The sequence below is a fragment of the Scardinius erythrophthalmus genome (genome assembly GCF_964197995.2).
Source record: "Scardinius erythrophthalmus genome assembly, chromosome: 1".
Taxonomy (NCBI): domain Eukaryota; kingdom Metazoa; phylum Chordata; class Actinopteri; order Cypriniformes; family Leuciscidae; genus Scardinius; species Scardinius erythrophthalmus.
In genome coordinates this window covers 35,518,940-35,591,028 of record NC_138221.1, presented here as the reverse complement: position 1 = coordinate 35,591,028, position 72,089 = coordinate 35,518,940, and the positions used below count along the sequence as shown (strand labels likewise).

General features: G+C 39.4%; 2 protein-coding genes across 4 annotated transcripts; both read left to right on the top strand.

The window, feature by feature from the left end:
* Positions 1-12,477: 12,477 nt before the first annotated feature.
* LOC308681715 (vascular cell adhesion protein 1-like) lies at positions 12,478-71,504 on the top strand. Its single transcript, XM_081350810.1, has 11 exons — positions 12,478-12,620; positions 13,032-13,301; positions 13,402-13,731; positions 14,009-14,251; positions 19,915-20,223; positions 21,590-21,832; positions 62,604-62,930; positions 67,948-68,190; positions 69,048-69,302; positions 69,407-69,736; positions 69,949-71,504. The coding sequence occupies exons 1-11, from the start codon at positions 12,557-12,559 to the stop codon at positions 69,963-69,965; spliced, it is 2,631 nt and encodes an 876-aa protein (XP_081206936.1). The 5' UTR covers positions 12,478-12,556; the 3' UTR covers positions 69,966-71,504.
* LOC308687084 (intercellular adhesion molecule 1-like) lies at positions 57,617-62,140 on the top strand. Of its 3 annotated transcripts, none has more exons than XR_014029700.1 (4): positions 57,617-58,126; positions 58,501-58,764; positions 58,865-59,272; positions 59,993-60,269. XR_014029700.1 is itself a non-coding variant. In XM_081359341.1 (4 exons), exons 1-4 carry the CDS (start codon positions 58,063-58,065, stop codon positions 60,021-60,023), a joined length of 483 nt encoding a protein of 160 aa, XP_081215467.1. In that variant the 5' UTR covers positions 57,617-58,062; the 3' UTR covers positions 60,024-62,140. The 3 variants fall into 3 exon arrangements, 2 of the variants coding, with proteins under 2 accessions (XP_081215467.1, XP_081215466.1); XM_081359341.1 differs by having other exon boundaries at positions 58,865-58,988; positions 59,993-62,140; XM_081359340.1 differs by lacking the exon at positions 59,993-60,269 and having other exon boundaries at positions 58,865-59,959.
* Positions 71,505-72,089: the final 585 nt, after the last annotated feature.

Sequence of the window (72,089 nt, the reverse complement as noted above, 5' to 3'; positions counted from 1 at the left end):
GCATGCAACACAGAAGATGTGCATGTGTGGATCAGGTGACACGCATGCATTCATTGACGTCTCCTCTGAGTCGATCTCATTTGATTCATTTGGATTTTGAGACTTTCTTTTCGCGGTTTTTAAGCATTTCACAACCCACACACAAACAACTACAAATGAATAGGTCTGGTGCTAATTATTAATGTGTGCACAACTCCCCATCTATTTGACAAATTCACAAATGTGTGTCACTACATTTAAACTAATACAATGCAACTTGTGTGTGCAAAATCCAAAATCACATGAATGTGCAGCATTTTGTACAAATAGAGACATAGTTGTTAATACAAAACCTCGATTTTAAATTAATGTAAAATCCAAATGAATCAAATAGGATCGACTCAGAAACGAGTCAATGAATGCACGTGTGTCACCTGATCCACAAATGCACATCTTACATGTTGCACGCACAAATTCTGGCCTACATTAATTTAAAATCGAGGTTTTGTATTAACAACTATGTCTCTATTTGTACAAAATGCTGCACATTCATGTGATTTTGGATTTTGCACACACAAGTTGCATTGTATTAGTTTAAATGTAGTGACACACATTTGTGAATTTGTCAAATAGATGGGGAGTTGTGCACACATTAATAATTATGTGTGAGTTGTGAAATGCTTAAAAACCGCGAAAAGAAAGTCTCAAAATCCAAATGAATCAAATGAGATCGACTCAGAGGAGACGTCAATGAATGCATGCGTGTCACCTGATCCACACATGCACATCTTCTGTGTTGCATGCGCAAACTATGATACACTAATACAAAGGAAAACATTTGTATTCACAAAAATGTCTCTATTTGTACAAATTGCTTCACATTCATTCAATTTTGAATTTTGCACACGCAAGTTGAAAGGCATGGATAAAACATTTCTGCAACATGTATCAAGTTCATTAATAAGTGTGCTTACACGTGTTAATCTTTTTGAGACTATAATCATCCCATAGTAATGTATGTATGTATGTATGTAATTAGGGGACATAAATGGAAACGTGACTATTATAATAATTATTATTTAATTTAGTTACACACACACACACACACACACACACACACACACACACACACACACACACACACACACACACACACACTCACTCACACAAACACATGTGTATGTGTGTTTGTGAGTGACACAGATGATGGCCCATTTTAGCTGAAACCATATGGCCCATTTTACCTCAGTGGGTTAAGGTAAATTGGGCCGCCAAGAAAAACATCACTTTTTCAAAAAATATGTTCATATACCAAACTAACAACATTATTTCTGATTGATGCCATCAAGACAGATATTATGCATAGTTTTTTTATGTGCATGTTTGTTTTTTTATAGATTTATCATCCTTATAATAGTTTAGTTAGATTTGGTATACCAGGCTACTTACCATGCAGCTTTCTGGTGCAGTCTTGATTTGAATTATTGCCCAGCCCACCATAGCAACCATAAACCAATAAAATCACATGTTACTTGTCAAGCACAGTTATGACAACAGTTTAAAATCCCTTGCAGTCATTGGCTCTAAATTCCAGAGGGGCTGGGACCCTTAAACCTTAAATGGCCCATTTTACCTGATGGCCCATTTTACCTGATATCACCCGATAGTTTTTCGGAAATTTAAATAAGGACACCGATCTGTTTTGTATGTGATCGCATCCAGGTAATACGCATTTCCGCGACGAAGGCATAGCTAGCTAGCAAACTGTAGGATGTAGTAACTAGGCTACTGACAGTAACTCGCGATTGAGTTGCAAACTGATGTGAATGGGCTCCAGTGCGTCATCAAGTTGGGGCGTGCCCAGAAGCTCAGGGGCTCCAGTGCGTCATCAAGTAGGGGCGTGTCCAGGAGCTCAGGGGCTCCAGTGCGTCATCGAGCCCCCCTTTTAGCCCTTTTATATATTTATGTATTTATATATTTATTTATTTATATATTTATATATGTATTTATTTATACATTTATTTATTCCTACATTTAATTATTTCTGTATTTCCACATTTCTACATTTATTTATTTATGTATTTCCACATTTCTACATTTATTTATTTATGTATTTCCACATTTCTACATATATTTATTTCTGTATTTCCACATTTCTACATTTATTTATTTCTGTATTAATAGAGGTAGAATCACATGCGTATCTACTTTTATTGTGTATTTACTGGCATGCCCCTGTGGCCTGTTCTATGTGGGGAAGACCAAGAGACAACTCAAGACACGAATTTTTGAGCATAAATGTGCGATCAGAAGGAATGATGAGAAATCATCAGTCGCAAGGCACTTTAATCTAGTGGGACATGACGTCAGTATGCTCAAGTTCATGGGCTTAGAGGTGGTTAATCGAGCTCCAAGAGGGGGAGACCGTGAGAACCGCCTCTTGCAGCGAGAAGCCTGGTATATTTTTAATCTAAACACATGTATTCCCAATGGGTTGAATGAAGAGTTGTCACTGAGTTGTTTTTTATAAATATAAAATTGAGATTATTCGTGTTTTTTATAATTGTAAAACTGCGGTTATTCGTGGTTATGAAACATCTGTGTATTGTAAGTCATTTTGTATGCAGCCTAGAATCAATGGCTGCGTTCGAAACCGCATACTCAATGAGTAGGTACTTAATTTCAATGAGTACTTACTTAACGAGCGCTAAAAGAGTAGATACTTTATAGCCAGATCTCGTTGAGTATGAATGAGAACCGGACATCTGCCATGTTGACGTTATCATGTGACCTACGACGCGTTATCACAAGCGCAACAACTTAAAAGATTTGAACGACACGCTTAATTAATCTGTCTGTAAATATCATGATATTGATTAAACTTGCTCATTTTGTGGTCTTTTTGAAAAAACTGCTTCCCATTTATTTTGTGAGTACATTTAGGGTTGATTTAAGTTCTTATATTTAACCCTACTAATGTGACCCACCGTTTTATCCTTAACGATATTTATTTTTATTACGAAATCCCAAAATTGTCATCTCTTGAATATGTTGTTAATTTCTTTATTTTATATCCAAACATTTTCATCCATAAGCAAAAGTGGCTTACTGCTTTGTTTTCCTCTTTTTCTTGTTAAATTTAACTCTCGTTTCATCCCTCAGGCCTATAAATAACAGAAAATGCTTTTTTTTTTAAATGTATTATATAATTAATTATTTAAGAAAATAAATATTGATATTCAACCTTATAGGTTTTTTCCTGTGTATAAAATATCATAATATGTTTGCAAACCCATGATTGATATATATATATATATATATACATACATAGCCTACATGATATACCTCATAACATCAGTAACTCGACAGCCCTACCTAGAACGGTTTTCCTCAGCGTTTGTAATGTCTGCACAAAGGGAGATTCACCTTTGGAGAAAACTGTTGATTTTATACTCGAAAAATTTAAGTATCATTATTAAAAATTAATATTACCCCAGAATGAATTGCATTGCTATTCCAGCCCCAAAACATACAATAATAACAACGATAAATGCTGATCAATTAATTATATTACTTTTTACTGTAAATTATATAATTCAATAAAACAAACAAAATGTAATGTATGTCATTTGAAATAGCTATGCATGAATACACTCTAGATGTGTATATAGTGAACATCTACATTTTCATTCAAACAATAAATAAAGCATTAATTAATTGTATTTTATTTACTGACAACAATGAGAAATATTAATAAATTAGTAAAAGAATGAATCAAAGTCACCATCACACAATAAACAAATGCATATACAAGTCAACACATGAAACAAAGCTTTATTAAAACTACAGTCAATCATGTATGTATGTAGGCTACAAGCGCTGAACCACATCCTTCTGCCATCTCAACACAGCGGTTCCCATTCTGCGGCTCTGATGAATCAGCTGACCGCCAGAGGTGAGCCGTGCCTTCGTGCCGGAGGTTGTTGCGTGATGTGTTGTGCTTCACAATCTGAGGCAATAGAGCTTTTTTTCCACAAATGCCGCCACATCATCTTTCCTTGCAGGTCCTGCTCCACCACAAAAGCTGTGCAGCAAATGCACAGAAATCAAGAATCAGAAAAGTGCTGTAATAGCTCTGTTTGAAACTACAATAATTAAAATAAACTACAACTTAATATTTAAATAGTTGTTGTATTCATTTCTGTAATGTCACAGAGCCTTTGATTGTAGCATTCAGCTTCATGAGCCACTCTCCACCGGATAAACACACATCTGTTCATCTGTCCCTGTAACATCCAGACCAGACTCACATTACCTCTGTGATTTATGAGCTCAACACTACATTTACATGTTGAGGTTGTTTTAACTTTTTATCCTACATAAATGTTCCTTAATTTATCAACAGTACTAATGGACAAATAAAATAGATAACTTATGTTTAGTTACTTTATAGATTTGTTCTACATAATAGCACACATACATCACTCAGATGCCTATTTCATATCTATATTAGACGTAGTAATCTGCAATTCTTATAGAAGATTTTCTTGCCAGATATTAAATAGACATTTAGTAATTGTATTTAAGATGTATACGGTTTAAAATGTATGCAAATCCACTTTGGAGACGTATGTGTCCTTACTGGAGCTTCTCTGTTAGCTACATAATAAAATGTGATTTACAGCAAAATCACAAATATAGCGTCTTTACATCTTCAACAATTCAACAGTTTATTGTACAGTAGTTCAACACATGCGATCATTTGATTTGTAATACTCACATTTGAAAACAGTCTCGTCCGTCATCCTTTCCGTCACGTTCGAGTATGACCTATCCTTCTTCTTCTTTTTTATGACGTATCCTCTCGCGTGGCCTCCTGGGATAGAAGAGTATCCATCGTTGAGCACTCAAAAATCTGGGCGGAAGCGAGTAAGCCATCCGGGAACTTCTCGCCTACTCTTTTATGAATACTGATGTTTCGAACGCACTGCTTCCTTCACGTACTGTTTTCGCCTACTATATAGTAGGAAAGTAGGCATATTCGAACGCACTTAAGTCCGAATCTCGCGATAATTAGTACGTCACCCAGGTAATTCTCGTCTACTCTTTTGGATTCATACATACTTTTTCGCTCGCCTACTCTTTTTCCCATACTAAATAGTAGGGAAGTATGCGGTTTCGAACGCAGCCTTTGTCTTTCTTTAATTAATTGTCTTTCGTTGATATGTGTGCAGCATATCACTTTGAATTCATTGGCTTACAAGTTTATGGGTGTGTCATTGGTGGGGGCATATAAGATTGGTCACAATGTCTGTTTGATTGCACACTGAAGAAGGCACACGCCGAAACGCGTTTGTGCAACGAATAAAAAACGTTTATGCATAGTGCGGCCTCTGTCCTATTCTTATTTATTTCTGTATTTCCACATTTCTTTTTCCCTGCACATGTATGCTAATTGACCAATGGCTAAGCCACGCCCCCAAACGCGATGAGCCAATCACAGTACGCATAGCTAACCCAATACACTCGGGCTGCGTCCGAAACCGCGTACTCAATGAGTAGGTAGTAGGTACTTAATTTCAATGAGTACTTACTTAACGAGCGCTAAAAGAGTAGGTACTTTATAGCCAGATCTCGTTGAGTATGAATGCGAACCGGACATCTGCCATGTTGACGTTATCATGTGACCTACGACGCGTTATCACACGCGCAACAACTTAAAAGATTTGAACGACACTTTTAATTCATCTATCTGTAAATATCTTGATATTGATTAAACTTGCTCATTTTGAAGAAACTGCTGCCCATTTATTTTGTGAATACATTTAGGGTTGATTAAAGTTCTTATATTTAACCCTACTAATGTGACCCACCGTTTTATCCTTACAATATTATTTATTTTTATTACGAAATCCCAAAATGGTCATCTCTTGAATGTTGTTAATTTCTTTATTTTATATCCAAACATTTTTATCCACAAGCAAAAGTGGCTAACTGCTTTATGTTTTCCTCTTTTTCTTGTTGAATTTAACTCTCGTTTCATCCCTCAGGCCTAGGCCTATAAATATATATATTTTTTTTAAATGCATTTTTAAATGTATTATAATGAATTATTTAAGAAAAAATATATTAAAATATTCATCCTTGTACTAGGTTCTTTTTTCCTGTGTAAAAAAAATCTCATATTATGTATGCAAACCCATGATATATATACATATACTCACCTCATAACATAAGTAACTCAACAGCCCTACCTAGAACGGGTTTCCTCAGCGTTTGTAATGTCTGCACAAAGGGCAGCTGTGCAAAGATTTGCCTTTGGAGAAAACTGTTGATTTTATACTCAAAAAAATTTAAGTATCATTAATATTAAAAATTAATCTTCCCTCAGAATGAATTGCATTGATATCCCACCCCAAAACATACAATAATAACAACGATAAATGCTGACCAATACTTAATTACTTTTTACTGAAAATATGAAATTCAATAAAACAAACAAAATATAATGTATGTCATATGACATAGCTATGCAGGTCTGAATACACTCTACATGTGTATATAGTGAACATATCTACATTTGCATTCAAACAATTAAATAAAGCATTTATTAAATAATTATTGTATTTACTGACAACAATGAGAAATATTAATAAATTAGTAAAAGAATGAATGAAAGTCACCATCACACAATAAACAAATGCATATACAAGTCAACACATGAAACAAAGCTTTATTCAAACTACAATCATGTATGTAGGCTGAAGGCGCTGAGGTTGTTGCGTGTTGTGTTGTGCTTCACAATCTGAGGCAATAAGGGCAGGTGGAGTGATGGAGGGACTCATAAGGGCAGGTGGAGTGATGGAGGGACTCGTAAGGGCAGGTGGAGTGATGGAGGGACTCGTAAGGGCAGGTGGAGTGATGGAGGGACTCATAAGGGCAGGTGGAGTGATGGAGGGACTCATAAGGGCAGGTGGAGTGATGGAGGGACTCATAAGGGCAGGTGGAGTGATGGAGGGACTCGTAAGGGCAGGTGGAGTGATGGAGGGACTCATAAGGGCAGGTGGAGTGATGGAGGGACTCATAAGGGCAGGTGGAGTGATGGAGGGACTCATAAGGGCAGGTGGAGTGATGGAGGGACTCATAAGGGCAGGTGGAGTGATGGAGGGACTCATAAGGGCAGGTGGAGTGATGGAGGGACTCGTAAGGGCAGGTGGAGTGATGGAGGGTCTCGTAAGGGCAGGTGGAGTGATGGAGGGACTCATCCATGGCACCATCTCCAGGATTCAGCTCAGGGCTCCTCATCCTCAGCACTCACACCAGCCTGCTGACATTTCAGATTCTACAAAATGCACAAACATAACACAAAAGCAGTCATTTTAACAGCACAATGTCATATGATTTCAGTATTATTAAGACAAAACCACTTTTTTTCACAAACGCCGCCATCATCTTCCCTTGCAGGTCCTGCTCCACCACAAAAGCTGTGCAGCAAATGCACAGAAATCAAGAATCAGAAAAGTGCTGTAATAGCTCTGTTTGAAATTACAATAATTAGTTGTTGTTATTAATTTCTGCAGTATACTCACTCAAAGCCTTTGATGGCAGCATTCAGCTTCATGAGCCACTCTCCACCGGATAAACACACATCTGTTCATCTGACCCTGTAACATCCAGACAAGATTCACATTACCTCTGTGATTTATGAGCTTGTTTTAACTTTTTATCCAACATAAATGTTCCTCAATTTATCAACAGTACTAATGGACAAATAAAATAGATATATGTTTACTTTATAGATTTGTTCTACATAATAGCACACATTCATCACTCAGATGTCTATTTCATGTTGTGATGTGCTCTTCTGCAATACTTACTGAAGATTTTCCTGTCAGATGTAAATGTACATTTAAAATAAGCGTCTTTAGGATGTATATGGTTTATGTAAATCCACTTTAGAGACGTAACGTTAACTTACGTGTCCTTACTGGAGCTCGCCTGTTAGCTAACGTTATACATAATAAAACGTGTTTTTACAGCAAAATCACAACTATACTTTACTGTGTAACGTCTTTACACCTTGAACAATTCAACAGTTTACTCTACAGTAGTTCAACACATGCAATTTTAACACAAGGACCCGTGTTTACTCACATTTGAAAGCACCCGCGTCGCTGATCTCTGCGATGTTTGATAATGACGTATCCTCTCGCGTGGCCTCCTGGGATAGAAAAGTATTCATCTTCGAGCTCTTCAAAATCTGGGTTGAAGCAGTAAGCCATCCGGGAACTTCTCGCCTACTCTTTTATGAGTACTGAGGTTTCGGACATACTGCTCCGTTCACGTACTGTTTTCCCCTACTATATAGTAGGAAAGTAGGAATATTCGGACGCACTATAAGTATATGTACGCCCGAATCTCGCGATAATTAGTACGTCACTCTGGTAATTCTCGCCTACTCTTTTATGGATACTAAGGATTCGGACATACTTATTCGCTCGCCTACTGCTTTTTCCATACTATATAGTAGGGAAGTATGCGGTTTCGGACGCAGCCACGGACATTCTCTGCTTCCTCGTCCACTGCAATGCATTGCAGTTATCAGTTTTCATTCGTTTTTATGGTTTTTCTTGTCATTTTGGCTTTTAAACAGCGTGTGTGTGTGATTTTGGTTGGGTGACAGTTGTAGGTTACAGTTTGACAAGAGTTTACAGATTGACAAAAGCACAATGTTGTGTTTTACACAAATATAAGTAGGCTAAACACTTTGCAGTTTTAATTATGTCCTGTATGAACAAAATGGAGTATGTTTTTATGTTTCCACTGTTCGATCGCGCCCCGGCGCCCGCTCTCTGACACACACACACACATCCCAGCAATGCAATCTTGACATCGCAGCCTGTTCAATATTCTGCGCTCCCACCCAATTTTGGTGGGTACAATCTAATAATCCCCCATGATTAAGTAGTTTCAGATACTGTAAAATGTACGCAAATACAAACTGTAATAAAAGTAAGTAATTATGTCTAAAAAATACTCTAAGTAGGAAATATGCTGTATAGCTCAGGGCTATACAGGCATCTAGTACCATGGTATCTGCCTTCTATACATTGGATATTAAATACATTTGCTCTATTTTTAACTTAAGTACTGTATTCAATGAAAATATGATGATATTCTCCATTAAATATTAACAATAGCTCTTAGAACAACCTTTTAATTATGTGATATATTACTGTTCAATCATGTAACCACAAAATTAATTTTGTGCCAATGATTTTGAGTTTTATATTACTTATTCATTTCCTGAACCTATTTTGCTTTTTCCTTTCCAGGCAAATCTCTAAACTACATCCTTATTGTTGCTGCGGCTGTTGCACTGCTTCTTATAATCATCGCATTACTCTTCTTTTGTGTGTGACTTAAGTCTGTATTGACAGATAATAATATGCCTGTTTTATTCTTTTAAATAACAATAGGAGAAAAATGCTATACAAAAGGTTTCTTTCTTTCTTTCCTTCTAGAGCCTTCTAATGAGACTTAAAAACATATATACTAGTAATTCAGAAAGTTATTGTGTAATTAGATTTATTTTTTAATGCATTTCTGAATTGCTTAGATCCAAACAAGTCAAGCCTGTCTAAATGACCGTTGTATGATATCAGCTTATAAAACAGCAAAATGCTTTTTGTTTTATTAATAAAAATGGAAAATGCTTTCAGGACGTATGTTTTCAAGAATATTGTTAATGATTGTTGATGTGTGGTGTTAATAATTTAATAAAGGTCTTGTCCTTAATCTCCATTTTTGAAATTCTCTCACTCTAGTTCTCTCATTTTAATTATGAAACACTACAGTAAATTTGTATTTTATTGAAAGGGTAGGGATAGAGTAAGGTTTAGTGTTGAGGGTTTTTAGCTATAATTATAGGTCTGCATTTGATTTTATAATTTCGTTTATTTACTAATAGGCCTAGCTGTTATTCCATACTTCTTAATATTCAAAAGCAAAACAAGTTAGCCAGACAAACTTTAAATAAATAAATGTACTTTAAAAGATTGTTTCAGTCAATGATATCCTTGTTTCTTCTCGAGAGGCGTACCTTATTGGTCCATGGTTTTGTATTTGGTGCAGACAGACCCTTCTAGTCAAGTGTGTCCGACTGCATCCCACAGTAGAACAAACCACGCCCCTTCAAATGACGCCCCAATTTTGTGTTTGTGAGAAATTAAATGGCTATTGTGTAGGTTAGATGTATTTGTTGGGGACGACCATAATTAACCGCTTAGCCGTTAACCGACAGCAAGAATATTGACCGATTACTATCAGTTAAACTGTAACTTATAAAACTCTACACATATTAGTCAAAATTGCGTTTTTGAGAGGGGGAAAACATATAGTTAAATATCAAATGTCTAGAATTCAAGTAAAAAAAAATCTAATTCATAACTATAAAATGCCACAATATTTCATTTTGAGAAATTACACTTGTATATAATTAAAATTTACACAATTCAGATTCAAATTGTATCCATAGTTCTTCAGTCAAGCGTGCAGATGTAGCGTATTGTTTTTTGTTACAAAATGCTAAATTGTGGTAAAAATGGTACAAAAGTTGTCACTGGGACAGTAAAAGGTTTTAATATGTAACGTTTAGGTACTAACATGCACTCTTGAAAGGTGTACCTTTTGAAAGGGAACCGTGACAGCTTTTGTACCTTGTTTTCTGAGAGTGGAGGAAAATTAAAGGGAACCTAAAGAACATTATAATAGTTATTTTTAGGTTTTATTTTTTATAACCAAAAACTAACATTTCCAGAACGTTGCAGGGAAGTTTTCATGAAAATCTAAACTGAACCTGTAGCCTACCTACTGAATGCCCCCTAATGGTTATTTTTAGGATCATTTTTGAAATATAACCGGAAACGGACCTTCCCAATCATATTGAGAACAAAAAATCGTTAGCTGGACACGCATTTTATTTGTAAGCCACAGTCAATCAGTCAGTCAGTCAGTCAAAAAAACGCTAATTAAACACAGAGAGGTTTATAAGGACTCGTATAAGGATCACTGAATGCTAAAAGTAAGCAACCCCTTAAAGAAAACAGGCCATTAGCAGTGCATGTGATTGGCCAATTCATGAAAGTAATTTTACACTTATGAACAGGTGACTCAGGGTGGCTAATCCTCATAATTCATTTAAAAAATACATGGTGGGAGAGTTCTTATAAATGTACTTATAAATGCAAGTCAGATGTTTCTGGGTTTTGTCTGTTCTATCCTGCAATTACAGGTGGGCGCTGTGCAATAAAACAGAAGCTTTTTTCTAGGCCAAAGACCCCTTGGAAAATGTTTTTCAGAGAAACTTTAGATTTTTTTTTTTATTTTTTTTTTTTTGTATGATGTTAAATTTCTGTGAGCGCATCAAATTATGAACCAAAATAACTCCAACATCCAAAGTCAGTGTCATCTACGTATTTTCTGGTTGTCTGGTTAGGGTAATACTATCATTGCAAGGATTCAGGTTATTTCTACATTTCATTTTGTTTCTGAGTATGTTTTGCAGTCATCCATTAAAACTTAATGTTCCTGAGGTCAACCCAGTGAAATTTCCTCTCAAAATAGTTTATGGGTGGGGTTAGTTATTTTTTTTTGTTGTTGTTTCACTGTTGTGTTGTTCGAGCTACAGCTTCAGTCACAGACTTGCACTCTGAGTTACAGTGATAAAGTTGGGTCTTATTTACAGTATTTTCTGATTCTGCTGATTAATGATCTTGCCTATGAAAGAAAGATTTGAGATTGGTCTATAGTTGCTTAATATGGTCTTATCCAGATTGCTCTTTTTCATGAGGGGCTTGACAACTGCAGTTTTCAGGGAATTTGGAAAAGTCCCAGAGAGAAGTGAGGATATTACCACTTCTAGGAGATCTGCTTCTAAACAGTTTAACACACTTTTGAAAAAGGAGGTGGGGAGTGTGTCAAGGGCGCAGGTTGATGTTTTAAGGTGCTGTACTGTTTTCCCATAATTTTACCATTAATTTCTTCTAAATCAGACATGGTAACATTCTGAGGATGAGGTCTGATCTGTCTGACCTCAGTGCCACATGAGGATATGCTGATCGCCTTTCTGATATTATTGATTTTCTCAGAGAAGAATGAAGCAAACTCATTGCATTTGCTGTCTGAGATTGCTGTCTTTTCTTAGGCCAAGGACCCCTTGGAAAATGTTTTCAGAGAAACTTTAAATATATTTTTTTTATCTTTGAAAGCAAATTATGAACCAAAGAAGGAATTCATGTGCCAAACAACATCATCTCATCTACAGATGTTCTGGTTTTCTGGTTAGGGGAAACCTCGTTATTCAAGTTATTTTCAAGTATTCAAGTTCATTTAGTTTCATTTCTGCTTCTGTCTTGCAGTCATCCATTAACTTGTACTCAAAATATTTTTTGGGTGGGGTTTTTTAAAATGATCAGTATTGCCATGCTTGAGGTCTTCAGTCACAGGCTTACGCTCTGAGTTACAGTGATAAAGTTGCATCTTATTTACAATATTTACTGATTAATTGTTTTTCAATATGCTTCAACATTTCTTTGGACTTGTTTATCTCTTGGCAGTTTCACAGCTTTTGAGTTTCACAGGTTTGTATGTTGACTTAATTCTGCCTTTTATTCTTCCGATGCGTCTGGAATGAGATTAAATATGTTGTAAATGATCGTGACTTTGTCTCGGTCTTAAGACCAGAATAGGGAGTGTTAAATTAATTTATGTTCAGTTGACATGTTTGAGTTTGTGCTAGTCCTGCCAAAAGTTGTCTTTCTACTGTATTAGTAAAGCTTTTTTGTTGCATATGACAATAGATGGGCTTTGGTCCCATGTCTATAAAATACAAAACTCTAGAGGCCTATCGTGGGCCAGTGTTCAGTTTGCAGGTCTTAATGACTCTTAGAAAGTTATTTCTGTGTCTGCTTGTTATCCAATACTTTAGTGATGCTATTCTGTGCTGAATCTTCACCAGTATTAAATCACATCCTTCTCAATGTGTTTAACAGGTTCACATGCTGATGATGAATGTCCAGTTCAGATCAACCCACAGAGAGTTGTTGTGAAGTACGGCGGTTCTGTCTCAGTCGACTGCAGCACTTCTGTCCCGCATAGAGGGTTGGGATGGGAAGCCAGTGAGGGAGCAGTGCCCATGACCAGAGACAGTCTGACCACATGGAGATTGCCAGAACTGAGAGAATGGGGCATAGAGCCAAAGTGCTTCATGAACTATAATAATAAGACACAGTGTACGGTGACTCTCCCAGTGACTATTTACAGTGAGTTTCTCTGCTATTGATATTTTTATCTTTTCTTTCTCAGAAATATCTACCGTACATTGATGACTGCAGATCTCAGTGTGTAAATCTTCCTGCACAGAGACTCCAGACAGTGTGTCCATCAGCACTGTGAATCACACCGGACCAATGATGGAGGGAAACCAGTATGAGCTCCAGTGTGACGTTCTCATTGTGGCTCCTGTTCAGAATCTCACTGTCAACTGGTACAAAGGACAGACTCTGGTGGATCAAACCATCTTCACTGACACCATCAAGACTCCAGTCAGTAAAACATCTAAACTCCTAATCCGTCCAGACAGAGCTGATGATGGAGCTCAGTACTGGTGTGAAGCAAAGCTGGAACTGGGAGAAGAAGGACCTCGACCTCCTCTAACAAACACATCAGATCCTCTCAGCATTACTGTATATTGTAAGTAAGATCCGTCAGTTTCTATTATTAATCTTTTAAGAACATCTATTGACCAAATCAAGCAGATTTTAGCACTTACCATGTGACACAGTGTCAAGTTATGTGGTGATAGGGATCAGATGCAACATTTAACTTTTTCTTATCAATTTTCTAAATTTGATCAATTTAGCTGAAAACTACTAAATTAAAATTAATGTAGATTAACATAAGAAATTTATGATGCCACATATGCAATGCAAAACCTCTTAAACTGTTTTTCTTTCACTCCTTCCTGCAGTTAAACCGATCATCAATGAGACCAAACTGCCCTCCATAGTGTCTGTGTTTCGAGGATATCCAGTGGTAATAGTTTGTGAAGCCGAGGGAAACCCAAAACCAACAATCAGCTGGAGTCTCAGCACAACTGATATAGTTTATAGTGAAACTCTTACTATAACAGATTCAACACCTGAGGATCTGCTCTGCATTGCAAACAGTTCTGTTGGCAGCACCACCAGACGTGTAAAAGTGTCCATACAAGGTAACTGTGTATTTTTGTATAATTTTCTTAGTTTAATTGGCAATTTCAGTTTTAGTAATACACTACAGAAAGGAACTGTGGTTGTTTTTTAAATTTTTTTTTTTTGTATTTGTTTGTCTGATATTAAACATAATATTTATTTTAGTTGTATTAAATATGCAAATTATTGAGAAAAAACACAATTTAGTAGTCTAAATGATGTTGTCAGGATAGATTTTATGCAAAGTCATTTGAAGTTCCTCTTTTAGTCTTTTGCCTTTGATTAATGCAAATTTCATTCATCCTTCTTAAAACAATTTCGGCACAGCTTTCAGATTTTAGCATGGCTTCTTTTGTGGTTAATGTTTTGGCCTTTCACAAAGTATCCGCACTTTTGTAAGAAGCTGTTTGGTTTGTTGTTCTTGTAACGCTCTGCTTGCAGTCAGAATGTCAGAGGATGTGTTATAGGAACACTATTCAAGCGAAATGGCTTGTGGATCGTGTCACCATAGTTGATCTGCATGGATTTTTATTTAGATTAGCTGCTGACTTTCGATATGTTGGAGGCATTATGCAGGCTTGATATCTATCCACAGTTTTGCTTACTTGGATATAATTCCCTACATTGCTGATTTACTCATATATTTGTTTCTTTTGACACAGAGAATTACGTGCCCATAATAGTATGCATTATTGCTGCTGTAGTGCTGTTCATCGCAATGATCTTCATCTACATCTACTACACCAACTACAAATAAAACAGGACGGGCAATTATAATTTGAGGAAGCCCAGAGCACATAATGGACTCTTAGCACAGTCCCTATGAAGGAACTCAATCTGCTGTCGGTGTTCTGCTCACTTCACCCTTAGATCGAACTGCCAATCACATCCTCACACTGTTGTCCAATGATGTTGATCAAATAAAACATTTGAGGAGAATCCTGGTTAGATTTTTATTGGATTCTTGTTTGCTTTATAAAGGAACTATGCTTACACTGTATGTTTCAGCCACATTGAACATTATAATATTTATTACATTATTATATAAGACACTGAAGTTGTCACTGTAGTCTAGATGTTGTAAAGTCATGGCATATTTAAACAGTAGAGCGTTGGTGCTTGCAACACTAAGGTCATGGGTTCGATTCCCAGGGAAAGCAAGAACTGATAAGAACGTAAATGTGTACCTTGAAATGCAATGGAAGTCGCTTTGGATAAAAGCGTCTGCCAAATGACTGATGCCTAACCTGTTTCTTTGTGACCAATTGATGTAAATGATCTCAGACCTCCCTGAAAATAGAATCTCATTTCTTTGTGTGGAATATAATTTTCTTCTATGGAATTCACATCATCAGTCCTATTAAACACAACTTACACATGACATCATGTAAATAACATTTTTTTTTAGAAAACCTTTTTAAAGAGAAGTTTAAAAATAAAACTTTCTGTTTTCACTATTTTTTTATTTGAAAACCATGCTAAGTGTAAAAATCCTGTCACCGCAGTAGCTCTACATTAGCTTATTAGCCTATCTTAGCAAAAATGGCCATAGTCATTTCTATTGAGAAACGCAGGGGAATAAGTGACTTGTCGGTTTGCTATTAACTTACTAGTACTGTACCAGTGAAGCATTTCTATTTCTTGCCAAGGTGATAAATATAGATGAGCCTCTAAACAGGCTGATGTAATCGGAATCAAGCCAGAATCATTTTTCAGGAGTGTATGTGTGTGTGTGTGTGTGTGTGTGTGTGTGTGTGTGTGTGTGTGTGTGTGTGTGTGTGTGTGTGTGTGTGTGTGTGTGTGTGTGTGTGTGTGTGTGTGGCATTAGTCAAAGCACAAAACTGGCTGTCAGTTTGTAAGCCTCAAGACAGAGTACACAAATTTTTGACTTATGTTTTGCTGGCTGATAAAGCAGTGGTCTTGGACTTTGTATTGACATCTGTTCAAATGCAAATGCGTGTTTTTAGTTGACATTGTCATAGAAATGCCCTCTTTACAGCTGCAAGTGTCCTGTGCACTTGTTTGATTCTATAGCTTCATTATTTGTAAACCACACACTTTTCTTCAATGTGTGTCAAGAACACAGCTGATTACCCTATTCAGCTCGACCCGTGGAGTGTTGTCTGCTGGTGCGACAGATCTTCTCTTAACTGCCACACTTCAGTCACAAAGATGCAGCGCTTGTGACCACTGCACCAGATAACAGCGAACGTTCTCAGAACATTCTGGCAAGGTTCTCTCAAAGTTTTGAACAAACATTCTTACAGTAACAGTGAAAGAATGTTCGTTCAAAGTTATCTGGTCCTCAATAATGTTCTCGAAACGTTAGCACATAAACATCATACATCGTTCATGGTTTCTACTGAAACATTCTAGTTTTTTCAGAATGTTCAATCAACATTCTAAATTGTCCCAGAACATTCAGAAATAACGTTTTTGTAAACATTAGCTAAATGCTCTTAGAACATATTTTTTTGTTTGATGGGGTCACTCGATCTTTCAAGAGACAATCTTGTGATGCACTGGTTACTCTCAGCATCACATGTATGAATCTATCTCACCCACCATGTCATGAGAGTAGTATTGAGTATTCAGAGATGCTTCTCCTTTCTGCATACTTTCTGCATGCTTATTCAGACAGCGAATGTCCATCATGCTGTGGATCACTCATGAATCATGACCAATGCCCGAGGAGGTCCATCATCACTTATTAGGGAGCATGTCTATGTTCCCACAGCCCTATGTTCCCACAAATGGCCTACCCCTGATCCCACCCCTAAACCTACCCATAACTGGGGTTTAGACAAATCGTAAAAAAAAAAAAATTCTTAGAAATGTGGGAACATAGGGCCGTGGGAACATAGGGCTGTGGGAACATAGGGCTGATCCCACTTAGGGTGACTCAGACTGTGACACATAACATAAGAGATATCAAACAGCATACAAAACGGTGTTTTTATACAGACCCAGCCTCGTCTGAGCTCGAGGATATGTTGACAGTCGAGGGAAATGGGGTGAAAGTTGTGGCTTTTCAACTGGTCTTTAATGTTCAAAACATAACATTGCCTTTTCTAATTGATGAATGCGCTCTCTTTTTTCAAAAAACCCTATTTGAAGTGACGATCGCAAATTAATAAAGTTGGAATAGAGATGGGGGGGGGGGGGTTAACATTAACTAAAGCAGGCAGCTATGCGAGGGCAGACTGGGCAGTGGTTTCCTGCGATAAATGAGAGGTCCGAGTCCGTGTGTTGTGTTATCGCCTGAACAATTAAACACTGTTAGCTGGTTAGAAACAGTGTCGATACAGCGCAAACACTGCTAAAATGACGACGCGGAGCGATCAGATACTCTTCACGTGTCTAATTTTGGATCTGCTGTCGCGGTGGTAGGCCTATAAAAAAAATAAAAAAAAAATATATATATATATATATATATATATATATATATATATATATATATATATATATATATATATATATATATATATATATGTAAGGAATAATTGACGACAGGCCGTTGAATTATTAGAAAAATAATGCACACCCGAGGTGGTAATGCGGTCACGACGCGAAGCGGAGTGGCCGTTACACCTCGGTGTGCATTATTTTTCTAATAATTCAACGGCCTGAAGTCAATTATTCCGCTTATACTACAGTTACCACACCTCGAAACATTGTTCAGATTATGTATTTCGAGACGTTTGTAAAGTTGTTGTCATTAAAACGCTCTTGTATGTAGGACTAATTTCTTACGCATCTAATCAAATGCCTCCGTTGCTAATTCCAAAACGTCATTTTAGAGTTAGTAACGGAGGTTTGAGCCGCTGATAGCAGACTAATGCTGGGGACACACGACTAGCTGACACATTCTCTGACTGTTTTCATCGACCGCAGCAGATTTTAAACACCGACTCTGAACACAGACTGAACGCGCTGAACACGCGTTTGGTCATGATCAGTCATAAGTATCAAATTACATTCATAACCGGCCTTAAAGTGTGTCCCCGGCTTTATGCAGTTATTAATGCAGTTATTAGAGAGAGATGTTGCAATAATGAGACAGAAAAGCATGTGCGTCAATATTATTATTTATTTATTAATTCAATTCGTTATAATTAATTTGTTCATTCTTTTTTATATTATTGACAGATGACAGACTAGCCAAATAAATGAAACACAAAGCCATTTTAACAAGTAGGCCTATCAATAATTATTTATTTGTTATATATTATCTGCAATAAAAATCCGTGCTGCAGGACTATCCATTTATTTAGCCTATATTCAGTTTAATTTTCTACTGATTATAGATAGCCTAGGCCTATATACTTTATTTATTAAAATTAAACTGCATGTTTCCATTGATTGTGAAGCTAGACATTGAAAATTGCAGATCAAGCGCATGGGGCTGCATGTTTTTTCTTGTTATGAATTGTATCCTATTTTCCGTTATTACAGTTGACTACGCGAAGTGATATGGAACTGTAATGCGGTCAAGACCTGCCTGGAACTACTTTAGCTGTGCGTTTCCCTGAAAATAATGCACACCTTAGAACGTTCTTCAACCAATCAGATTCAAGCATTCAACAGCCCTGTAGTATAAATATATATATATATATATATATATATATATATATATATATATATATATATATATATATATATATATATATACATATATATATATATATATATGTATATATATGTGTATATATATCCGTGTTAAACTTGATAAAGCTGTCTTAAATACGTTAAGGGTGATTAAATAGTCGCTTCTGAAAAGACTTTTGTGTAGCACTGTTTAAATAGCGACAGAACATTGTCAAACAAGATAAATACAGTGTTTTTGTTATCACTGGAAGTAACCACAGCCAGCCATAATGGTTGTCCGTTAGCAAAGTTAAGTTAGTCTTTCAGTAAGGTAGAAAAGGGCTCCTGAATCTATTCACCGGGAAACATCACAGTTTTTGTTTTAGGGTGCTTTCTTTAGCCTATACTTTCAAATGTTAATTTCATTTCCCATGTTAGTTTTGACTTGCAAAAGTATCACCCAACTGATGATGATAGTCTTGCTTCAGCAACAACTACTTGCATACATGGAGTTTGGATTCCTGCAAAAAAAAAAAAAAAAATCTTAAACCTAAGCTGGTTTACTGTTCTTAGGTGGTTTCCTATGTCTGGCTAGTTTAAAAGGGTTTGGGTCTGTACACCTAAACACTAGCTTAGCCAGGCTACCCAGAGTAAACCGAGACCTGTAAATGCTTTAAGTATTTTTTCGCAGGGATATATTGAAAACGTCTCCATGAAGTCCAGAACATCACACTGGAAATACTACACTGCTCACAATACAAAAAAAGAAGTTAACCATTTCACAGAATGGAAGCAAAGGCCAGTGTGTTGGAAAATAGCCTACATCTTAAGATGGTGACTGTGCTTTGAAGCAGGGCTAATGATCATTGATGGTCAAAGAGCAATAGTTGCAACATACAAACTACATACAAAGTAGCCTTGTGTCTAAACCGCACTCAGCTAAAGCAGGGACACGTTTTTAAAAACATTTCTAATGTTTTTTTTTTCCAATAAATGAAAAAAATCAATTTTTTGCACTTTTCTTTTTAAGTATGTGGGATGCAATTTTGTGATGCATTTTAGTTACTCTATTATTATTGCTTAATGTATCTTCCAGATGTTTCTATCAGCACTGGGAATCACACCGGACCAATGATAGTGGGCAAGGAGTATGAACTCCAGTGTGACGTTCACACTGTGGCTGAGAGCGTTGTCGTGAGATTGTACAGAAGACAGCATCTAGTGAATGAAACCATCATCACTGACTCCTCCAATAGTTCAGACAGAAAAACATATAAATTCCAGATCCATCAAAAAAAAACGGATGATGGAGCTCTGTACTGGTGTGAAGCAGAGCTGGAACTGGGAGAAGGACCTCAACCTCCTCCTAAAGTCACATCAGAATCTCTGAGCATTGCTGTACATTGTAAGTATAATAATTTGTCCACTTCTCATGTTTTCAGACATTAAAGTTTATTTAGCAGGTATTATATTGGTCTTAATTATTAAAGGTCCTGTTTTTCGTGATCCCATTTTTCAATCTTGTAATGTTGCTGTTAGAGGATAAATAATACCTGTAAAATTGTAAAGCTCAAAGTTCAATGCCAAGCGAGATATTTTATTTAACAGAAGTCCCCTTTCAAAGCCTACAGTGAACGGCCGGTTTGGACTACATCCCTCTACTTCCTTCTTTTTATAACGTCACTAGAACAGTATTTTGACTAACCTCCGCCCACAGGAATACACAAAAAAGGGCCGTGGTCTTGTTGCGCTCCCACGGAGAAGAGGAAGAGTTACGTTTCATACATTGATGTGAGGCAGTAATAATTTAATGTGCAGTCATGTAACATTCAACTTTTAATAAATAAATTATTGTAATGCATGGCAACGATTTCTTTTACACAACATGGCAGCTTTTAAGGCTATATTCATGGTGAAAATAAAGTGTAATATAAAATTTAAAAAAATTCAAAAGAACTATACACAACAAAAAATTATTTAATTAGAAGGTGTTACAGTACTTTTTGTGTTTCTTTGCAGCAGATGTTTTCAACCTCCGTTGGCATTTTGTCACAGTTACCACATGTACACCTATAAAACATATTACTAATCAAAACTGTGCTCACGTGTAACTAAGGTAGGAATAAACAGTACACTTATTTTAAAAATTAAACAACACCATCGTTAATTCGACAGACGGACAAAACCATATAACCATAAGCTTTTGAAACAGTTTGTAACATTTAACATTACAATTTAACCAATTCAAGATAACAGCCAAACGTAGAAGTATTATAACTATTAAATAAACAGCTTATGTGAAACATCATGCTAAAGTCGTGCTTGAACAGGTTCTGATCGATCCTCTTCATCTACAGTGTGTTCTCCGGGTTTGATTCCGGCTCACATTGATAAGGTAATATTAAAGACATGTTTACGATAACACTGAGCGCATGCATCTCCACGTTATGGTAAGAGGCGTGACCTTTCCGAGAACGTGCGCTAAAGCTGCTGTCGAATCACAACACAGGAACCGCTGGCACAAACAGAACTCGTTAGGTATTTCTGAAGATGGGACTTCATTGAACAAGGAAGTCATCAGCCCGTTTTTAGGACAGTGAAAACAGCGGTATACAGATAAGTAAATTGTGTGAAAAATACTGTGTTTTTTTTTTACACACGAAACATGAACACATGTTATATTGCACACTGTAAAGACAAGCAAAGCTTCAAAAACACAGGAAAAACGGGACCTTTAACATGTGAAACCTGTTTTTTGCTCCTTCCTGCAGTTAAACCGATCATCAATGAGACCAAACTGCCCTCCAAAGTGCCTGTGTTTCGAGGATATCCAGTGGTGATAGTTTGTGAAGCCGAGGGAAACCCAAAACCAAATATCAGCTGGAGTCTCAGCACAACTGAAATAGTTTATGGTGAAACTCTTAATATTACAGAATCAACACCTAAAGATCTGCACTGCATTGCAAGTAATTATGTTGGCATCACCACCAGACATGTAAAGGTGGTATTAAAAGGTAACTATGCATGTTTGCGTATTTTTTAGTGTACATTTCCAACAGCTGCTTCTGCTTTCTTGCCCTATCAAAATATGGGAATGTTGGGAACTGTAGAATTTTGATCAGGCCAAACACTTTTTAAAAATAATGTTTATGATGTTCACCTCACACTAGTTCAAATATGCAATGATAGTAGCAAATCATGATAAAAAAAAAAAAAAATTAAATAATGTGAATCAGAATGGATTTAAGTGATTCAATGTTATTTACCAAAGCAAAGGCAATGGAAATGTACGGTTTACAACATCGACATGTGATGTATTTCCCTCATCTCTAACTCACGAAGACAACATACGATTAAACAGTAATATACAATGAAAAGTTACGAAAAAGTAGATGAATACTGATATAAAATGAATATATTAGGAAATTGGTAAAAATACAGAGATCAAGATAGGCCTACAATATAAATGAAGTACAGCACAGGTGTGTGTTTACAGTTTTTTAAGCCACACAGACTCATAGGCTGCTTTGAAAAACTCAGTTTAGATCCTTCATACAGCTTCACTTGTAGTTTTAGGGTGATAAACACACATGGTTTAAATGTTATACATAATTTTGTGTGCTTAGGGGTTATATCTGGTACTTCACTTATGATCAGCCTTTTCATTTTGCTTGTTTGATTCTTATATGGCAAATATTGTTTTCTTCAGGTCCCTATTTAGCACTTCTTAACTGTGTTGTTCGTTTGCTTGGATTGTGACTGATTTTTTTTGATGTGCTTTATTTCTCTTGACACAGAGGATTACCTGCCCTTAATAGCAGGACTTGTTGCCATCACAGTGGCGTTCATCTCTGTCATCTTCATCTTCATCTACTCTATCTACTACAAAACAGCCAAGATGGGCCGTTATAACCTGAAGGATGCCAAGCTTAGTCCACAAAATGGAGACATAGCACAGAATGGCAAAGACAACTCTATACATATGAAGAAACTCTCTCAGTCCAATATCCTTGCTTAGGTTATGAATCCCTGGGTTTGTTGCATCTGCCCCGAGCCCCACTGTCCACATTGGGCAAGGTTTTATTTTTTACACTGGAAGTCTCTAGGCCTCTGTTCTGGGGATAGTCTCTTCATGGCTTCATTATATTTATTTTATAGAGCATTAGTGCATTCACTTCTCTCTTAGATCCAGTTTTCATCAACTGCTGATTGCATCACGATTCACGAAATAAACTTTTTAGATCATTTAGCAATGTAGCAATCTGAAAATGTTATTTTTGCAAAGATTTTTCGACGTTTTACCCTTTGTGTTCCACAAAACATGAGGGCGGAGTAAATGATGACAGAATTCATGTAGACTGTAATCTCGTTTTCTTGTGGGGTTTAAATGATATTAATGGAATTTACACTGTCCTTTAAAACACATGACATGTGATTTGAATTTGTACGTGCATTTTCTGAGAACATTTTAAGAAAACATAATTTGTTTATAAAAACCTAAAATAAAAAAATATTTGTGCTTTTTACTCATCATGCAAAATAATTGAACATCTTATTGTGTATTGAACAACTATGTTTTTTATCAACTAAACAAAAGTATTTTACCTCAGTCTGTCTATTTGGCCTTTTCTGATTATTTGCTTCTTGTTATTTACAGAATTATTTCTTTGTGCACAACTATGACATTTAATGAGACATGAGAAATGTGTAAGATGAAGAAAACAAAACAAACCAATCACTATACTTTGTTTCTGCTGTTATAAGTTATAACAATATATAAATTATATCAAATACATTAAAACTATAAACAATATATAATTGTAACAGTAAAATAGGCTACAAGTGCATCTATGCAGTGTTTGCAGATGCATTCTTATTTGATTAGAATGTTGTTGTTATTTTTTTACCTCAAACATTGACAAAATGTATATATGACCAACGTAGGCTACTTTATTAATATTTCAGCGTAGAGTAAAAATTATTCGACCAGACGCGTCGATAATCAACTGTTCCAACATTGAGATGTTTTATTACGGCCAAATAACGTTGTGATGTGCCAACCAAACAGTGAATGCTCACCACTAAAATATCGTATTCTGTCGTCGGTAAGACGGTTTGTATCACTTTAAGGATCTGCTCTGCATTGCGAGCAACTCAGTTGGCAGCACCATCAGATATGTAAAAGTGTCCCAACAAGGTGACTGTGCATTTTTGTAACATTTTCCATTGTAAGTGAGTGACTCAGTTTAAAGGTGCACTATGCAGAAAAAAAGAGTCTTTTTAAAGACTCATATAAAAATAAAGCCTCTTAGCCATTACTGATGGTCCACTAGAAGTAAGGTGCGTTCAAGTCACTTTCGTCAGAGCAAGATGTTGTTAAAATACATCAAGGTTTTTATACTCTACTTCCAGAAAATGAGGAATAAAGAATGTGCTTTAAGGGTGTGTTGTGCTTTTTTATGTTTATAATTAATTTATGAAGCCACTGTCAACTTTTTCATTAGGCCTATATACTATTATATTGTTATATTACAATGCTATTATAGTCTGCAAAAAAGTCTGACAATGTCACAGCTAAACCTATGGTATTCTGACACGTTTCTCACTGATTTGCCCCCAACTCATAAAATAAGGGTTTAAAAAAAATCCTGAGCTTCCCATGCACTCATATTTACACTTTGTTGTGGCATTCATGTGCGTTCAATGGCAATATGATGTTCCTGACATGACTTGAACTTGTCATTTATTGTCTGTATCTGAAGCTCAGGAAGCAATTTTGTCGCGATGCAAAAACAATTAACTAATGTTGCTGTAGCCTTATTAACCGCTATCTGTAACTAGGCGCTACAATGGACACTTCAGTACCATGTACCACTCTCCTCTGAGCTAAGCAAAGAAATTAATAATAATTTAAAAGTAAATTATACAATATAATTACGGCAGCGCTGTGGATTATTTTCTCATTCAATATTCTTTAGGAGGCAGTTGCCTCCCTTGCCCCCTCGGAGGAAACAAAAACACACACAGACCAACCCAGTATCACGCTAAAGCGTGTAATACACACGCTGGTCCACTAGCGGATGCGTGTCAATGTCACGCTTTGCCTCCTCAAGGTGTGAAAATGACACGCATGAATGAAGGGTGAATACCAGCAGGGGGCGATAATTTCCTCAATGCCAACAACTGCCCACGGACCAAAGAGAGAAGCGATATATTATTTGCATTCTCCAAAATTCCCATGTCGTTCAGGTCGGTCAAAGCCATATTTTTTATTATGGTTCTGTAATTTAAGAAATTATTATGACCGCCGCTAGCGTAGCTAGCGAAAGCGGTCATATAGGGATTGTCAAAGTTTTTTTTTTTTCGTCACCTTACTGAATTTTTCGTCAACGATTCCAGGGACACCGAAGCACCGGGGAACATGAAATTTGGTGGGCATGTAGCCACACTAGACTTCTAAAGAAAAATTTCGTTTGGTCCCCGGGGGCCACTCCCCCCCCGCGCTGGGGCCACTCCCCCCCCGCGCTGGGGCCACTCCCCCCCCGCGCTGGGCCCCCCCCAACCCCAAAAAATGCAGTTTTTCCTAAATAACTACCTGAACCGTGGCACCGAGGATGAAGACATTTTTATAGTATGTTGGTCTACTAGACTTTTACGGAAAAATTTCGTTTGGTCCCCGGGGGCCACTTCCCCACCCCGCGCTGGGGCCCCCGTAAATTTTTCGTCAACGAGACCAGGGACACCGAAGCACCGGGGAACATGAAATTTGGTGGGCATGTAGCCACACTAGACTTCTACGGAAAAATTTCGTTTGGTCCCCGGGGGCCACCCCCCCCCCCCCGCGCTGGGCCCCCCCAAACCCAAAAAAATGCAGTTTTTCCTAAATAACTACCTGAACCGTGGTACCGAGGATGAAGAAATTTTTATGGTATGTTGGTCTACTAGACTTTTACGGAAAAATTTCGTTTGGTCCCCGGGGGCCACTTCCCCCCACCGCGCTGGGGCCCCCGTAAATTTTTCGTCAACGATACCAGGGACACAGAAGCACCGGGGAACATGAAATTTGGTGGGCATGTAGCCCCACTAGACTTCTAAGGAAAAATTTTGTTTGGTCCCCGGGGGCCACTCCCCCCCCGCGCTGGGGCCCCCCAAACCCCAAAAAATGCAGTTTTTCCTAAATAACTACCTGAACCGTGGCACCGAGGATGAAGAAATGTTTATGGTATGTTGCTCTTAAGGGCCCACATCAACCTAGCCCATAATTACTCATTTGTGATTTGCGCCCCTCCCATAAAAAATGAAAATGCAATATTATTCTGCTTTAATCGCCCCTATCTTCAGTGGAGATGTTCAGAACTGCACCATATTTCATGTGTATGATTAACTTGACATCCTCTGGGGGTATCCTCTGCTAAGTTTTGTAGAATTTCATCCATGGGGGGGTATACAATAAATTCATTTATGTGCACTTTTAGTGACTGTACACTCATCGGCCTGTAGATGGTGCTGTTGAGCGAAGGGTTGCTGGTTTAGGATGATACTGTCACACACACACATGCAGGAATACAAACAAACGCAAGCATGCACACACACTGACATCCACACGCTCAGACACACACCCATACACACACATACAAATCCACATGCACACACACACACACACACACACACAGACACACACACACAGACAGACATGCACATACTATTACTTTTTTTAGGTATATACATAAACACGCAATACAGCCAAATTACTCCACGTCATTTATTTTTGTGGAAAGCCAGTGCAGGCCTGAGCGGCGGTCATATTTTGTACCGTGATGCGGTAAATCTAGTTCTTTGCGTTTTTTAAAAATGACGCTTTTACGCGTGGCGTTTTTCGCGTCGGTGTGCACACTCACATTGGCGCCCTTTGTTTAGTTACGAGGCGTTAAACGTCGGCAAATATCGCGCGTGAAATTCGTCCCGGTGTGAACAGGCCTTAACGTTGCTGTAGCCTAACGTTATATTTGTGTGTGTGTGGACTGTGGAGCTTTTTAATCTATGGTGCTGTTTGTTACGTCAGAAACGAGGATACAATTTGCAAGTGCAAAAACTCTTTATTGATAGTCAAAGATGATGATGATGATGATGATGATGATGATGAAATCCGGGTGATACAGGCTGTGGCGCAGGGACTTTGATGGTCAGACACGGAGTGATGAATGAAGTGCAGCGTGCTCTGATGAGTGAAGACGTGATCCAGACATGAAACGTAATCCAACAAGACGTGAAACAGGAACACAGGAACTCCAGACGGGACACGAGGCACAGGAACAGGATCAGACAACACAGAGACTTCATGCAACGATCTGACAAAGGAGATGAGAAAGCGGTGAGCATATATAGGAGATGAGATGAGTGGCAGCTGGTGATGATGAGTGATTGCAGCTGGCTACTGATCAACAGTAACGATCCGGACACACCCACTCACACACTCACACACATGTAAACAACAAGGCACGAGACTAGAGAGACACATTGGATCTATGAACCGTGACAGTACCCCTCCCCCTAGGAACGCCTCCTGGCGTTCCCAGGTCCCCTTACCTGCCGATTGTAATCATCGATAAGGGAGTGATCCAGAATGTCTCTGGCAGGTACCCAACTTCTCTCCTCTGGACCGTAACCTTCCCAGTCCACCAAGTACTGAAATCCACGTCCCCTCCGCCTAGAGTCCAGCACACGATTGACCGAATAAGTGGGTTCCCCATCTACGAGTCGCGGCGGGGGAGGAACCGGGATTGGCGAATTAATACGAGAATGAAATACGGGTTTAATTTTGGATACATGAAAGACGGGGTGAATCCTCCTGTACGCTGGAGGTAGGTTGAGGCGGACTGCCACCGGACTAATGATCTTGGTGACAGTAAACGGGCCAATGAATTTGGGAGCAAGTTTATCAGACACAGAACGGAGAGGAATGTTCTTGGTAGAAAGCCACACTTTTTGACCAGCGACGTATACGGGAGGCCTAGACCGGTGGCGATCGGCTTTGGCCTTGGTGCGCAAGGGGCGGAGGGGACTGCGACTTCGGATTCCAGACTAGGAAAAATTGGTGGCTGGTACCCTACGCTACACTCAAACGGAGATAGGCCCGTAGATGACACTGGCAACGTGTTGTGGGCGTACTCCACCATAGAAAGTTGTTGACTCCACGAGGAAGGATTCTTGGAAACTAAACATCGTAACGTTCTTTCCAAATCTTGGTTGGCTCTCTCAGATTGACCATTGCTCTGGGGGTGGAACCCTGAGGACAAACTGACAGTCGCCCCCAGAAGCTTACAAAATTCTCGCCAAAATTTGGACACAAACTGGGGTCCCCTGTCAGACTCCACGTCTATCGGGAGGCCATGTAACCGAAAGACGTGGTCAACGACAATCACCGCTGTCTCCTTGGCTGAGGGTAATTTGGGCAAGGGAATGAAATGGGCCGCCTTCGAGAACCGGTCCACCACGGTCAAAACTACCGTGTGACCCTGAGAGGGTGGGAGGGCGGTAACAAAATCTAGAGCGATATGGGACCAGGGTCTCGAAGGGACCGGCAGCGGTTGGAGTAACCCATCTGGGGGTCGATTGGAAGTCTTACCAGTGGCACAAACTGAGCAAGCCAAAACAAAATTGTGAATGTCACGAGCCATGAGAGGCCACCAGAATCGTTGCTTGACTAAAAATCTAGTGCGACTGACTCCTGGATGACAAGCCACATTGGAAGAATGCCCCCACTGAATGACGCTGGACCTCAGACCCTCAGGCACAAATAAACGACCCGGTGGGCAACCGACCGGGGGCGTTACCCCTTCTAAGGCCTTCTTGACCTTCGATTCGACCTCCCATACGAGTGTGGAGATGAATAGAGTCTCCGGTAAAATGCACTCGGGAGTAGACGGGCGTTCGGAACGATCAAAAATGCGCGATAAAGAATCGGGTTTGATGTTTTTAGAACCCGGGCGGTACGAGAGAGTAAAATCAAAACGACCGAAAAAAGTGCCCACCGAGCCTGCCTGGAGTTCAATCTTTTAGCCGTCCGAATGTATTCTAAGTTCTTGTGATCAGTCCAAACGATAAAAGGTACCCCTGACCCTTCTAACCAGTGCCGCCACTCTTCCAATGCTAACTTGACTGCCAACAACTCTCTGTTCCCAATGTCATAATTGCGTTCGGCAGGAGATAGACGATGAGACAAAAACGCGCAAGGATGCATCTTGTCGTCTGAAAGAGAGCGCTGGGATAACACTGCTCCTACCCCCACCTCTGACGCATCGACCTCCACCACGAACTGACGTGATGGATCAGGGGTTGTCAGAATAGGGGCTGAAACGAAGCAACCCTTCAGTTTGGCAAACGCAGCCTCGGCTGCGTCTGACCACCTGAACGTCGTTCTGGGGTAGGTCAAGGCGGTCAGAGGTGCGGCTAGTTGGCTGAAGTTGCGAATAAAACGCCGGTAGAAATTAGCAAACCCCAGAAATCTCAGTAGGGCCTTACGAGACTCTGGACTTGGCCACTCTACCACAGCCTTGATCTTCTCAGGATCCATGCACATTCCCTCAACCGACACGATGTACCCTAGGAATGGAACAGACTGTGCATGCTAATCGCATTTTTCCGCCTTGACAAAAAGCCCATTCTCTAGCAACCTCTGAAGCACTCGTCGGACGTGCTGCACGTGTTCCTGGAGAGAAGAAGAAAAAATCAGTATGTCGTCCAGGTAGACATAAATGAACTGATCTATCATATCTCGCAGCACGTCATTGACAAGTGCCTGGAAGACCGCTGGACTGTTGGAAAGCCCAAAAGGCATAACCAAGTATTCAAAGTGTCCCCTGGGGGTGTTAAACGCGGTCTTCCACTCATCCCCCTCCCTGATGCGGATGATAAGCATTACGTAAATCCAATTTTGTGAAGATGGACGCTCCCTGCAACCTCTCGAAGGCTGAAGACATCAACGGCAAAGGATAAGTATTCTTTACCGTGATGTTGTTCAACCCCCGGTAGTCAATACAAGGTCGCAGAGACCCGTCCTTCTTCCCCACAAAAAAGAACCCCGCCCCCGCTGGAGAAGAGGAAGGGCGGATGAACCCCGTTGCTAGAGAATCAGAAATATATTTCTCCATAGCCTCCCTCTCAGGTGTCGAGAGTGAATATAACTTGCCCTTGGGCGGAGCTGTACCTGGTAATAAGTCTATGGCACAGTCATAGGGACGATGAGGAGGGAGAGAAGCAGCCCGAGACTTACTGAACACCTCCTTCAGGTCCAGGTACTCCGCGGGCACGTTAGACAGATCCACTGCCTCCTCCTGCAACACAGGGACAGAAACAGACGGACAGGCAGACACTAGACAAGACTTATGACACTGATTACTCCACGAAGACACAGACTTGAGCTGCCAGTCCACTTTAGGGTTGTGACGGGTGAGCCAAGGGTGACCAAGGACAATGGGTGCAAGGGGAGTGTCCAGGATATAGAAAGAGATGATCTCGGTGTGGTTGCCTGATGTGATGAGGGTGATGTCTTCTGTGGCAAAAGTGATGGCGGGAAGTTCTTGTCCATTAAGTGCGTGTACAGCAATCTGATGTGTGAGGGGTTTGAGGGAAATCTTGAATTGACGTGCGAATGAGTGATCCATGAAATTACCTTCTGCCCCGGAATCCAAGAGTGCTTGACAGTCGTGAGTGAGTGTTGACCATCTCAGTCTTACCGGAAGGATGTTGATGAGGTCTTCTCGGCGGAGATCCCACCCGATAGTAGCCTCATACTTACTATCGGGCTTGGCCTTTTACCGGACAGTTGTAAGCATAGTGTCCGGTTCCTCCACAGTATAGGCAAAGGCCCTGGGACCTCCGCCTTTCCCTCTCCTCCCGGGAAAGCCGAGCTCGACCCACCTGCATGGGCTCGTGATCGTCGACGGGGCTGACCGCGTCCCCGCCTCCAAATAGAGGACTCTCGGCACCTGCCAGAGGGCGTCTGCTTGTGGCGTGACCTCCAACTCGGGATAGTCGAGCATCAACTCTGAGGGCTAAAGCGATGAGTTCATTAAGAGATTGAGGCAGGTCCAAAGCGTAGATCTCTCTCTGGACGCGGTCAGCCAGCCCATGCAGGAACATGTCCCACTGCGCCTCCTCGTTCCATTTGCTCTCCGCTGCCAGGGTCCGGAACTCGATCGAAAAGTCTGACACTGATCTCTCTCCTTGACGTAAATCAGACAGCATTCTTGCAGCTTCTCTTCCACCGGCCGCCCGGTCGAAAACTCTTTTCATCTCAGCGCAGAGCTCCTGGAACGAGGCGCAGCACGGATATTCATTCTCCCACACCGCCGTTCCCCATAAGGCCGCTTTCCCAGTCAGGAGGGTGAGTACAAAGGCGACCTTGGATCGCTCGGTCTGGAAAGTCTTGGGTTGGAGAGAAAAATGCATGGAACACCGGGTTAGAAAAGCTCTGCAAAATTTTGGATCACCTGAATAGGACTCTGGGGCTGGTAGGCGTGGCTCCGACTGGGATGGGCTGTCCGATGGTGTGGGAGGAACGGCCGGTGTGGGCGGCGCAGTGGGAGCTCGTAGCTGTTGGATCTGCCGGGTGAGCTCGGACACCTGCGCCACTAACGCCTGAACAGCGCGACCAGTATCGTTTAAATTCTTCTCTTGCATGTCCAGACGAGCCATACTGTTACTCAAACAGTCCTCCATGGTCGGCGCTGATGTACTTGCTGTATCCATTCTTGGTCAGATCGTTCTGTTACGTCAGAAACGAGGATACAATTTGCAAGTGCAAAAACACTGTTAACGTTACCGTGGTCAATAACGTTAATAGAAATTTATATTAATTGGCTAATTAATTAATCACAGAAAGCTGCAGTGACTGCATATTACGTTATATTACGTTTATAAAAAGTTGTTATGGACGATGGGAAGTAACTTTAACGTTAGATAAACCCCGCTGCTTGTCGATGATGATGATGATATATGCGCGGATTTCTATCCTGAAATATCGATACTGATGTTGTATCTACACTCAAAAAAATTTTTTTTGTCTAAAAATAAGATTTATGTATTTGAATTACATAACAAATTCCCATGCATTTGGATCACTTGATCACACGCAGCCAACATCACTTGATCTCTTTTTCTCTTGGCTTTTTCAATGCAACAAATGTGTTTTATAAACACATAATTATAGCAGCCAGAGAAAATTTTATAGTAAAGAGTCAATGGTCAAGAGCCCAACTAAAGCAAACGCTAACCACCATCATGGTGACTTTAAAATACAACTATTGATTTCATTCAAACGGAAATTAAATAAAGTCAGTCTGGTTAGTAATAAGTGAAGCTGGTAATGCTGTTTGTGGAGTTGTTTAATCCTCCTCTGCTGAGATCTTCACAGATTTAATGTCTTCTTTTCTCTTCAGTTGATGTCAATCTAAGGCTGTGGCTGAAGTCAGTTGTAGTTCTTGTGTTTCTCTTTCCTTCAGTGATTCTGCTTGTTAACAGCAGGTGTTCATCATTAAAGGGTCATTTCACCCGTGGAGACATGAATGTGTATTGAAAGTGGGTCATTTATGTAGAAGAAAATTGAAATTATTTTTGAATTTGGAGCTTTCTAGACTCAGAAAAGCCAGAAAATGTATTTTTGGCTTATGTGGATGAAAGACAACAACTCCCAGAATGCACTTGCTTCGCTGCCCTACAAGGCCACTCCCAAGCCACGCCTACCGGTAAGACAGCGCAGTTGAGAACAAAAACATCAAGGCAAGGCTAGGCTACGAGTGAGTCTCCGTGACGAGTTTGCCCAAAATGTCCGTGATTCGGCTTTTGCGTTCTACAGTCGCCATTCATCATGTTTACTGTGGCGAGCAGGACGAGGCTGAGGGGCGCGGAAGAACGGCGCGAGGCCGGTGGCGTGATTACTGACGACCGACACCTGTGAGGCACTGTTCTCGTATCTCGCACGGAGGAGCAGGTATTTTCTTAGCAATGGTAAAACACACATCAACCGATCACGCCACCGGCCTCGCGTCTTTCAACCGATCACGCCACCGGCCTCGCGTCTTTCTCCCGCGGCGCTAGCCTCATCCTGCTCCCTGTATTACTGTGATTACTGATGAGCGCGCCTGTGAGATGCACCGGTCTCATGGGCTATCTCTCACGGAGGTGCGGGTATTTTCTTAGCAATGTTAAAACGCAAATCAACCGATCACTTGTTTAAATTCATGTAAACATTACATTCAGATGCACCAATCGGGGTGAATTCAGTTAGATTGAAACAAAAGGTGAGCATGTAAACAATGGATGGCGACCGCAGAAAGCAAAAGCTGAATCCCGGACATTTTTGTCGATCTCGATGGCCGGACATGTCCGGGAAATAGAGTATGGTAACCCCTACTACTCAGCTTTCTTCGTCCATGTTTTCTGCAGGTTTCTGCTGTTGAAATCAAACGCACTGGCACTGATCTGTGATAGGTCTGTTAGCGCATTAGGTCCAACCCCCTATGGGCGGGTTTGAAAGGGTGGATCTAGTGCTTGTAGTCTTAACAGAAATCGCCCCCTCTTACACTTCCTCCTACAATGACGCAAAATGACGATTTTTGCGTCATTGTAGGAGGAAGTGTAAAGAGGTAAATACAGATTTCTCTCGTCTCGGGGGAAAATTAAAAAATGTTGTATGACCATTCAATAGTATGACTGGGTTTCTAACAATGCAAAGCTTAATGCAAATGGGTGAAGTGTCCCTTTAATGCTCAATCATCACTTAATTATCTCATTAACTTCAAGACCGCTTTACCTCTGTAGTGTGCACACATATGAACACTGAGCAGTGTTAATTTAACATGGGCGTTTTTCTGTGTACTATTACATAAATCTTACCTGTTTCATTTACATACGACTGACAAATATAAATCACATTCAGTTTATTAATACAATTACATAAATCTTATCTGTTTCATTTAGATATGACTTAAAAATATGAATCACATTCAGATTATTGATTGGTTTATGTTAAAATTATGTAATCCAAATGCATGGGAATTTGTTATGCAATTCAAATACATAAATCTTATTTTTAGACAAAACATTTTTTTGAGTGTATTCTATAGGATCTATCCACACATAAAAAATGTCGATCCTAAGGTGTTTTTTTTAAACCAGTAATTTTATTTATTTAGCACTAATTTATTTTATTCAGAAAGTATGCATTAAATTGATTAAACGTGACAGTAAAGGCTTTTACATTGTTACACAAATATATATTTCATGTAAATGCTGTCCTAATAATTATGATGCTGAAAATTCAGCTTTGATCACAGGAATAAATTACATTTTAACATATTGTTTTAAATTGCAATAATATTTCACAATATTTGTTTTTACAAAGATTTACTGTATTTTTGATCAAACTAGATGTACCGCATCGCGGTACAAAATATGACCGCCGCTCAGGCCTGCACTGGCTTTCCACAAAAATAAATGACGTGGAGTAATTTGGCTGTATTGCGTGTTTATGTATATACCTAAAAAAAGTAATAGTATGTGCATGTCTGTGTGTGTGTGTGTGTGTGTGTGTGTGTGTGTGTGTATGTGTGTTTGTTTGTGTATGTGTGTGTCTGTGTGTGTGTGTGTGTGTGTGTGTGTGTGTGTCTGTGCGTGTATGTATGTGTGCGTACATGTGTGCGCGTGTGTGTTTGTGTGTGTGTGTCTGTTCATGTGGATTTGTATGTGTGTGTATGGGTGTGTGTCTGTGCGTGTGGATGTCAGTGTGTGTGCATGCTTGCGTTTGTTTGTATTCCTGCATGTGTGTGTGTGACAGTATCATCCTAAACCAGCAACCCTTCGCTCAACAGCACCATCTACAGGCCGATGAGTGTACAGTCACTAAATGTGCACATAAATGAATTTATTGTATACCCCCCCCATGGATGAAATTCTTCAAAACTTAGCAGAGGATACCCAGAGGATGTCAAGTTAATCATACACATGAAATATGGTGCAGTTCTGAACATCTCCACTGAAGATAGGGGCGATTAAAGCAGAATAATATTGCATTTTCATTTTTTATGGGAGGGGCGCAAATCACAAATGAGTGATTATGGGCTAGGTTGATGTGGGCCCTTAAGAGCAACATACCATAAAAATTTCTTCATCCTCGGTGCCACGGTTCAGGTAGTTATTTAGGAAAAACTGCATTTTTTGGGGTTTGGGGGGGCCCAGCGCGGGGGGGAGTGGCCCCCGGGGACCAAACGAAATTTTTCCTTAGAAGTCTAGTGTGGCTACATGCCCACCAAATTTCATGTTCCCCGGTGCTTCGGTGTCCCTGGTATCGTTGACGAAAAATTCAGTAAGGTGACAAAAAAAAAAAAAAAACTTTGACAATCCCTATATGACCGCTTTCGCTAGCTACGCTAGCGGCGGTCATAATAAATGCAGCCTTGGTAAGCAGATTAGACTTCTTTCAACATTAAACATCTTATCGACCCCAAACTTTTGAAAACTAGCATGTAACGTACTATAATTTTGCTAGTTTGTGCAATTAAATTTATTTTGATTGATCGTTAAAGTTCAAATGGATTGTGTTATGTTCTGTAATTGTTGTTAATAAATCTGTCAGAAGAAAATGTGCAAAAGTTTTACCTATTGGGGTACAACAGTGGCAGTCTTTAAAACAATTAACAATGGTTTTACTACGGTAACCATACACACGACTAATTACAGGTGCATCAAGAGCACAAATCACAAATTATTTTAGAGGTCGTGAAAATGTATTCATATTTAGCATATTAACGATGCATTCACCACCTCATATATCACGACATACTGCTTCTGTTCATGAATGCAGTTTACATGCTGAATATGCATTGTGCAAAACAGAATCACAGTTAATCTTCTTTATTTTGTTACAGTTCTGCATCTATAATATGACAAATCCAGGAAGCCTTGCTGCAAGAGAATTAACTATGTTTTTGTTTTCCTTTGTCCATCAGCTCCTGTTTTTACCCACCATCCTTCCCTGTTACCGCCACCTGTATCTCGTCATCATAAGAAAACCAACGGCTCTTTTAAGAGCCACTCCTACTCCTCTTACTGCCTCTCTCCTCACACACTCTCTCTATTTTTCTTTCTCTCTCTCTCTCTCTCTCTCTCTCTCTCTCTCTCTCTCTCTCTCTCTCTCACACACACACACACATTCTCTCTCTCTCTTTCTCACACACACACACACACACACACACACACACATTCTCTCTCTCTCTCTCTCTCTCTCTCTCTCTCTCCCTCCATTTCTTTCTTCTAAACAAGCTTCACTGTCTTCAAGTAAGTATTGTTACTGTTCTTTAATTTTCTTTCACCTTACTCTCTCTCTCACTGTCCAAAACATTTTTAAAAATGTAGTTTAATATAGCCTATACTCTGTCCTCAATTCTTTTTGTCTGACCGTGTTTTTATCTTCCTTTCCAGTATAGTATACTATCTTTGAAATGGCTGCTCAGCAGGACAGAGGGAGAGCAGAAGATAATAATTTCATTGCAGACATGCTTCTTGCTCAAACCAAAGTGAGTATTTTTTTTAAAACAGTGATCTTCCAGTATTAATGTAATTAAAACTAAATAGTGGGAATTAGAGTGTGAGATTTGAATGAACTGCTCAAGAGTTGGCTGTATTTCAGTGTTATCATACAATGCTCACTTTCTGTCATGCAAGGCAAAGGAAGCGAAGGGCAAAGCACCATCTGTTAAAGGCAGTAATTTTAATGTCCGATGGGTGGAGAGAGATGCTGAAGGACGTCCACTGCTAAAAAGAAACAGAAGTGGAGAGACACGAAAACGTGCTTCAGCTACAGGTAGTCCATGTCTTCCAAGATTATTTGTGATTACCCACGCAATCTTTATAACTGTGCCCATTGTATACAGAATTCAGCTTGCTATTTGTTAGGTAACATAAATATGGTTTTGTGTCACTTTTAAAACATAGACCACCAAACTGCGGGGCTTCCAGTGCACAGCTTTTTCCTTTATTTTTTTTCCATGGTAAAACTTAAAAGGATTTCTGTTTCTGGTTTTTAATAATTTTCCTTTGAATACTGTATGTTAAACTGTAAAGTAGGAGAGAGGCCGCACTGAAGAAGGCACCCTCCGAAACGCGTCTGTGCAAATAAAAGTATATATGCATAGTACGGCCTCTCTCCTGCTTTGCATATTCTAATTATCCAGGCCAGCACTCTTAAAGTTTATAAGTATATGCATTGAGTGAAGCCTGCTCCTATCCTCACTTACTTGTTAAAATGTGCCATCAGAAACACAACATGGTGGTGGATGTGTTACTTATGTTATTGACTATATTATATTGATTATAAGAAATTAAGTGGAAGTGAAGCAATCGGTGCCAGGTTTATGCTGCTAACAGTTCAAGATTATGTCCAGATAATGAGGAAAAAAAACTTATGGAGATTAATGGAATTGTCAGACATGTCAATTAGTCACTAATGAACACTGTATTATATGCTTGTAAGACATGAAAATTGTTATCTCGCTCCTTTCTATCTATCTTTTCAGTTGTTTCCGTCGTTGGCAGTGAGGGCACTACTCCTTTTGAGTCATCTGAGGAGGTTCCCACAGTTACCCAATCAAACTGCTCTCAACACTCATTTGGTAAGATGACACCTGACCTTACTGTAATTAAGCAAGTTAGCAATAAGCGTGAAAGGAATGATTATTTTCTTATTTCTGTCTTTTAGACAGTGAGATGCAGAAACTGCAGGACATTCTGACCTCAGCAGATGTCCAAGGCACCAGCAAGTATCCTTCGACATCCACATCATGGTGCTTGCGCCAATCTGTAGCCCAGTGGTTCTCAATCCTGGTCCTGGGGACCCACAGCTCTGCACAGTTTGTATGTCTCCCTCATTTAACACACCTGATTCAGATCATCATCTCGTTAGGAATAAGCTCTATGAACTGAACTGGGAGTGTCAGATAAAGGAGACATATAAAATGTGCAGAGCTGTGGGTCCCCAGGACCAGGATTGAGAACCACTGCTGTAGCCCAAGATGAGTGGCGGAAAGCAAGGTCCTATCACATCAACTGCTTGCTGTCCTGCAATGTGGCTCCAGAAAATAACTGCAGCCACTGCACATCTCCTGCCGTCATTCGCTGCAGAGACTGCATGCCCCAAGAGTGGCTGTGTATGGATTGTGACATACACATACACAAAAAACTCACCCTCCATAACAGGGAGTCCTGCATTGAGGGAATTTACAAGCCCATTGAGCCAACAGTGTGCTGTGTACAAAAAGAGGGCAAATATACACTGGTCAATCAAGGTAGTGTTCTGAAACTTTTTGGCAAAGTGATTAAAAAGTGATTTTATTGTCTTAATTGGGCATATTTTAATGCTTTCTCACTAATTATTTAACTTCTCTTTTCAGTATGTTTATTGCCTACAGTAAGACCATTCCAGTTATGTACTTGCGACCCTTCAAACATCACAGAATCAGCTGGCAGAGCAATCATTTTGGTTTGCATAAATGGTATGAATTATGGTTTATATTTTTATTTTTTCTTGTCCCTTTGTGTGTTACTATGTTCTACTTTTTGATTTTAGGTCGGTATGATTTGCACTTGCCAAACTTGCTGTGCAGATTATGTCTGGCACATTGGACACCTGACATGAGCGACCTAATAAGCAGTGGGTATTGGCCGGCATCAGTGAATGCTGACACACTGTTTTCCATAGATGTCTTTAGCTCATTTGAAGAAATGAAAACTGTTGCACCAGGTTTATCGAGACAAGGTTTTTTGCGGATGTTGGAGAGGAGGACCTGTCTCTTTGGAAGGGTGAGATCAGTGCAGATCAAAGTTGCCTCAAGTAGAGATGAGAGAATGTTAGTGTAGCCATTTCATTTTACTCTTTACTAATCGAATGTGCAGGCTGGGAAAATACATCCAAACAGTCCCTTAGCCTATTTTTTTTTTTTTTTTTTTTTTTTTTTGGTATGATGTTAAATTTCTGTGAGAGCATCAAATTATGAACCAAATGGTTATTTATAGATTTCATTTTGTTTCTGAGTATGTTTTGCAGTCATTCATTGATACATAATATTCCTGAGGTCAACCCAGTGGAATTTCCTCTCAAAATAGTTTATGGGTGGGGTTAGTTATTTTTTTTTTTGTTTCACTAATGCGTTGTTCGAGCTACAGCTTCAGTCACAGGCTTGCACTCTGAGTTACTGTTGAAGGGTTAAAATTTAAGAATCTATTTCAGATATGCTTCCTTACATAACATCACAGTGAAGAATACTGATTTTAGCTTTTAAGGTTAAGATCTCAGCAAAGTTGCAATTCCTGTTTTCTTTAATGTTTCACTCAGACTGATGGCATTAGCACACGAATGATTCACTGAGAATCTCACCTTTTGTTACCTTAACCTGAATACTCATTTACATGCTTTGTTTGAATTTGTCTCCACCCCCAAAAGTCCCTCCTCCTAAAATGCCTATAAGATAACATGTAAAGTTATGTTAGATCAGATCATGTTGGAAGTTTCTACAGCCGCATACAGTGGAGTTCTCAATAAAGAACAACTTCTGTTGAACGCGATCCCAACTGTCTCACTGGCAATGGCGCGGGAAGGGGGGTGCTGCGGGGGCTGCAGCCCCCCCGTCATAGCATCAGCACCCCCTGGTGGGGGGCTGTGGACTAACCTAATATTGTACTTAAAAACGTGAAATAAAAATAAAATAAATAAAAAAACAGACATAACAATGTGTTTAATATGGGATTAAGATATAGTGTATAAGATATAAACTAATGATTAATTATTTTAATATTTCGTTGATAAAAAGACTAACCTAGTCCTCAGGAAGTGCTTCCGTCACCTCGCACTTGTTTGGTCATGGCTAGCAATAAGCAGCAGAAACGTATTTCGGACTTCTTTTCGGGTAACACAGTTAAGAAAAGTAAAAATAGTGATGGGAATTCTTCTCAAACAAAGGATGTCAATAATAACGTCGATGAAACGGCGACTGAACCCTCGCCAAAGACTGACACTGACACAAACTCGGTTCAGACTAGTGCTGTTAGTAGGCCTACCGGTATGTCAGCATCCGCGAGCAGCGAGGTTTGTGAGCTGGACGTTAAAATGGATTCTGCTGAGGTCGGGACACATGATCGGATGGCTGCCAGGGAAGCTGACAAGCCCTACCAACCCCGGATGAAATTTCCAGGCAGGAGAATTGGTGGGGAAACGTTCGAGCGTTCATTTCAATGTGGATGGTTTGACAAATGGAAATGGCTGCATTATATTAGAGAATCTGACTCTGTGATTTGTTTTATATGTGCTAAAGCGACGGATAAAGGATTACTGCGCCTCACCAACGACAATCAAAGCTCCTTAGTAAAGGCTGGTGGATATAGTAACTGGAAGAAAGCACGTGAAAAATTTGCTCAACATGAGTTATCCGAATTGCACTCGGATTCAGTGCGTGCTTTGGAATCCTTAAAATTAACACCAATCAACGCTGTGATCTCGGATATTGCCGCTCGAGACCAGGCAACGGGTAGGGCTGTGCTGGAGCTTTTCTTCCGCTCAATCAAGATCCTGGGCCGCGAAGGGTTGCCACTTAGAGGGCACGTTCACCGAGATGGAGTCCTCTGGCAGTTAATGCTGGAGAGGACACACGCTCTCCCGAAAGAAAGAGAATGGATGTTACGCAGAGACAATTGGATGTCCGATACAATTCAAAACGAAATTCTCGGGATGTTTGCTCATGCCATACAACGTGAAATCATGTCTCAAATTAGCCACTGTTCTTTCTTTGAACTCACAGCAGACGGAACAAACGATATCAGCGCGAGCGAGCAATTTTCATGTTGTTTGCAGTTTGTGGATTCAGATTTAAGGGCACAAAACGTCTTTCTTGGATTTTATAACGCCAGTGACTCATCTGCAGAAACATTGTTTTCATGCATCAAAGACATATTTATCCGTTTAAACATTCCTCTGGAACGTTTGGCAGGATATTGTTTTGATGGTGCGTCCAACATGTCTGGCCGTATAAATGGTGTTCAGGCGAAGCTAAAAGCAGAGTGTCCAGTGTCCCTATATGTACATTGCAGTAACCATGCTTTGGACCTCGTTCTGCAAGAGGTAGCAAGGGAAGTGAGACTCATTGCAGACACGTTGAATTTTGTTCAGGGAGTGTCTGTTGTCATTTCAGAATCAGCCAAACGTAAACAGTTGTTCAGGTCTCTGTTTGGCTCTGAAGATGTGGTGTGCAATCTTCTGGGGCTTTGCCCAACCCGATGGTGCATCCGCAGCACTGCGATTTCAAGAGTCATCTCTGCATATGCTACACTACTGGAGACCCTAAAGACTCTGGAGCGAGACAAGTCAGTTAGGGCTGAGATTCGGTCTAAGATATCCGGATTGTGCACACAAGCTAAACAAGCAAGGACATATTTTGGATTAGTGTGCAGCCAGGCACTTTTTGAGCCTTCTGAGGCAGTGGCCCGAAGTCTGCAGAGTGAAACATCAACTGCACGCGCAGCCCTTGAGTGTGTCACAGTCCTCCAGCAACATATGCAGAGACTTCGGGGGGATGACTCTTTCAAAGAGCTGATGGATAAGGTTAACACCGCTGCAAGATGCAACAATTTGAAAATACCAAATCCCTCCAGATTGAGCAAAACCCCAGCTCGCATCCGCAACACTTCAGAACCAGAGGCTCTGGTGTGCAAATCTGGAGAAGCACAGTGGCTACGTCAGTTCTTTGAAGCAGTAGACTTAATCCAAACTGAGCTTAAAAGAAGATTTGATCAAAGTGGAATTAAAGTGGCTGCACAAAGAGAAACGACTCTTATCGAAGCTGCAAACCAAAACCTGTCTGGACTAAATGAAGAAATGCAACTCCCGGAAAAGTTTGATCGATCACGTCTACAAATGCAACTAACTCTACTGGGTGATCTAACTAAGGAGAGACGGTTCACTGCAGTGAAAGAGCTTGCTGAATTCATTTCATCATTGCATCCCCAAACTAGAGAGCTATTTAAAGAAGTTGAGGCATTCATTGAGCTTTGTTTATGTCTACCTGTGTCAGCTGCTCCATCAGAAAGATCATTCTCAGCTCTCAGACGCCTGAAAACCTGGACCCGAAGTACCACAAGCCAGAAGAGGTTGACACATCTGGCGCTAATGCACATACATAGTGACATTCTGGACAGGCTGGATATACCATCTCTTGTTCGGAGCTTCATCAGCAACACACCTGAACGCAAGGCCATGTTTGGTGCACTTTAAATCGAGGTAAGAAATGGTTTTAAATCCCTTATACTGCCGCCAAGCATTTTAGCATTATTTATTTCTGTATGCTATTGCTTATTCATCGTAGTCCTGTGGTTGAAGAGGCCTAGGCTAGCATAGCATAAGGCAGCACATCACTAAATAATAGTGAATAATTATTTAGTGAATATATATGACATACTTAATTGTTTTTTTGTTTTGTTTTTTCATTTGTTTTTTTCCAGAAATGACCATCCCCGTTCTCAGTGGCGTTTTCTCCCTGAAGTCAAGGGAAGCCATCTCTTCCAACAATCACTATTATTGTAAATAAAAAAGAATTATTTGACTTGTGACTTGGCCTCTCATTTCTATGGAGAAAATGAAATAAATGTAGAATTTGTCATGCTTTGTTCCGATCAGAATAATGGGCGTTTACTAGCCGCTCTCAAGCGCACGACCGCATACATAATTTTGCCACAAAGAACCGGCTAAAGAAATGATTATGAATGTGTCAAAAATAGCAAGGAGACATTTAATTGTTTATTAATAAAATGGTGTTCCCTTTCGTAAAGGGAACTCCCGCTGCATCGATACTCGATACTTTGGGGAATGCCTTCGGCATGAAGCGTCTGAAGTCAACTATGGAACTATTCCAATCTTGATTGGTGCAACGTCACCCGTGACGTCGCATGTGACGGTGATCCGGAAGCTACAAAAGGGTCACAGGAACCAGGAAATGTTAGCTTCTGGTCTTCAGCAAGCGCTCTATGTCATCTTGTCTGTTCTATTTGGTGTTGTTTGTCCCGTGAAAAGAGTATTATTTATGGCGAAAAAAGAGAAGCTATTCAGGCAGTGTGCGTCCCCTTGCCCACGTTATTTAAGCGAGGATGACACACACACGCTTTGTGTAGTTTGTCTGGGAGTGGAGCATGCACGGGCGGTGCTCGAGGGCGCTGTCTGTGCAAACTGTTTTCAATGAAAAAGCTCCGCTCCCGTTTGAGCCTGTTCGATCAATTAGATCAGGCTCGCGTTTCCAGTGCATCAGGTCCCGCGTCTGTTGAGGCAGCGCGCCGCTTGTATGCATGTGATTCGCACGTGGGGCTGGCATATGATACTGAGACGGTTGCGACCCTTTTTCAGTGTTTATTAACCAGCTCCACTGGTCTCGCGCACGGTTCGGAAGTCCGCGCTGCGGCTTCTTCCGACCGTGTTAAAGACACAGCGTTTGATTTATCTGGCTCCGAGGAGTTAGATATTATCTATTAACACTGAATCACGTGGATATGGGGATTCGCCACCCCATATTCCCGTTAGTGAGGAGTTGCTGGAGGTTGTAATCAGGGCAGTGGTTAAATTAAATGTTAAATGGCCATATAATAAGCAGGAAGCGACTGGGAAAAATAAAATGAATGAGCGCTTCCTGCAGACCCAGTCACAATCTCCGTGTCAGAGCCTTCCCTTTTTCACTGATCTCCATACTGAGGTATCAAGATCGTGGAAAAATCCATTTTCATCTCAATTATTTTCCCCCATGTATATATTTACTCATCCATTAGGGAATCTAATGAAAATGGTTATTAGGTGATGGCTCGGGTTGAGGAATATTTTGCGAAATATTTTCTCCCCGACATTGCGTCACCCCAGATAGCTCAGACACTTCCCTCCAAATCTCGTACATCGAATTTGTTAGGGAAAGCATATATGGCGGTGGTCGAGCTGGTGCATGCCCACATACGATGGGGTTATTACAGGCATACCCGGCTGACCTCCTCAAGCAGGTGGACTATAACTGGGAGGTCTCACTCTATATTACTGAATTTCGTAGAGTAGCTGACTTATCTCTCCGTATTATTAAAGAGACGGCCCGTGCTATTGGCCGTTCTATGGCAGCACTAGTCGTCTCAGAGAGACATTTATGGCTTAACACTAGAAGTGCCAGAATTCCATAACTACTAGAACTGCCGCAAGCAGTCATTTTGACCGCTATATTCCAAACTCTATATCTTTAATTATAAATACCCAATTGAGAGATTAATGCATTTATTGTGTTAATATGTCTTTAAAAAACAAAACAACACCAAACTGTACATTTAAACAAGTTTAATTATACATTTATAAATAAATAATATCCGTAGATGTCCTGAACAAAATGACGGAGTAGCCCATATTTGTTTACACAGTTCGATCGCGTCCGCGTCCGCACCCGCCGACACACACACACACACACACCAACCATATTCCAGTAGCCTATTGCATCTTGACATTGCAGCCTGTTCATTATAGCCACAATAAAATATAATAATGAAATAGTCAACCTAACATATAAAAATTCCACTGCTCTGTTTGTAGCCTATAGTAGGCTATACCTACAATTCGTACCATTTTGCGCATGTGAAGAGGATCATTTTTTCCGTCGATATTGGATCGTGAGTGAAGTACAAAGCCTATAATAAAGAAATAGTTTAAAATCCAAATACATCGCAAATGTTGAAACATTTTGATTCTAATTAGAGAGTTACGTGAGCCTATAACGCCGCTTACTTTCACTTTCGCTTATAACGCATTTCATTTTGGCTTGTTTATAGTTATTTTTTTCATTCTTGTTCTGTTCTGAATATCATTACATTTAAATGATTTGTTGTTGAATATGTTTAGTGTATTTTTAACCACATTTTATTGTTGTGTATATTGGTTTAGCCTATAATAATACCGCGAAATTCCGTGCGGTCAATATGACCGTCTATGGCCGAAATAGGTAAATATGTTCATTTATTTTTTTGCCTTATGTGTAATTTATAAAAAACATTTTAAATGAAAATACAGACACTTTTAGGAAAAGTCAGGTACCAGCAGCATTGTATTTATTTTTTCAACAAAGTTATTGCAGATATAAAATTCAAAACGGTCAAAATGACCGCCATGGCCGTTCTAGTGTTAATCGCTTGGGGATCGAGGAGAAAGACAGTGCTTTCCTTCTCGATGCCCCCCTTTCACCTTCTGGCCTCTTTGGCGACGCGGCAAGAACCGTTGTCGAGAGGCTTCAGGAGACAGAGCGACAATCAGCTATCCCCAGTTGTCAGTCCAGGTCTCATGGGGTTGCTGCCAGGGGGTAGCCTCATGGGACAGCCGCCAGCTCCTCATGTTTTGAGAGGGATCCCTCTTGTGCCCCCCCGTATAAGGCTTGGGGCCAGAGGAAACATTCTCGCACGAAGCTCTCCATACCGAAGACAGGTCTGAGGACTGTCTCTCGGGCTAAGACGGCTTCAACTAAGAGGTCTTGTCGTAACACGCAGACCCTTATGGGCGTTCCCCCAGGAGAGCGAGTACAGGAGTCTCGCCCCCTTATGCAGCCCTTAGGAAATCGATGTTCGCTTCCCGCCGCCGATGGCGCTTCGGGACATATCGGCTTCCAGCGAACACAAATCGCAGTATCTGCCCGAAGACGTTGCGGCACTGTCGAGTTCGCCGCCTCTCAGGAGGTCTGTAGAGAGCATATTTCGGTTAGTTCCTGCCATCTAGCTGCTTCAGGTCACCGAAGCCATTTGGAAATTTATAGCCGAGGCCAGTCTCGAGGGACTGGTCCCCATAATGGCATATTTAGACACCCCGAGGGGTCTTCAAAATATAGCCTAGGGGGTCCTGCTTACAGTGGAGCTAATATACAAATATTATCTACTAAGGGTGGTTCACATGTCGGCCAGCCCCGAGCAGGGTCGGTTTTTGGAACAGGAAGTCTAGTCCCTCTTAACACAGGAAACCTCAAAGTGGGCTCTTCCTTGGTTTACGGGAGCCCGGGTTCTACAGCTGGCACTTCATAGTTCCTATGAGGGGGGAGGAGTTAGGCCTTATTTTGGATCTCAGGGTACTGGATCAACCTCCGAGAGGGTTCAGATTCAAGTTACCGACTGTCAGTCAGACCAGCTCCGAGGACTGGTCTGTCTTGATAGATCCACAAGCTCCTTAACTCCTCTTTCCCTTCTAACCCCATCACAGGAAGTTTCCGAGATCCGCTTTTGGGGGGAAAAGCGCATCAGTTCTGGACTCTTCCAGTCAGCCTAGCCTTATCCCCTCGCACCTTCACTAAATGTATGGACACGGCCCTTGCTCCATTGAGATTTCAGGGGGTCCGTATCTTATAGATGACTGGCTCATTTTGGCTCAGTCAAAAAGAACTAGCAATTCAACATCGAGACGTTGTTTTGCGCCATCTGAGGTGCATGGGGTTGAGACTCAATGTGAAGAAAAGTTCCTTAACTCCTCTTCAGAGGACCACGTCCCTGGGAGTAGAGTGGGACTTAGTCACAATGCGGGCACAATTGTCTCCTGCTTGTATAAATACTATCTTAAACACAATGAAGAGTATTAGGTTAGGCCAGGCTATCACTGTCAAACACTTTCAAAGAGTTTTGGGTCTTATGGCTGCAGCTTCCACGGTAGTACCCTTTGGTCTGCTCCATATGAGGGCCTTGCAGTGGTGGCTCAGGAACAAGGGATTTTCTCCTCTGGGAAACCCTTTTCGTACGATCAGAGTTACGCGCAGATGCCTTCGTTCTCTTGTCGTATGGAAGAAACCATGGTTCCTGTCTCAGGGCCCGGTTTTGGGAGCACCATGTGAGAGAAAAACTCTGACCACGGATGCGTCCCTCACGGGCTGGGGTGCGGTTATGGAGGGCCGTTACACCCGAGGTACTTGGAAGGACCATCATCTCACATTGTATATTAATCGCTTGGAGATGTTGGCTGTATTTTTTTGCCCTGAGGCACTTCCTTGTAGACCTCAGAGGCCATCATGTTCTTGTTAGGACAGACAATATGTCGGTGGTCTCTTATATCAACCGCCAAGGAGGTTTGAAATCTCGCCCTCTTTGTAGACTGGCGCATCAAATTCTTCTTTGGTCCCAGGACAAATTTCTCTCTGTCAGATCTATTTATATTCCTGGGGTTGAAAATATGGGAGCAGACATCCTGTCGAGGCAGGGGCCGAGGCCTGGGGAATGGTGGCTCCACCCTGAAGTGGTTGAGCTTATATGGAGAGAGTTTGGCCGGGCGGAGGTTGACCTGTTCGCTTCTCATGAGAACTCTCATTGCCCGCTCTGGTACTCTCTCTCACATCCAGCTCCTTTGGGCTTGGATGCCACGGTACAGATGTGGCTGAGGTCACATCTGTACGCTTTTCCCCGATCGCTCTGCTCCCTGGGGTTCTAGAAAGGGTCAGGAGGTACGGAGTGAGACTACTCCTTGTAGCCCCGTACTGGCCGGCCCGAATTTGTTTTTCGGACCTTATTAGTCTCTTGGAGAGTCCTCCATGGAAAATTCCTATTAGGAGAGATCTTCTGTCTCAGGCTGATGGTATATTATTTCATCCCCGACCAGAGTTATGGAGACTATGGGTCTGGCCCCTGAGGGGGTCCCACCCATAATTAGGTTGCCCTTTCCACCGAGGTGGTCAGGACATCCATACTAGAACCCCACTCTACTAGGAACTAAACAATTAAGTTAGGGAGGGCATTGAACCCAGTTTATTACTGCCCACTGGCTTCAGTACTGGTGTTCCATCCCGCTCTCTAACGGGATCTCCTGTTCATGCTTAGGGCCTCTGTGGCGGCCTCAGTGCCCTCTGCAAGTCTCTAAGGGTGTTCTCGAAAGGACGTTCCCACTGAAACTCCATGTTCCTGTAGATTGGAGGGTGAGGTATACGAATATATATTTGAGATATATAAGTATATGTAGGAGAATCTATTGAGTCTGCTTCCTGCTCGTCTTACTCCCTGGAAGAGTGGTGGTGCTGCCCACTCTTACTTGCTAGCGTGGGAGCCACTCAACGTTATTTTTGCCCTGTACTGAGGTACTTGTAGGCAATGTTAAGATTCTTCAGGTATTCCATCCTCCATCGCATGTGTCGGATGGTCAAGGTCATAGCCTTTGAGGTTCCTACATTAGGACTCAGGCTGAGAGGAGTCAGTCCATCTAGTTATGCATCAAGGGTTAGGAGCTATTCCCTTTATTAAGAGTACAGTTGGTTATCTAAAACCACTCATATTTGAAGTACAAGGTGCGCTTCTGCCTTCACCTCTCATCTAATATTTTCTACTGTCTGGGGCTCCCAGCCATGAGGTCAGTCGAGCCTCCGGCTCCAGACCTCCCCTTCTTGCACCAAATCTTATGACAAGCTAGTTTGGATCTGCCCTCTACTCATTCTATCGTCCGTGAGTGTACCAGATGCTTTATACCAGGGCGTTTTTACTCTCAGTGTGGCGGCGTGGGTATTCGTTCCCCAAAGTATCGAGTATCGATGCAGCGGGAGTTCCCTTTACGAAAGGGAACGTCTCGGGTTACGTATGTAACCCTCGTTCCCTGAGTGGGGAAAGAGACGCTGCATCCCTCGGCCACACTTTTCGCGCCCCTGAGAACGACTTGCTTTGACCAATTAGAAGCTAACATTTCCTGGTTCCTGTGACCCTTTTGTAGCTTCCGGATCACCGTCACATGCGACGTCACGGGTGACGTTGCACCAATCAAGATTGGAATAGTTCCATAGTTGACTTCAGACGCTTCATGCCGAAGGCATTACCCAAAGTATCGAGTATCGATGCAGCGTCTCGTTCCCCACTCAGGGAACGAGGGTTACATACGTAACCCGAGACGTTTTCTGTGTCGCTGCAAAGATAAAGTTGACGATGCGGACTCGCCATGAACGCCAGAGAGAAATGCACATTTCATATGGATTAGGCCTACATATTAAGAGAGTAGCCTATTTCTTTTCGTTTTGAATATTTTCGTTTAAAAGTAGACATTTTTAAGCTTTCTATAATAGATAGCCTATATTTCTCAAAACTGTCTGTGAGGCACAAGCTGAGTTTCTGCGCCCTCCAGTTCACGTGCAATACTAGTGATGTGCCGGCACCTTATTACATTGTCTGCTAATATATTTGTTTCTTGTTTATTAAATACAGGCAATTGGATGATAAAATATTGATCAAAATTAAGATACAATTTATACAAAACGAAAATCTTTTAAACAGAGTCTTTCTACAAAACAAAACTCAATAAAGTGGTCAAAATGTCTTACCCACTCCATGTCTCATAGGCTATTGCGCATGATGTATCATATCTTTCTCATGCTGCATGCTCACTTTCATAATAAACATTGATTAAATAAAAAATAAAAAATTACATTAGCCTATAATATTTAAACAAATATGAAACCAAATATGTTTTCTTTAATGGCTACAACACATAGCCTAAACAGTACAGAGAATATTTTTTTTTTAATTTTTATTAATTTTTTATTAAACATCAAAGTACAAGTAGCCTACATCAAGTACACTTTTTGTGTATAAAACAGTAGCAATCACGCCAGGGGAGAAGACTAGTACAGAGAAATTTCATGTCGTCAGTCACAACATAATGACGTCACATATTTTCCAACCCAGCCCTCAGCCCCCCCCCCCCCCCCCCCCCCCCGCATGAAACAGCTTCCAGCGCGCCTGCTCACTGGTCTCTGCTTTGAAGAAAGAAAAACTTTACAACACTGTGATAAAGTTGGGTCTTATTTACAGTATTTTCTGATTAATTGTTTTTCAATATGCTTCAACATTTCTTTGGACTTGGCAGACTTTATCTCTTGGCAGTTTCACAGCTTTTGAGTTTCACAGGTTTGTATGTTGACTAAATTCTGTCTTTTATTATTCCGATGCATCTGGAATGAGATTAAATAAACAATGGTTTGCTCTTGATGTAAAGAGTAACAACAATCGTCAGGCACAATGAAATGTTACAAATAGTTTACATGCAATGAGTAGCCTAGCCTAGTTTTGGTTGTTGTTGGTGGCGTTATTGCATCCCTAGTTATGCCTACAATGCAAAATTGTTCCCTCGCGAATGCTCCTGTAGCCGCCACATACGCATTTCAAAACATCACAACATCGCAACGTGAAATGCCACAAAAAGCGGTTTGTGAATAGGTCTTAGTGAGTTAGGAGTCCTCTCGACTTTTTTTTAAGCTGTCCCAGGCTTAGGTGCTACTTTTAGGGCTAAAATGCTTCGTGAATTACTCTTAAGCCTCTGTTATACTTTCAGCGGCCGCGATGGCGCGAGGGTCCGCGTGACGTAAAAATCGTCATCGGGGGTGCGCGCGGAGACTCGTTGCGGACAGGCGCGTGCCTCCCATTTTTTGTGACCGCGGACAAAAGGGAGCGCATTCATTAGTTTAAAACCGCGAAAGAGATGGAAATAACATGGACGCCGAATTTGAAAAAAAAAAAAAACGGAAAAGGCGTGCATGCTAGAAATAGAACCAATGCCTATTTTTCATGCAAGCCTGTTGGAAGCGTTTCCAGGCAAAATAGAATAGGAAAATATGTTTATATGTCATTTTGACACGAAAACATATTAATAAATGTCATTTTGATGTTTGAAAGTGTCTAGGTTTTGACATAAATGCAAATATAAACTATAAAAAAATATTATCGATTATACTGGCCAGACCGATCTACTGCGCATGCGTTGAACGCGTTCACCGAGCGGACCTCAGCAGAAAGTATAAATACAAGTAGTCCGCGTCCGAGCTGTGTGCAGCTGTCGTGTACGCGTCCAAACTGGAGTATAACAGAGGCTTTAGTCGAAAAAATGAGGAGTCCTAAAGTTACGAGTGAGACGCCCATTATTTTTTAGGAGTTGCTCCTAAATTCGCCAGTTAGGAGCTACTTTTAGCCTTAAAATTCTTTGTGAATACGGCCCCTGGTCAGGGAGTCGGAATCATCAGATAGACGTTTATTGCACAAGAGTGACCATATACACATAAGTGTACTTGAGGTAGTTTCTGAAATAAATAATATAACAGAAATAAATATTCACTGTCTAAAATTATTCAACAATTTAAGAGATTGCAAACTCAAATATAAACATCTCTGTAAAGTGCACTGATACATGAAATAAATCGAGAAATATATTAGTATGAGTCTGTAATAACAAACTGCATAATGCAATGAAATTGACAAAACACCAAAATGTGGATTATAGAAAATGGACTGTCTAATTCACTTCAAGGTAATAACTAGTAGGCTAAACATGAACAATACGAGCCGCGATGCTAGCAGGATAATCCGCTCGTTAAGCAGGATCAAATTACACTAAGAAAGATCGCTAAACATCAACTACACCACAAACATCTTCTAACTTAGTGCAGTTGGGATACAGTGACAATCTGTGTTATTAACAATATATAGAAGGAAAACTTACTTTGTCACAAACTTTCTCTTCCACAAACACTGCATGAATGCGTGCACGCGATATGATCGCTCAACTGGAGTAGCTTAGTGAATAGGCAATTACACCGAGTCCGTACGTGCTGAGAACGCTGCACTACGTTATTTGCGTACAATGCAACTTAAAATATCACACGCAACCAACTTAATATTTAAAGGTAGAGAATTCACAACATATCCATTATGTACCCCTTTGTAAAGAGACCGCGGGGTGGGTGGGGAGGGAGGTATTGGTTGGTGAGTAGTTGATTTCATCCGTGTTTTCATGTTCTCATTCTGGCATGTTTATTGTCAAAAATGAAAATCATCAATGCTGCAAAAAAAAAAAAGTGAAATCTCAGAATGACACAGTCCAGAATATTATGTTTATAGATTATAATTAATGAATGTATCTGTTCAACAACTTGTTGTTAATAATTGTGTAAATGACCAAAAATTGGTACTTTGATTGTGTATAATTTGCATAGTCCTCATCTCCAGGACAAATTAAGTAAATTATTTATATATATATATATATATATATATATATATATATATATATATATATATATATATATATATTTATTATGTTTGTAAACAATTCAGAGATGACATAAATGACATACAAAACTGTTGTATACAATACACAATTTGTATCAATGATATATTCAATGTCATCAGAACCATCCAATCTCACGGCAATTCGTACGAATTCTACAAGGTGGCTAATTCGTACGAATTCATACAACCTCACTCATACGAATTAATAAGATTTTTGCTAAATCGTACATATTTTATGAATTGCCCAATTCCTATGATTTCATACGAATGACCTACCCCTGACCCCGCCGCTAAACCTACCCATCACATGGGTTTAGACAAATCATACAAATTCGTACTGGTCGAATTGGTCGTGAGATACACAAGAGAAAACACAACAATGAAGAAAGATAACAAATGGAAGATGAAAAAAGTTAAGGAAATAACAGAGGGTGAGATATTAATTTATTGTTGTGGCAACATACAGTAGTTCAATGAAGTTGCATCTGTGGTACAACACAGCTTACTTCACACGTTAGAGTCACGTGTCTGTGGTGCGATGTAGGCTACTTATGAACGACGTTGGAGTCGTACCCCTTCTCTCGCGTAAAAGTACACGACTGTCTCCTTCGGAAGGTTGTTCGTGGCACTATCCACTCGTCATAGCCTGCACAGGTTCGGCTAACTGATCTGGTGGACGCTCCCCGCTCCAACAGGACTCTGCATGATGGTCTGGTCTTCTGTCACAAACACAGGAAGAGACAGACAGGTTTAGGTGCACACAGTGTTTATTAAAAGCAGAGTGGTGGTGGAACAACGGGAACCAGATGATGTCTTGTAGAATGAGGATGGTGACTTAGCTGGCGATGACTGAAGTGGATTCTCTGTGCAGGTGACGAGTGAACACGAAGACAGGCGATCTGGATCAGGATGACGAACAGGAGACTGGATACTATGTTACATATGACACTGAAGCTTCGATGCGCGTATCATACAAGCGACACAATTTCTAGTGAAGCAAGCCCTGTATCGGGGTGTGTATTGGATCGTATTTAACGAGTCATTGTTGCCTCAGTCTGGTTGATGGGTTTGTGAGGAGAGTGCTGTACTTTGAAAGTTAATCAATAGGCCTATATTACATTTAAATAACCCAAATTAATTTTTCACTACTTAGGCTATTATGTTTTGTTGTTGTTGTGTCTTTTTGTTTTTAAAAAATCTTTGCACTTTTGTTGACTTACAGAGACAAACATACAGAGAGCTGAAGATCCACTTGAATACTGAATGCAGAAACAAGTCTACCCCCACCTGTATAGCCTACATTGGCATTACAGTTTCTTTGTACCCCGTCCTCCTTTGTACCATGTGAAAGAGTGTTCTCTAAGGCCTACTGTCTAAGAGGAGAAATCAGTCCCAACACTGTGAAACAACTTTTATTTCTTAATAAAAATAATTAAAAACTTTATCACCTTTCTGTCATTCCTACAGTTACATAAGCACTATAGTCTATCAGTAACAAGTGTCATAAGCACATTTAATAACAGATGATCCTATCAGACAATGTCCTTATTCATTATGTGTGTGTGCATGTGTAGAGAGAGAGAGGCCTACATTAAATCTTTTTGAATCATATAAGATTATATTATATTTTATTGTCACACATTAATGGGAAAATGAATTTTTTTTAATGAACAAATCAAACACAAACATGTAAGGCTTTTATTTGTACACATAACATTGAAACTATGGAGTGTGTTGTGGTTGCTTCATCTGCCAGAGCTTTTAAAGGAGACATATCATGCTTTTAAATTGTTCCTTTTTACATATAAATCATACATTTGTAGTCTATATAAAGCGGAACTGCAATGCTTGGGTCTGAATTCCTCATTATTATAGCTCCACAGGCCCCTTTTCTACCCCTTTTCTGATGTGCGTCTGAGAGCAACTCGTTTTGGTGCGGTCTCTTTAAATACAATTGAGACACTTCATACCCCGCCCCCTCTCCAGGTTGCAGAGGTTCAACTCCCCCCCCCCCCCGTTCGGCCATTTTTGTAGTTTGATAGCAGAGATACGATTATCTAGCGGCACAGAAACTTTTTATTCACACGTTATTAACAAAATGTCAACAACGGAAGACTTGTCCAGCCAGCCTTACATTTTCGAGCCAGAGTCAGAGCCGGAGCGAGATGAAAATGAAGACGACGAACCTGCAGAACAACGTCTTCATATGGATGTATCGCAATGGTGTGTACTGTATTTACACATGAAACTTTGGTCTTCCGACCTTTTACCACCGTGTCGATTTATTTTGATTAATATGTGCGAGGGAGAGAGAGCAAGACAGCGTCTAGTTTGGAGACGGTGAAGTCTTGTTTACATTTTCGCCTGGCTCCGAAGAGAGAGAGTGAGCGCGCGCGCGACCGGGTCTCTCTCTCTCTGCTCGTTCTTTCAGTTAAACATGCATCCTGTCACAAGCGCGGCAGTTCATCAACATTAGACGGTGTAATGAAGCGTGTGGGTTACTACATCCAACAACCGAACATTTTAACTTACCCTCTCGTAACTTCTGCATCCTTTAGCTTGGACTACAAAATTGCAGCGAGAAATAGAAATGGCGGATTGCTCGAAGTGTTGGGCCGGAAGTCAATGTCCTTATTTGTCAGTTCCGCTGCAAATACTGTGACGTAATAGTTCAAAAAACGTCATAGATAACAGAAAAATCGGAACAGGTTGAAAAATATGACCAAAACAGAATATAAAGATATCAACGAAGCACCTGAAGAGAATAATTTCATATTTTCTGTACTTCTAAACACTCCAAATATACAACAAAATGCATTTAAGGGCTAAAAAAGTGCATTTGGCATGATATGTCCCCTTTAACACAGGCTTCTGGCTGCTTTATTTTAAATAAGCACCAGATGGCGCTGTTCTCGACACTCTCGAAGCTTTGAATCTTTTCCCGGAACAGTCAGGGGAAAGCCTCAGTGATTCATGAGGCTTAATTTCCCCATCCCTACTGGATATAGGATGGAAGTAAAATAATGTCAAATGTTTTTGAAACAAAAAGCCTGTTGAATTGCACTACTTGCAAAAAATAGGCATTGCATTTAACCATGCTTGCATTTTAATGCATTGTATTTTTAGGGCTTGCATTTTTATGGGCTGAAATTCAACATGGTTGAATATTTAAGCTGTGAATATTTCAATTAAAAACATTTCAAACACATTTTCATTATTAAAAATTCAATAATCCATATTCACCTTTCATATTTCACTTCCAAAATATTCAAACTGTTTAAAAATACAACCTATAATATTCAACAGGCAATTTTCGGTCCATTTTATTTCGCTTTGCAAAATTCGCTTCCACAAATTCAGTGGTTCAAATTCGATAGTAAATTCAACAGAACTGCAGGAAAAGCAATAGATTACCGAGATACTCTCCATCTGCTGTTAGTCAACCTCACCAGCAGGAGGTGCAAAAGCGCTTGTTGTTGACGAAGACCAGCAACAGTTAGAGCAAGCCATTCATTCATAAAACTCATTTAACAGCAATGCAAGTGTATTTGTGATTATTATGACGGCGGTTTTATGTTAAATTCAGTGTCTTCACGGTTACTTTCCCTGTGTAGCCTACAAGCATCTTTCTCTACCGTGAACAAGATTATAATGTTATTCCCCGATGCGGATATACAGATCCAATATTACATTTTTGAGGTTGACATATATTTCTCTTGGTTGTTTAGTTGCCTTAACTTTATATTGTGGCGATGTGCTGCATGCAAGCTATTAGGGTTTCCCTCAATACTTAAGGATTCCCCTGCTGGACATATAAAACGCTTAACGTATAGCTTAATGGACTAATTACAGTGATATAAAATACCAAACTCGCAGGCAAGCAGATTGACTCAGAATAACGCGCAAAGTTTAATGCTGAGCGTTTCCCCAGTGATAGACTGGCATTGACGTTGGACATTCGCACATTTAGGGACCGTCTCTAAAGTGTATACTACATTGGTATACACGTTTCTAACTTCAATAGCATTTGAATAGAATGACTTACAGTCATAAAACCTACTGTAAAGTGTTCATATAGTGTCAGGCATAATGCGCACCCTTTGGATTTTTGATATTTATTCAAATAAATTAAAGTTTGCTATTGAAGTTAGAAACGCGTATGCCAATGTTTTATGCAACTTTTGAGATGGTCCCTAAATGTGCGAATGTCCAATGTCAAGCCAATTTTACATTTATTAGGCTACATTTAGTCATTTATTTAGCAGACGCTTTTATCCAAAGCGATTTACAGTTAAACTAACAATAGGAGGACAACAATATGCAAGTGCTATGACTCTTCCCAGTTTAAGCTAATGCAATACACGTAGGCATAGCCTATAGGCCTACTATATATAGGCTATATACTGTAGAGAGAGAGAGAGAGAGAGAGAGAGAGAGAGAGAGAGAGAGAGATAGAGAGAGAGAGAGAGAGAGAGAGAAAAGAGAAGAGAAGAGAAAGTGTTAGTATTGATCAAGTGTTGATTTTATGCCAGTATATCACGAAACGCTCAGCATGAAACTTTGCGCGTTACGTTCATATTCTTAGTCCAACTGCTTGCCTGTAGCCTATATAGTAGCCTACAGCCTACATCCCCAATAAATTGCGAGTTTGGTCTTTTATATCACTGTATTAGTCCATAAACTACGTTAAGCGTTTTGTCCCGACAGAAGGGGAATCCTCGAGTGTGAGGTATTGAGGGAAACCGATTATAATCCTGTTCATGTAGAGAAAGCTGATGACATGTAGGCTACACAGGGAAAGTAACAATGAAGTTACTGAATGAAACATAAACACAGCTTTTGTGTCTTTATCATCTTTTCCGCATATATACTGACACAGCTCATTTTGATTTTATGAATGAATGGCTTGCTCTAACTGTTGCTGGTCTTCGTCAACAACAAGCGCTTTTGCACCTCCTGCTGGTGAGGTTGACTAACAGCAGATGGATAGTATGCTCGATAATCTATTGCTTTTCCTGCAGTTCCGTTGAATTTACTGTCGAATTTGAACCACTGAATTTGTGGAAGCGAATTTGTGGAAGCGAAATAGAATGGACCGAAAATTGCCTGTTGAATATTATAGGTTGTATTTTTAAACAGTTTGAATATTTTGGAGGTGAAATATGAAAGGTGAATATGGATTATTGAATTTTTAATAATGAAAATGTCTTTGAAATGTTTTTAATTGAAATATTCACAGCTTAAATATTCAACCATGTTGAATTTCAGCCCATAAAAATGCAAGCCCTAAAAATAAAATGCATTAAAATGCAAGCATGGTTAATGCAATGCCTATTTTTTTTTTTTTTTTCAAGTAGTGCAATTCAACAGGCTTTTTGTTTCAAAAACATTTGACATTATTTTACTTCCATAAGATGATCTCATGTGAATAAGATAGGAGTTTCACATGAAGCAGTGTTTACTGCAACGAGACCAAACAAGGAGTGAAAGGTGAACTGGACATAGGGTATGTTGATGTGGGAGTGCAGCGAGTCAAACCTCAGTGATGATTGGGGCTGTGACGTAGGCGGTGGGCCGGACCTCGAAATTACTAATTTAATACTTACCTCTCAGCTGTGTACGTTTTTTTTTTTTTTTTTTTTGCTGAGGTCTTGTAATAAAATCGTATAAGTACTACAGACATTGTTTCCAACTTTGTTGTTTGCACATTTGACGCAGAATGTCCTTACAAACTCTGGGTCTGTTCTATCCTGCAATTACCACAGGTGGGCGCTGTGTGCAATAAAACAGAAGCTTTTTTTCTAGGCCAAGGACCCCTTGGAAAATGTTTTTCAGAGAAACTTTAGATGTTTTTATTTTTTATTTTACTTTTATTTTATGAACCAAAATAACTCCAACATCCAACGTCAGTCTCATCTACGTATTTTCTGGTTGTCTGGTTAGGGTAATACTATCATTGCAAGGATTCAGGTTATTTCCTATTATGTTGTTATAGTTTATGGGTGGGGTTAGTTATTTTTTTCTTTTTTTGTTCCACTATTGCATTGCTCGAGCTACAGCTTCAGTCACAGGCTTACAGTCAGAGTTACAGTGATAAAGTTGGGTCTTATTTACAGTATTTTGTGATCAATTGTTTTTCAATATGCTTCAACATTTCTTTGGACTTTTTTATCTCTTGGCAGTTTCACAGCTTTTGAGTTTCACAGGTTTGTATGTTGACTTAATTCTGTCTTTTATTATTCCGATGCGTCTGGAATGAGACTAAATATGTTTTAAAGTTTAGCTTTTACTTTATTGTGGGCTAAAGTAACAGAGTTGGGAGTGGTAAATTCATTTCTGTTCAGTTAACATGTTTGAGTTTGGACTAACTCTGCCAAATATTGCCTTGTTACTGTATTAGTAAAGCTTTTTTTGTTGCATATGACAATAGATGGGCTTTTACAGAAACCCATTACATTTTGTCTTAATGTCTCTTAGAAAGTTATTTCTGTGTCTGCTTGTAATCCAATACTTTAGTGATGCTATTCTGTGCTGAATCTTCACCAGTTTTAAATCACATCCTTCTCAATGTGTTTAACAGGTTCACATGCTGATGAATGTCCTGTTCAGCTCAACCCACAGAGAGTTTTTGTGAAGTACGGCGGTTCTGTCTCAGCCGACTGCAGCACTTCTGTCCAGCATAAAGGAATGGGATGGGAAGCCAGTGAGGGAGCAGTGCCCTTTGCCAGAGACAGTCTGATCACATGGAGAGTGTCAGAACTGAGAGAATGGGGCATAGAGCCATCCTGCTTCATGAACTCTGATAAGACACAGTGTACAGTGAATCTCCCAGTGACTATTTACAGTGAGTTTCTCTGTTATTGATATTTTTATCTTTTCTTTCTTAGAAATATCTACTGTACATTGATGACTGCAGATCTCAGTGTGTAAATCTTCCTCCACAGAGACTCCAGACAGTGTGTCCATCAGCACTGTGAATCACAACGGACCAATGATGGAGGGAAACCAGTATGAGCTCCAGTGTGACGTTCTCAATGTGGCTCCTGTTCAGAATCTCACTGTCAACTGGTACAAAGGACAGACTCTGGTGGATCAAACCATCTTCACTGACACCATCATTTATCATGGATAGATGCACTTTTATGATGTATAGATGCACTTTTATGATGGATAAATGCACTTTTATGATGGATAGATGCACTTTTATGATGGATAGAGGCACTTTGATGAAAAATATACCCATTGACTGTCATTATAAAGCTTGGAAGAGCCAGGACACTTTTTAATATAACTCTGATTGTATTCTTCTGAAAAAAGAAAGTCATATACACCTACTGTAGGATGACGTCAGAGTGAGTAAATCATGGGCTAATTTTCATTTTTGGGTGAACTATTTCTAGGACCATAGACATAAAATACAAATAGGACTACCAAATTGCCTGTCACAGTTTTTGGCAAGTAAATCACGTGATGTGACATCCTATTGACCCTGTTCACATTTCTGGGTTTCTCAGAAGTGGAAGGCATCATAGTTGGGTTAACTTCTATAGCAGTGAATGAAAGACTACATTAAATATATATTTTTTTTGTTCCAATTTGCTCAAATAGCAAAAGAAAAACGCCACAACAGCATTTTTACAACTTTCAAAAAGTGTAAAAAAATAGATAATGGCAGTCGGAAGAAAAAAAGTTGTCAACTTTGTCACAGCCGCAGAAACACCCTCACAGCAGCGTTAACTAGTTTTTGTGTAATACAAATATAGTGTTATATGCGTAGTTATCTTTTATTATGACAGTATGTGGCAACGTACGTTAAAAGCACATATTCTGCACTAAATGATGATATTGCAATATTCTAGACTCTTACATGTATCTAACGCCACACTTACACTACAGAAGACTGTAAAAAAATATATTTTTGTATTTTCAAATTACAAATTACTTGTATTTTAATTAAATACTTTTTTCACAGCAGTATTTTGTATTTTATTTAAATCCATTTTATGAGCAAGTTTTTGTTATTTGTAATTAAATACTTTTTGATGTATATTTGTGCCCATCTCTTGTTAAAGGTTGTCAGAAGAACTGCTCCATGCTACATAGGATGCCGTTGCCAGGGGTTGGCAACCAAATGTAGTAGGATACAGCTGAAACACTAGAGAACTGGACAGCAGCAGTGACTCCGAAAACAGCTGAACAAATAATATAAACATTATTACAGAAATTAGTTATCACCCTGAATTGTAATATGTTTGTCTGTTTCATTAATCGTTTTTTTTTTTTTTTTTTTGGTACAACTTGCTACTTAATGTAACAGTTTTAATCAGTAAATACTTTTAAACCTACTCCACACATGACTCCAGTGTGTTTTAGTCTTTCAACATTTAGTTGTCAGTACCTTTGTCTCACACTCCAAACACCTGGATTGAACAGTAACCAGCCTAACCAAAATCCTCAAATCCTTTTTTTTTATTTCGATAGAATAAATAAAGCTATCCCACTCGTGAAAGAATATTAGAAATACTAGACATTGCAATACAAAGAATAGATATTGCATAAATATGCAAACGATATACTGCACAGAAACAGAGCAGTATACAATTAACATCAGTTAATGGTAAACTTCTTTCTTGGATCTTGTTTAAATTGACAGGCTATTATAGGCTTGAAATTAAATTCCCTCTAAATGTGTTATGGGCCATGAGGACTGTCTGGTTAGTGAAAATGATCAAAATATGATTTCATCTAGTAAAAGTTAACTTCACATGGTAATTTGTTTATTGTAACAACAACAAAGGGAAAAGAATGCTACCGATTACAAATGGAATGTTCCATATTTTTTTCTTTTTTTTGGCCTACCTATGAATTGAGCCATTGTTAACTCTTACATTCTAATTACATGTACAGTCAAGGCATCAGATGAAAGCTTATCTCCCACTCTTTTGAAAGATGTGCTCAGTTAGTTTCTAGCATAAAGTATCAGGGAGGTATGCCTCAGGATTCATGAATATAATTAAACATTTTTAGCATGTTTGGGTGATTCCGGGGAGTTCAATCAGAATTTGAGGTTGGATTGTTTTGACCCTAATTACAAGTTTCCAGCAGCTTGTTGACCGGGTTGTCCACCCAGGTTGTGATCCTCAGACATCATAGATTTCATTTTTATATGACAACCTTTTACAGCAGCCCATGTCTAATTTTCTAAAAAAAAAAAGGTGTTTTGCCCCCTGGGTATTATATTCAGTGAGCATATCTGCAATGTATTGAGGTTATAGGCCATATACCAGTACTTTAAAATCAATCCTAAATGTAACTGGGAGCCAGTGTAAAGACCTGAGGACTGGTGTGATATGTTCATATTTTCTGGTTCTGCTGATTAATGATCTTGCCTATGAAAGGAAGATTTGAGATTGGTCTATAGTTGCTTAATATGGTCTTATCCAGATTGCTCTTTTTCATGAGGGGCTTGACAACTGCAGTTTTCAGGGAATTTGGAAAAGTCCCAGAGAGAAGTGAGGATATTACCACTTCTAGGAGATCTGCTTCTAAACAGTTTAACACACTTTTGAAAAAGGAGGTGGGGAGTGTGTCAAGGGCGCATGTTGATGTTTTAAGGTGCTGTACTGTTTCTTCCATAATTTTACCATTAATTTCTTCTAAATCAGACATGGTAACATTCTGAGGATGAGGTCTGATCTGTCTGACCTCAGTGCCACATGAGGATATGCTGATCGCCTTTCTGATATTATTGATTTTCTCAGAGAAGAATTTAGCAAACTCACTGCATTTGCTGTCTGAGATTGCTGTCTTTTCTTAGGCCAAGGACCCATTGGAAAATGTTTTTAGAGAAACTTTAAATATATTTTTTGGTTGTTTTTGTGTAATGTTACAAAGAAGGAATTCATGTGCCAAACAACATCAGTCTCATCTACAGATGCTCTGGTTATCTGGTTAGGGGAAACGACATTATTCAAGTTATTTTCAAGTATTCATTTAGTTTCATTTCTGCTTCTGTCTTGCAGTCATCCATTAACTTACTCAAAATATTTTTTGGGTGGGGTTAGTTCTTCTTTATTATCAGTATTGCCATGCTTGAGGTCTTCAGTCACAGGCTTACACTCTGAGTTACAGTGATAAAGTTGGGTCTTATTTACAGTATTTTCTGTAAATTTCTGTACTTCCTTATCTCTTGGCAGTTTCGCAAGTTTTGAGTTTCACAGGTTTGTATGTTGTATTAATTCTGTCTTTTATTATTCCGATGCATCTGGAATGAGATTAAATATGTTTTAAATGATCATGACTCTGTCTCGGTCTTAAGACCAGAATAGGGAGTTTTAAATTAATTTCTGTTCAGTTGACATGTTTGAGTTTGGACTAACCCTACCAAAAGTTGTCTTTCTGTATTAGTAAAGCTTTTGTGTTGCATATGACAATAGATGGGCTTTTACAGAAACCCATTACATTTTGCACTAGCTATTAAGATGTCATGGTCCCAACTCTATAAAATACAAAACTCTAGAGGCCTATCGTGGTCCAGTGTTCAGTTTGCAGGTCTTAATGACTCTTAGAAAGTTATTTCTGTGTCTGCTTGTAATCCAATACTTTAGTGATGCTATTCTTAGAAATGTCTAATTTATGTACATTGATGACTGCAGATATCAGTGTGTAAATCTTCCTCCACAGAGACTACAGACAGTGTGTCCATCAGCACTGTGAATCACAACGGACCAATGATGGAGGGAAACCAGTATGAGCTCCAGTGTGACGTTCTCAATGTGGCTCCTGTTCAGAATCTCACTGTCAACTGGTACAAAGGACAGACTCTGGTGGATCAAACCATCTTCACTGACACCATTAAGACTCCAGTCAGTAAAACGTCTAAACTCCTGATCCGTCCAGACAGAGCTGATGATGGAGCTCAGTACTGGTGTGAAGCAAAGCTGGAACTGGGAGAAGGACCTCAACCTCCTCCAACAGCCCCATCAGAACATCTCAGCATTACTGTATATTGTAAGTAAGATCTGTCAGTTTCTATTATTAATCTTTTAAGAACATCTGTTGTCCAACTCAGACTTTTGGTTGTAGCACTTACCGTGTGACACAGTGGCTGTATCCGAAATTGCATACTTCCCTACAATATAGTTGGCGAAAACAGTATATGACCCAAGAAGTATATGTGTTACGATTCGGTTGAAACATGGAGGAAGCAGGATCCAAATGCAGCACACTTTAATAAACAAACTCCAGACTTACAAACTCACATACAGGCACAGGGAACAGGACTCGGGAACAGGACTCAGGAACAGAACAACCAACATCCACTTAACAACATCAAGAACTCACAAAGACTGAACTAGACACAGGGCTTAAATACATACTGGACTAATGACGAGACAAGGGACACCTGTGAACATTTAAACAATCAATCAATGACAACATGACAACAGACAGGGGAACACAAGGCAAGATCACATGACTAGAACAGGGGATCACATGACAGAAAAGAACCAGGAACAATAAACAAAACCCAAACTGTGACGTTGGCTGCGTTCGAAACCGCATACTCAATGAGTAGGTACTTAATTTCAATAAGTACTTACTTAACGAGCGCTAAAAGAGTAGGTACTTTATAGCCAGATCTCGTGAGTATGAATGAGAACCGGACATCTGCCATGTTGACGTTATCATGTGACCTACGACGCGTTATCACAAGCGCAACAACTTAAAAGATTTGAACGACACGTTTAATCCATCTGTCTGTAAATATCTTGATATTGATTAAACATTTTGTGGTCTTTTTGAAGAAACTGCTGCCCATTTATTTTGTGAGTACATTTAGGGTTGATTTAAGTTCTTATATTTAACCCTACTAATGTGACCCACCGTTTTATCCTTAACGATATTTATTTTTATTACGAAATCCCAAAATTGTCATCTCTTGAATATGTTGTTAATTTCTTTGTTTTATATACAAACATTTTCATCCATAAGCAAAAGTGGCTTACTGCTTTGTTTTCCTCTTTTTCTTGTTAAATTTAACTCTCGTTTCATCCCTCAGGGCTATAAATAACAGAAAATGCATTTTTTTAAATGTATTATATAATTAATTATTTAAGAAAATATATATTGATATTCAACCTTATTGGTTTTTTCCTGTGTATAAAATTTCATAATATGTTTGCAAACCCATGATATATATATATATATATATATATATATATATATATATATATATATATATATATATATATATATATATATATATATATATATACATATATACAGTATATCATGGGTTTGCAAACATATTATGAGATTTTATATACATATATAAATACATACATACATATACCTCATAACATCAGTAACTCGACAGCCCTACCTAGAACGGTTTTCCTCAGCATTTGTAATGTCTGCACAAAGGGAGATTCACCTTTGGAGAAAACTGTTGATTTTATACTCGAAAAGTTTAAGTATCATTATTAAAAATTAATATTACCCCAGAATGAATTGGATTGCTATCCCAGCCCAAAACATACAATAATAACAACGATAAATGCTGATCAATTAATTATATTACTTTTTACTGTAAATTATATAATTCAATAAAACAAACAAAATGTAATGTATGTCATTTGAAATAGGTATGCATGAATACACTCTAGATGTGTATATACAGTGAACATCTACATTTTCATTCAAACAATAAATAAAGCATTAATTAATTGTATTTTATTTACTGACAACAATGAGAAATATTAATTAATTAGTAAAAGAATGAATCAAAGTCACCATCACACAATAAACAAATGCATATACAAGTCAACACATGAAACAAAGCTTTATTCAAACTACAATCATGTATGTATATAGGCTACAGGCGCTGAACCCCACATCCTTCTGCCGTCTCAACACAGCGGTTCCCATTCTGCGGCTTTATTCTGATGAATCAGCAGACCGCCAGAGGTGAGCCGTGCCTTCGTGCCGGAGGTTGTTGTGTGATGTGTTGTGCTTCACAATCTGAGGCAATAAGGGCAGGTGGAGTGATGGTGGGTCTCATGAGGGCAGGTGGAGTGATGGAGGGTCTCGTCCATGGCACCATCTCCAGGATTCAGCTCTGGGCTCTTCATCCTCAGTGCTCACACCAGTCTGCTGACATTTCAGATCCTACAAAATACACAAACATAACACAAAAGCAGTCATTTTAACAGCACAATGTCATTTGATTTCAGTATTATTTAGAAGACAAAAATGCTTTTTTCCACAAATGCCGCCACCATCTTTCCTTGCAGGTCCTGCTCCACCACAAAAGCTGTGCAGCAAATGCATAGAAATCAAGAATCAGAAAAGTGCTGTAATAGCTCTGTTTGAAATTACAATAATTAAAATAAACTACAACTTAATATTTAAATAGTTGTTGTTATTCATTTCTGTAATGTCACAAAGCCTTTGATGGCAGCATTCAGCTTCATGAGCCACTCTCCTCTGGATAAACACACACGTGTTCATCTGTCCCTGTAACATCCAGACCAGACTCACGTTACCTCTGTGATTTATGAACTCAACACTACATTTACAGTTGAGGTTGTTTTAACTTTTTATCCTACATAAATGTTCCTTAATTTATCAACAGTACTAATGGACAAATAAAATAGATAACTTTTGTTTAGTTACTTTATAGATTTGTTCTACATAATAGCACACATACACTCACCTAAAGGATTATAAGGAACACCATACTAATACTGTGTTTGACCCCCTTTCGCCTTCAGAACTGCCTTAATTCTACGTGGCATTGATTCAACAAAGGTGCTGAAAGCATTCTTTAGAAATGTTGGCCCATATTGATAGGATAGCATCTTGCAGTTGATGGAGATTTGTGGGATGCACATCCAGGGCACGAAGCTCCCGTTCCACCACATCCCAAAGGTGCTCTATTGGGTTGAGATCTGGTGGCTGTGTGGGCCATTTTAGTACAGTGAACTCATTGTCATGCTCAAGAAACCAATTTGAAATGATTCGAGCTTTGTGACATGGTGCACTATCCTGCTGAAAGAAGCCATAAGAGGATGGGTACATGGTGGTCATAAAGGGATGGACATGGTCAGAAACAATGCTCAGGTAGGCCATGGCATTTAAACGATGCCAAATTGGCACTAAGGGGCCTAAAGTGTGCCAAGAAAACATCCCCCACACCATTACACCACCACCACCAGCCTGCACAGTGGTAACAAGGCATGATGGATCCATGTTCTCATTCTGTTTACGCCAAATTCTGACTCTACCATCTGAATGTCTCAACAGAAATCGAGACTCATCAGACCATGCAACATTTTTCCAGTCTTCAACTGTCCAATTTTGGTGAGCTCGTGCAAATTGTAGCCTCTTTTTCCTATTTGTAGTGGAGATGAGTGGTACGGTGGGGTCTTCTGCTGTTGTAGCCCATCCGCCTCAAGGTTGTGCGTGTTGTGGCATCACAAATGCTTTGCTGCATACTTCGGTTGTAACGAGTGGTTATTTCAGTCAAAGTTGCTCTTCTATCAGCTTGAATCAGTCGGCCCATTCTCCTCTGACCTCTAGCATCAACAAGGCATTTTCGCCCACAGGACTGCCGCATACTGGATGTTTTTCCCTTTTCACACCATTCTTTGTAAACCCTAGAAATGGTTGTGCGTGAAAATCCCAGTAACTGAGGAGATTGTGAAATACTCAGTCCGGCCAGTCTGGCACCAACAACCATGCCACGCTCAAAATTGCTTAAATCACCTTTCTTTCTCATTCTGACATTCAGTTTGGAGTTCAGGAGATTGTCTTGACCAGGACCACACCCCTAAATGCATTGAAGCAACTGCCATGTGATTGGTTGATTAGATAATTGCATTAATGAGAAATTGAACAGGTGTTCCTAATAATCCTTTAGGTGAGTGTACATCACTCAGATGCCTATTTCATATCTATTAGACGTAGTAATCTGCAGTTCTTATAGAAGAGTTTCTTGCCAGAAATTAAATAGACATTTAGTAATTGTATTTAAGATGTATACGGTTTAAAATGTATGCAAATCCACTTTGGAGACGTATGTGTCCTTACTGGAGCTTCTCTGTTAGCTATACATAATAAAATGTGATTTACAGCAAAATCACAAATATATAGCGTCTTTACATCTTCAACAATTCAAGTTTACTGTACAGTAGTTCAACACATGCGATCATTTGATTTGTAATACTCACATTTGAAAACAGTCTCGTCCGTCAACCTTTCCGTCACGTTCGAGTATGACCTATCCTTCTTCTTCTTTTTTATGACGTATCCTCTCGCGTGGCCTCCTGGGATAGAAGAGTATCCATCGTTGAGCACTCAAAAATCTGGGCGGAAGCAGTAAGCCATCCGGGACCTTCTCGCCTACTCTTTTATGAATGCTGATGTTTCGAAGGTACTGCTTCCTTCACGTACTGTTTTCGCCTACTATAATAGGAAAGTAGGCATATTCGAACGCACTTAAGTCCGAATCTCACGATAATTAGTACGTCACCCAGGTAATTCTCGCCTACTCTTTTGGATTCGTACATACTTTTTTGCTCACAGGGAAGTATGCGGTTTCGAACGCAGCCAATATGTCTGAATTCACAGTACTCACTAAAGAGTAGACAAAAAGTGTGCATACGATAGACACTTTACTATCCCATGAGGCCACAGGAGAGGATTTGTTAATGGCAGTGAAGCGACAAATTTGACGCTGGTCATGTGATTATGTACATTATGGCGAATGTAGTTCATCCAAATTACATTCATACTATAGAAAAAACTTTTTTGGCAGCCATGAAGTAAATACTTAATTAAAATAAGTACCTACTCATGAAGAGACTATGTGATTTCAGACACAGCCAGTGTGTAACTCTTTCTTGTTAAATTTCTAAATTTTGTTGGTTTTGTTACAAGATTAAAAATTAATATGGATTAACATAAGAAATTTAAGATGCACTGCAGATACAAAACCTCTAAAACAGTTTTTTGCTCCTTCCTGCAGTTAAACCGATCATCAATGAGACCAAACTGCCCTCCATAGTGCCTGTGTTTCGAGGATATCCAGTGGTGATAGTTTGTGAAGCCGAGGGAAACCCAAAACCAACAATCAGCTGGAGTCTCAGCACAACTGATATAGTTTACAGTGAAACTCTTACTATAACAGATTCAACACCTGAGGATCTGCTCTGCATTGCGAGCAATTCTGTTGGCAGCACCACCAGACGTGTAAAAGTGTCCATACAAGGTAACTATTTCTATTATTTTCCATTCTAAGTGAGTTAATTTAATTGATCATTTCTGACAGCTGTTTCAATTTTCTTCAGAAATACTGACAGTAATACTACAGAAAGGAACTGTTTTTTTTTTTATTATTATTGTAGGCTTACACATTTTTTGTGTGTTTATCTGATATAAAAAAATATCTATATTTATTTGAGAGTGGTCCGCTTAAATATATTTTTTGAGAGTGGTCTGAAACTACTTTTTTAAGCAATAGGGACAGACCGGATACATATATAGGGATATACAGGCATATGGTTGCACAATGGTATTACATATGATTTTCTTTGGTTCTCACATCAAATGGCGCAAATCTGCCTTCAGTGCATTGGATATTGAATACATTTGCTCTGTTTTTAATCACTTAATCACTTAAACTTAATCACTGTATTAATTGAAAATAATATGAACATTTCTAATATTTCTATTATTTTATATAGGAATACATGTGCAGGTGAATATTGTCTAGTAAAATGAAATCCCCTCAAAATACATGTTTTAATTTAAAAAAGTATTATTGAAACAAATTGTAGTACATCTGTTTAATTAAAAAACAAAATTTTGTCGATTTTGACCGCTGAGGATCATTAGTGTATGAGGAATACCACATAGTTAAAAGACACGTAATGCCCTGCATCTCGTGTTTTTAAATGTGTGCAATGTAATTGGCTCCTAAAGCATTACTATTTTATTGCTCACACTTTGCTAAGGAAAAGGTTTTTTTATCACTAGATAGATGAGTGAGTGCCCAAACTGATTATAAATGATGCTGTAATTCTGTGATAGAGATTAATTAGTTTTCAATCACATCCAATTCAATAGACAGTGACTGTCCAGTTCAGCTCAACCCACAGAGAGTTGTTGTGAAGTTTGGCGGTCCTGTTTCAGCCGACTGCAGCACTTATGTCCCACATAAAGGAATGGGATGGGAAGCCAATGAGGGAGCAGTGCCCATTACCAAAGACAGTCTGATCACATGGAGAGTGCCAGAACTGAGGGAATGGGACATAGATCCATCCTGCTTCATAAACTATAATAAGGGACAGTGTACAGTGACTCTCCCAGTGACTATTTACAGTGAGTTTCTCTGCTATTGATATTGTTATATTTTCTTTCTCAGAAATGTCTTATGTATGTACATTGATGACTGCAGATCTCAGTGTGTAAATCTTCCTCCACAGAGACTCCAGACAGTGTGTCCATCAGCACTGTGAATCACACCGGACCAATGATGGAGGGAAACCAGTATGAGCTCCAGTGTGACGTTCTCAATGTGGCTCCTGTTCAGAGTCTCACTGTCAACTGGTACAAAGGACAGACTCTGGTGGATCAAACCATCTTCACTGACACCACCAAGACTCCAGTCAATAAAACATCTAAACTCCTGATCCGTCCAGACAGAGCTGATGATGGAGCTCAGTACTGGTGTGAAGCAAAGCTGGAACTGGGAGAAGAAGGACCTCGACCTCCTCCAACAACCCCATCAAAAACACTCAATGTTGAAGTTTACTGTAGGTTTACTTATTGCTAAGCTTGTAAATTTGATTACATTTATTTCAGTTTATACTTTCTGAAGGGTCTTCTAGCATGAAGGATGTGCAACTGTCATATTTCATCATATGCAGAGTTTTGTTTATTAACTGAGATCATTTGATAAATATTGCATTATGAATTAACATAAATATGTTTCAGTTGTGAAAATATGTTCCTCTTTCCTCCTCAGATAAACCAAAACACTGAAATATCTGATGACTTACTTGAGTCCTTTGTGCTTATATGACAAAAACTCTTCCTGGATGTCGGGTCGGGAGTTTCTCCATCAGCTCCAGCACTGCTCTTCTCTCTTCTGTAACTGTAGACAGGGATTGAGCTTTGAAAACATAGTGTGTATGTTTCATTCACACAGCTCTTCTTTCACATAGTCATCCCACATTCTGGACTGTTCTTATCTTCTCCCAGCTTCTGGTTGCATCGATAATTGTCACATAAGAGAGAAATAGCTGCAGAATTTTTTATTTTTTTTTCTCCAAAATGGGACTAAAAATTCTGTTGACTTGTAAATGTATGCATTTAATGACTTGATGCATGATAAGGGAAACTGCTAATACACATCCATTTTATTCATAAATAAAATCCCTGCCTTTAAATGTTGGCATGAAATTTAACATCTGTCACTGAAAAGTAAATTTTCTTTAATGTTTTCTTGGATTTTTTTGAGATTTAGTTTTTGAAATTATTGAACAAAATAAATTAGCACTTTGAAATCTCACCACATAAAAACATATGGTAAATATTATTGCCTTAACCCAATGTTTTGTATGTTAATATATCATTTGTTTTCATTTTTGATACCAGTTTAAATGTATGTATAGCATAGGTTCTTTAACAGTTCACTGTGAAGTTTAGAACTGTTTTCCTGTCAGTCTGACATTTGTATTAAAAACAATATGTTACTTTTATATGTGTTGATGTTGTTGTGGATTTTTCCCTAAACTTAACTATCTGGGGTGTCTCCAAATGGACACCCAACTCTGTACCTGGGTCTCATCTCCTGGTGACGTCCCCACTTGGATATCTCACCTAACTTGTTTTTCCCTTACTAACTAGTTTTCTTGCTGTGCAGCATAAATGACAGACAAACTCTAGCAATTGTCCTTTAATCACGGCCGGGAGAGTTTCTCGAGCAGTTCTCAGAGAAATCTCTCCCAAGAAGCAAGGCCGGAGGATCTCAGACAAATTCCATTGAGAATCCAACTGTAAAATACGTTTTTTATAGTAGAGAGGTATGGCATAAATGTCAGGCTGCATTACATAATTTCCCCACTATTTGATTGGTTCTTCATATGCGAACCCCTCTGTTACTAGGTAAAGCAAATTCTGATCTTGTGATGACTTCATTTTTTAATCACAAGATTCAAACAGACTGTCTAGTTTCATTTCCCCTTTCTGAATTTATACACATACAGTCAAAAGTCACAAGTTTTCCCCAAAGAGTTTGGACACATTAAAAGCATATGAATGTTGTTCCTGCAAGAAAAACAAATGTTAGTTGATTAATTATAGTTGATTAATTAAAATCCATCACAATGTCTAGTGTAAAATCTGGATCTGGAAAAGAAAAAAAAAAAAACAACTGAAAACCACTAATGTACATGACATCATGTAAATGATAAAATGTAATGTTTTTGACATTATTGTTTATAACAGCAGTATTCTTGTATATTTGATTGTTTGTCATCTTGTAATGCCTCAATTAAAAGTCTTGAGTATTAATCATTCATTGCTCAGGTCATCTTTTAAATTTCTTCTGTACTCTGTGAATGTGATGTAATGAATTAGCTCTATTAAATATTAATAATAAATAATAACTGGTTATAATTGATTTTGAATATTTGGATCAGTTCATTTAATTAACTTAATGTAGTAAAATTGATATTAAAATCAACCCACCTGTTCACACTCGATGTTCACACTCGGCGTTAATTGTTTATTAATTCTAAGAAATATCCATTTCTGGGGAAGCGAAATGTCTTTCTTACTGTACAGTAATAAGAGCCTGTAGTCAGAATCTAAATCGTAAAGTAAACTTTGTTGCAAGCAGAGAATCAGAACCAAATACGTATTGTGCACAAGTTTTATTAACTAAATCACAGACATAACTAATCTAAACACACATACATACATGCAGGTAAAATGATGAGTGAGAGAATGGAAACAGAAGCAGGAAATGGAACTATATGGAAAATATCTATTTAACTATGAAAAGAACCATCAGCTTATAATATTCAGAGCACCTCATTAAATTGATACTTGCATGGTCTGTGCAGTGGACACAATTCTTGAAGTTGTTGAAAATTGAAGTTG

What these genes read in the sequence shown, in the direction of transcription:
- LOC308687084 (XM_081359340.1), top strand. Translation starts at nt 58,063, where the DNA reads ATGCTTCAACATTTCTTTGGACTTTTTTATCTCTTGGCAGTTTCACAG. An exon ending in ACAGCTTTTGAGTTTCACAG is followed by an intron (nt 58,127 to 58,500) that starts GTTTGTATGTTG and finishes TGTGTTTAACAG; the next exon opens with GTTCACATGCTGATGAATGT. An exon ending in TCTCCCAGTGACTATTTACA is followed by an intron (nt 58,765 to 58,864) that starts GTGAGTTTCTCT and finishes CTTCCTCCACAG; the next exon opens with AGACTCCAGACAGTGTGTCC.
- LOC308681715 (XM_081350810.1), top strand. Translation starts at nt 12,557, where the DNA reads ATGCTTCAACATTTCTTTGGACTTGTTTATCTCTTGGCAGTTTCACAG. An exon ending in TCTCCCAGTGACTATTTACA is followed by an intron (nt 13,302 to 13,401) that starts GTGAGTTTCTCT and finishes CTTCCTGCACAG; the next exon opens with AGACTCCAGACAGTGTGTCC. An exon ending in TGTAAAAGTGTCCATACAAG is followed by an intron (nt 68,191 to 69,047) that starts GTAACTATTTCT and finishes CCAATTCAATAG; the next exon opens with ACAGTGACTGTCCAGTTCAG.